The sequence below is a fragment of the Pinus tabuliformis genome, chromosome J (genome assembly GCF_031772625.1).
Source record: "Pinus tabuliformis cultivar Carrire ecotype Pingquan chromosome J, CPIR1, whole genome shotgun sequence".
Taxonomy (NCBI): Eukaryota; Viridiplantae; Streptophyta; class Pinopsida; order Pinales; family Pinaceae; genus Pinus; species Pinus tabuliformis.
The window spans coordinates 248,683,305-248,755,393 of record NC_142295.1 but is presented as its reverse complement, the minus strand read 5'-3'; the positions used below and the strand labels follow the sequence as shown (position 1 = coordinate 248,755,393).

Sequence of the window (72,089 nt, the reverse complement as noted above, 5' to 3'; positions counted from 1 at the left end):
TTAATAAATCCTAAGGTACTATTAGTAACCTCTGTGTCTTGTATTCCATAAATTTTCCCATCTTCTCGGCTCCCAATTTGAATCTTGCCAAATGACTTACTTGTGAGAACAACGTTGTTGAAGTGAATAAGTCATCCATCATTCTCATGTATAAATTTACTAACTTTTTCCTGACTGGTGAAATTGAAAGCGACCTTGTTTGGATCGTATTGTCTTTTAGGAATAACCGCTAGACCCAAATCCTTTGTTTTCTCTGCTTCTTTCTCATCATGTTTAAAATCATGCAATGTGTAAGTGCCACAGCGGAGGGGAAATGGATGCCATACTTGTTTCTTAGAATCTTTAAGGTTTCTAGACATCCCTTTTTCCACTATCTGGTAAGTTATTTCCTTAGCTAATAGCTTATTAGGAATGTAGAGTGGAAGGACATGAGGGTCTGTAATATTGCCAAAAACCATAATATAAGTGAACTTCTCCTCCCCGAACCAACTTCCGATTGAAGTTAAGTCAATGCTAGCCTCGTCAGATAGTCGAGGAGCAGGTTTATTAAAGATGGCTTGATGGACAGGTAAAATGAAACCATGGAAAATCCTGTATAAATGATTCTTGTAGTCAGACTTCCATAAATATTTATGATAAATATGAATGGGTGTTGGATCTTGAACAATCCATTTCTAGCCTAGGATGGGAAAGTCGGAATTAAAACAAATTGTGTCCATTATGTAGGTGCTCATATAGAATGGGGGCACAATTCTGGTGGAGACAAATCTGTTCCTTCTATAATCTAGTATTTGACTGGCCATTTTATCTGATAGAAAGGTTTACCAATCCATAATAAAGGAGTTGATTGCTTCTTCTACTAATGGAACCATTTATATAGAAAATCTATCAAAATTGGGGCTTCCATAGAGCCTACATACCATAGCAACAACATAACAATATGGAGATGCTAAGGAGTTGTTAGGAAACCAGCTCAAGAAAAGATAGATCAACGCCTTAGAATTCAGCCTCTTCGAGGGGGAAACCTCCTTTACATTACATAAATGAACAATTCTTTGATGATTCAAATGACAAAACCTCTTTTCTATATATAGGAGTCTAAGGAGTCACAATATAATCCAACCGACCTAACAATAATAATATAAAGCCACAAAAATAACAATAGAGGGATTCTATGGGGCACAGTAATAACAATATGGGGGCAATAGGGGCACAACAATATTAATAAGGGGTATAACTACAATAGTAATGGGGTAATCACTAGTATTATAGGGACCCAACATGCCCCTCTCCTTCAAAAAAGTGTTGTCCTCAACGCTTGAGTAGTTCTGGATACTTCTGCATAAAATTCTCATCCTCCCATGTGGAATCTTCAGCGGATAAGTTCTTCCACTTGATAAGATACTCTGAAATTGATCGATTTCGTAGCTGTCGAGTTCTTGTTTCTGTGACTGCTTCCGGTTCCAATATATTTTTTCCTTCCTCGTCAAGTTCTGGCAATATTTTTTGAACTGGGAGCTTGTCGCCTATAACCTTCTTTAAACATGAAACATGGAAAACTGGGTGCAATCGAGAAGCTGCAGGAAGCTCCAATTTGTATGCCATAGTACCAATCTTTTGCAACACCTTGTACGGACCATAATACTTTGGTGATAATTTATTATCCTTCTTAGCTTGCTTGAGGGACATTTGCTTATATGGTTGTAGCCGTAGGAATACCCAATCACCTACATCAAAACTTCTTTCACTGCGATGTTGATCTGCCTGTTGTTTCATTCTATTCTGTGCCAACACGAGGTTATCCTTTAAGAGTTGGAGGACTTGTTGTTGATGTTCGATGTGATGTTCCACTGCCTGAACCTTAGAATTTTCTCTTAAATATGATGTGATGGATGGTGGTTGATACCCATAAAGTGCCATAAATGGGGTCATTTTTGTTGCTGTATGGAAGGAAGTGTTATACCACCATTCAGCCAGAGGCAACCATTTGACCCATTGTGTCTGTTTATCAGATACAAAGCAACGAAGATATCCTTCCAAACATTTGTTTACTATCTCAGTTTGCCCATCAGATTGAGGATGATAAGATGAGCTATGAGCTAACTGAGTACCAAGACAAGAAAATAATTTTGTCCAAAAATTTCCAGTGAAAATGGGATCTCTGTCACTTACAATAATCTTTGGGTTTCCATGTAGCTTTTGAATTGTTTCCATAAATGCAGTAGAAACTGTACTGGCTTTAAATGGATGTGATAATGCACAAAAGTGTGCATACTTGGTAAGTCTGTCAACTACCACCATGATGACACTCTTTCCCTCAGACTTGGGTAAACCTGTGATAAAATCCATTGAAACCTCCTCCCAACGTTGGCTTGGAATGGATAAAGGTTGTAATAGACCCGGTGTCTTAATTGTTTCAACTTTATTTTGTTGGCAAACCAAACATTCCGCCACAAACTTTTGAATATCTGATTTAAGGCCATCCCAAAAAAATTCCTTCTTAACCCTGTGGTAAGTTTTAAAAATCCTGAGTGCCCTCCTAAGGGAGAAGTGTGCAATTCCATAAGAATCTTTTGTTTTAGCTGGGAATTCTTACAGAGGTATAAGCGATCTTTGTACCATAACGAATCATTTTTCCAGCTAAATGTATCAGACGTACTGGAATCTTGTTGTAGCTTTCGAATAAGTGCCCACACTTCTTCGTCATTCTTCCATTCCTCCCTTGCTTCGTTTATCCAATCTGGTTGGATAATAGAAATGGCGCACAACAATGCTTCCACATCCTCATCCTTTCTTGAGAGTGCATCTGCCACCACATTTTGCTTCCCTTTTTTGTAGATGATTTCAAAGTCATAACCCAACATCTTTGTGACCCACTTTTGTTGCTCTTCAGAGGATAATCTTTGTTCTAAAAAGTATTTAAGGCTATCATGATCCGTTTTTACCTTGAAGTGTCTTCCCATTAGGTAGGGTCGCCATTTCTTAAGTGCATGGAGTATTGCCAACATTTCCTTCTCATAAATAGCTTTGCTTAAAAACTTTCCCTTGATTGGACGACTTTCAAAAGCAATGGGTCTTTCATCTTGCATTAGAACAGCACCAATTCCATTTCCTGAAGCATCACATTCCACAATAAAGGTTTTTGTGAAGTCCGGTGTAGCTAAGACCGGTGCTTGGCACATTGCCTCTTTAAGATGTTCAAAGGCCTTTGTTGCTTCCGGAGTCCATGAAAATGCATCTTTCTTCAATAATGTTGTTAGAGGTGCTGCTATTCTCCCATAATTCTTAACAAACTTGCGATAATACCCTGTCAACCCAAGAAATCCTCGCAGATGCTTTATGGATGTGGGGATTTTCCATTCCTTAATGGCTTTAATTTTGCTAGGGTCTACCTTAACTCCTTCATGAGATACAATATGACCCAAATATTCCACCTCCTGGACTCCAAAGAAACATTTGGATCTTTTTGCATATAATTGTTTCTCCTCCAATAGTTGTAGCACCCTGTCAACATGTTCAACATGATCCTTCCAAGACTTGCTGTAGATTAGTATATCATCAAAAAATACTAACACAAATTTTCTAAGGAATGGTTTGAAAATTGAATTCATCAAACCTTGAAATGTTGAAGGTGCATTGGTAAGGCCAAAAGGCATGACCAAAAATTCATAATGACCCTCATGAGTTCTAAATGTTGTTTTCGGAATGTCTTCAATCTTCATTCTGATTTGATGATATCCTGAACGAAGATCCAACTTGGTGAAGTAAATTGATCCATGCAATTCATCCAGTAATTCATCAATGACAGGAATGGGGAACTTATCTTTAATAGTGATTGAGCTCCCTATAATCCGGACACATGCACCATGATCCATCCTTCTTGTGCACCAATACTACTGGAGCAGAGAAAGAACTTTGACTCGGTTGAATTATACCAGCCTCTAGCATTTCTGCAACCATACGTTCAATTTCACTTTTTTGGACATAGGGATATCTGTACGGCCTGATGTTTGGAGGAACACTTCCTGGAATCAGATGAATAGCATGATCATGATCACGCATAGGTGGGAGACCTTTGGGAGTCTCAAATACCTTGGAATGATTGTCCAAGACTTTTTGGAGATCTGGAGAAATAGATGATTCCAATGTGGAAACATCTAGCGAACATAATTGTGCAATTACACCTCTTTGCTCCTTTTTTAGAAGCTTTGTCATACCATTAGAGCTGATTATCTTTCCTGGTTTCCCTGCAATACCCCTTAATTCAACTTCCTTTCCTTCCGTAGAAAATTTGATGAAAAGTTCTTGAAAATTAAAAGCTATTGTACCCAAGGATTGTAGCCATTGGACTCCTAGTACAACATCAGCACCTCCCATTGGAATGGAAAGCATTGGGCTAGTCAATACATATTCTCCCATGGATAGCTTGATATTATGGCACTTTCCAGAGCAATTTATTGTTCCTCCATTTGCAATCATCACTTGACACTCTGGTGCTGGATATAGGAAGCAATTCAATTCTTTTGCTACCCTACAATGAATAAAATTGTGGGTGCTTCCTGAATCAATCAACACTATTACCTTTTTCTTCTTGATTTGTCCTTCTATCTTGATGGTTTGAGGAGTGGTAATTCCTGCCAATGCATTACAAGATATGGTCGGATTTATTTTTTCTTCATCTAGGCTTTGTTCCTGGAGTATATCCTCTTCTTTTGACCTTTCTTGCTCCTTTTCTTCTTCCTCTTCACAATCTATGTAGAATAATTTCTTCTCAGCACACTTATGACCTTTAGTGTATTTGCTATCACAACTGTAACAAAGCCCTTTTTCTCTTTTTTCTTCCAATTGTTGTGGTGTCAACCTTATAGGTTGTGGAAGACTAGGGGCAACAACACTTCCGTCTTTATAGTTGTGAGTGGTATGCTTCCTGGTTGCCATAATTTTGCTTTCCATTTTTCTTGCTAACCTGAATGCCTTCTCTAATGAATCAGGTTCCCAAAGGCGAACATCATGTTGGATATTATCCTTTAAAGACCCTATGAACACATGAATCCTATGCTCCTCTGGAATATCTTTTACACTTATGTTTTTGGAACTCCTCAATGTGCTCCATTATTGAACCCTTTTGTTTGAGACTTATCAATTGGCTAAAAAAAGTGTTGCTTTTTGTATCCTCATAATGTGCTATCAATTCTTCCGTAAAAATTGCCCAAGTGATAAATTGTTTACGAGAGAAAAGCCATTGATACCATACAAACTGATTTGGTTCCAAATATAAAGTTGCCATACGTACCTTTTGTGTGTTTTGCACATTATTGAGATCGAAGAATTGCTCCATCTGTAATATCCATGTGGCGGGATCCTTGCCATCAAACTTCCTCATATCGATTTTTGGAACATGGTGAGTCTTCGATCCAACATTAGAGTCTATGGAATCATGATTAACATTTCTTTTGTTCTCATCATGAGTTTCCTTTAGTACCCTTTCACCCTTATTGACCATTTCTTGTAGCAACTTATTCATATTTATCTTCAATTCTTCCATCTTATCATCCATGCCATCAATTTTAGCTTCTACGCCTTTCTTTAAACCATCCATCTTAGCTTCTACATCTTTCCTTAAACCATCCATATTAGATTCTGTTGCTTTTTGTGCAAGTGACACTTGTTGCACTTGTTCTTGTAATTTTGATATATCATATAACATTTCTTCTTCTTCTTCATGAGTCATGCTAGAGCTTTCAGGTTCCTTACTAGGTGTTTGCATTTTCTTTCCTTGGGGCATCAGTTATCGATAATAATGCTCTATTATGCCCTTTGAATTCCTTCAAAACAAATTTTCAAACCAAGCTTAAGCAAAAATTTAAGAAAATCTACACACCTTTTTTCACTTTGTAGGAGCTTGATATTGCCTCTGATGTATCTCTATACTTTCCGATCATCTAGTTATGAAGTTGTGATCTACAGTATCCCTTTGTGTCCTCTTTCCAATGCCACAAGTCTGACCCAAATTGGTTTCTCCAAGGAAGAGTTATGCGAAATCTCCCACAATGACTTGATTATAGACTAGTTCAGTAGAGTGAAATTGTACGACGTGCCACGAGTCACTGTTTCGACCTTTGGATCTGAAAAATGCATACAAGAAACTAAAGTCCGTCCTCTTTCTGTACCTTCTTACGAAATTTCAATCTGATCCCCAGAGAGAAAGTTATGACGATTTTTCCCAGGTCACCTGTTTGGAATGTAATTCAGGAGTCTGCAAAAAGACCAACTTCTTCAGATCATATATCCGCAAATATAGCGCGAAAAGCTCTGAAATTCGGACCCAAGGTTTAGCGCGATTTCTTCTCAAATGGGTTTTTTTTTGAAACTTTTGAAACGTTGCAGAAAAACAGTTATAGCAAAAATTCCACGATGACCTTTTTGGAGCAGCGAAACCCTAGAATCCAAAGCTCTGATACCAAATGTTAGGAAACCAGCTCAAGAAAAGATAGAAAAGATAGATCAACGCCTTATAATTCAGTCTCTTCGAGGGGGCAACCTCCTTTACATTACATAAATGAACAATTCTTCGATGATTCAAATGACAAAACCTCCTTTCTACATATAGGAGTCTAAGGAGTCACAATATAATCCAGCCGGCCTAACAATAATAATATAAAGCCACAAAAACAACAATAGAGGGATTCTATGGGGCACAGTAATAACAATATGGGGGCAATAGGGGCACACCAATATTAATAAGGGGTATAACTACAATAGTAATGGGGTAATCACTAGTATTATAGGGACCCAACAGGAGTCCACAGAGTACATACTAGATGATTCATGTTTATGCTTGTTTGGAAAATGTCTCCATTGTTTGATAGGGTCTAACTCTATGTCATTCTCCTTAGTGAAAGCTTCCAGGAATGATTTTTTGTAGTGTCGCTGGGGATTTGGAAAGTGATACTTTCTCTTGACATCTTTAGGTTTAAATGTCTCGAACATCCTCCCATCGGTGGTGAAGAAAGCTCCATTTGTTATATTAACACTTTTGATTACCCATCTCACTAGATCATTATATGGTAAAACTTGGCTCGAGCTGCTATTTTATGGAGGAAAGGGCTGGCCAAATCACTGAGCGTGCTTTCTGTTGTTGCTTCTTCTTCTATCTCCGTTGGATTTTCTGCTTCAACTAAAGCATATATGCCTTCCCATAAGATTTTACCAAGGCCTTGACAGGTAGTATTTGCAATTAACACCAATTTTACTAGTCCTTCTTCCACTGTAATGGGGGCCATTGCCTTTCAAGATTTCTTAGACATATTGACCAAAAGTTTGATTCTGGATCAGCACTGCAAAATGAGAAAGAGGAGAGTAATAGGCAAAAGGCTTGAGAGGCGACAATACACTAATTACAGACTACAAGAAGTTATGCGCATTAGATGCAAAAGATCTTTTATTGGACACAACTACCATAGATGAAATCCTTAAGGACTTAACCATAACTACTCCTTAATGTTTTACCGTAACTTCCAACATGAAAGTTTAGTGCTGAAGCCATATGTCGCATTGCAGGTTTTGTAACGATCCCTTTTAGAATAGGTGTCATGACTCTGTGATTTGCGATTAGTGATTTGTATTATTTTAATATTTGTGTAACAATCACGTATCGCAAATTGGGGGTTATCAGCGCCACGCTCAAAAGGTTTCTTTGCATTGTTGCGATTATGATGAGTGTTGAGTTGGCATGGGGAGACGGTGGATTTCAAACTTGGAAAATCACTTTTTCTTTTACAATTAATTTATCCCTATACCATATGTATTCATAGTATTTATTACTTTGCTTTGATCGATATCGCGATATGCTATAATTAAATCGCATCACAATGTTTCAAGGAAGTATGTTGGATGCTTCCCTATGAATCGGCGATATGCGATTGCGATAGCCTTATCGCATCACAAGATTTCAATGAAATGATATAAGTCATTTCTTGGGATTCATGATGTGCGAGACACGATAGTTACATCACGTCATATTTATAAATGGCTTACTTTGATTTAAAAAACTTCGCGATGAGGGTTTTTTTATGACTCTGATCGCATTGCACTTTTCCAAATGGATGTTCACAGGTTCTAAAGAATCCTGATTTGCAATGAGCGGTCCTAAATATTCAAAAAACAACTTTTATATGATATTTATTGAAAATGTATTTTACTTAAAAGTTTTATTACTTTTATTTATATTCTAAAGGGGACCCATTTCTTATTTTAGCATTTTAAAATTTTAATTATTAAAATTGAAATGGAGGGTTGTTGTATAGCACAACAGGTCGCCAATTTCTTTTGGAGAATTTGGTATATGGATAAATACTAATTCCCTAGATAAGTAGTTGTATCTAGAACAACAGTTTAAAGTGTTTTAGACTTTTCCTATAAGCAATAGATAAGATCAGAAGATAAGAAGACCTACTTGTAGTTCTGCTTTCCTCTCGTTACAGATCCATTTGGGCACATCAAATCCCAACATCTAGATCAGTGTTTTAGGTCTCATCAAACCCTAATTTCAGTTGCTTCATGCCCTAAACAAGTCACCCCTTTGAATGCCTACTTCCTAGAAAGTTTCATGACTTGAAGGCATCCAAAAATAACCTCTAAAGGGACCAGCGTAGGCAAGCCCTTGTAAAGGTGTGTTGCAGAGCAGTTGAGTCCATTGCCAGGGTGCTCTACAGAGCACTTAGGCTTCCTTTCAGCTACGCTGGGTGAGAATGAGTGAAATTCACATAGGGTTTGGGGAATATTCTTATCTTTTGGAGTCATCTAGATGGTTCCCTCACTTATCAACTCCTGTGAGCTCAAAAATGGATGAGGAATGAGTTAAGGTACATCCTATCTTCTCATCCCTTCCTCCATGGAACTAATTCGAAGTATGGAAGGCCATTCAATGTCACCATTTATGACAAAACCTCCTTCATATTCCTATAAATTGACCACTCATCTAAGTGATTAGGGGCTGGATTATGTTGAATTGTAAGGAGATAATGCTTCTATGAGATTTGGCTTTGAAGAAAGTGTTCTAATGCTACAAGTTTTTCATGTTTTTGATGTGATGTGGTTGGGATCCAAGTTGGCGGAATGCTTTTTGAATCAGACACCAATGGTTGTAATTCCTTCTCCTACCTAATAAAGTGTTTGAACCTTTTTCCCATATGTTTGTATTGTTTCATAATGCTTATATGTGAGAATTGTATCAAATTCCTTTCAGTTGTATTTGATAGATCGTATGCTTTGATTGGTTCTTTGTTTTCTGTTGTGTTTACAGGGTACTTCTCAAGCATATTAAGCACGAGAAGGAGTGACATGATTGATACAAGGGAGACGAGAGGAAAAAGAAACTACAAGTAGGTCTTCTTATCTTCTCATCTTATCTATTTCTTATAGGAAAAGTCTAAAACACTTTAAACTGTTGTTCTAGATACAACTACTTATCTAGCGAATTAGTATTTATTCGTGGATACCAAATTCTCCAAAATAGTATGGTATTAATATATAATGTAAATTTTTTAAAGGTCGAAATACTCCAAGGAAATTGATCCTCATGGACAGTGGGATCCCAACAATAGTATCTTAGAAGTGGTGGTGTCTAAAAACATCATTGCTTGGGATCCCAATGGCCATAAGGAAAATTTTACTTGGAGACATTTTGCCTTTAAATAGGCTATATTACACACCGTTGGTCAATACCATGGGCTTGCATAAACTTGGAGCTAAAATATTGTTGGTAACTTGGTTGAGTCAAGCTTACCTAAAACACCTTAATAATCCCACCTTAAACTTGATTCAGGGAGATTAACCCGATCCCAATCATTTGTCAATGATCTTACATGAGATTTCACATTCCCCATCTTAATCTAGGATATGAATACACATGGCACCCTAGTACCAATCCAAGTGGTCCATTCCACAACTTGATGACTCCATGCACCATTGCACTACATGTAATCTTGATCAATGCCATATGGCCTTACAATAATCTATGCTCACGTACAACATGTATTCTTGAATAATGGGTATTATAACTTTGTAGGGACATACATTTACGTTGGACCAAAACCATTAGGGTGTTCACACACCACTAGTGTTATGACACCACTTCAACTCTCAACACACATTTTATCCTTCACTAAACTTGAAACACATTGACTCCATATTCGTTTTCTCATACATACGACCACTTTCTTACTACATCTCTAGCTTTGTTGATCCATACATTGACTTGGCCTTCCAACATTATTTTCACTCAACAAATCCACACGATCTGTCATGAGTATAGGGTCCATTCAATGGGTATCATTCTCCTTTATCACAATGACCACAACTTTTGACTCCTATTGTCAGCTACCTTCTCCTACTCGAACCTAGCACAATTGGCTCACTGTCGACCAACTTATATCTATAACTACTTCAAGAATACCATCAAACTCATCCGCTTAATAAAAAAATTGTATTTGATCCAAATAGATAGAAATTTGTATGAACACAATCCTATGTAATTCATTGTTCGTTGCACATGCACAATCTCTTCTTAGCAGCTTCTCCACATCCTCTAGAACCATATTGTTGGTCCTACCATGTACTCAATCCCAATGGATTCAACTACACCACTGTAATTTTTTAAAAGCAATCTATGTTATCCTCTATCTGTCCAAGTCTTCTACTCATTATCTTGCACCATTGTGTTCCTTGTTAAAAATCATTTGTTGCACGTGTCTCCCCTTGACCTGGTGTTCTAGTTACCATGATCACTCACCTTCTGCATCTTCCTTCTCAACAATCTTACGTTGTGCTCATCTCTCCAAACTTTCATACCCCATTGGAGCTCTTCCTGACTTTCCTCTTTCTTTGACCAACAATTATTTATGTGGCCATGCACATACAAATGGGTCACATCAACTAAACTTGGTTTGCTACTCAACGAGCTTTCACTTTTCTCTTCTCTAATGACCATTAAATGTCATATATCTAATCAATTTCTAACTTCTTTTGAGATCTGCTTTATAGGATGCTTCTTAACAACACATGCTATCAACATTGACATATAGCAACTTCAAGAAGTTTCTTAGCTGTTCAAGTATGAACAAATAAAATCCTCATTTCCTAAACATGGTTCCTTTCCACAACATCCAAGGCCTAACTGATGTGATCATGATTCCATCCTATTACAACTATCACACTATCCACTCAATAAAACATAACTCGTGAGTAACAATTCATTAGTAGCTCTTTCCATGAACTCAAGTCTTCTTAGTAGTATAATCTTTGGTAACACTGGTGGGCTTGCCCATTGCATCCCTGGAATGTTTCATTATTTATGTGGCTTGGTCCTTGTCAGTAACCACTTTTCATAGATATAATCCCTAGTGACGATAGATTGGTTCGCGATAGAATTTGTTGTAATTTCTCACTTGTAGTCTCCTTGGTTTCCTAGTAACACTTCATTTAATGGCTTCTATGCTCTTTCTTTAATTACTTCTTTTTCTTGACTATCTTTATATGAACTACTTTAATATTCACCAGGCTCTGATTAAAACAAAACAAATTTAACCATAACTATGATACTAGTTGATAGGATCATGAAACACCGATATAGGTGGTGTTGTCTAAAGATACCATTGCTTAGATTTATTTGAAACTACTTTAATATTCACCATGCTCTGATTAACACAAAACAACCATAACCACAACTATGTTAGGATCATGAAACACCGAGAGAAGTGGTGGTGTCTAAAGACACCGTTTCTTGGGATCCCAATGGAAACAAGGACAAATTTACTTAGAGTTTCTCCACCTTTAAATATGCTATATTCCACATGAATACCATGAGTCAATATCATGATTTATCATAAACTTAGAGATAAAAAATTGTTAGTAACTTGACCTAGTCAAGTTTACCCAAACCACCCTAATAGTGCTAACAAGTCTAACATTGAATATGACATTTTATAAATTCGTAATGGGACCCTTTCCTTTGGAAATTTTGGTAGTGTGTGGCATGCCACAAAACTTTGTGGTGTGATGTTTCACACTTGAAAAACTTTCGATTCAATGGAAATCAACCTCGCCTTCCCACGTGGACTTCACAAGTTTTCTTAAAATGTGAGGAGATGACACATTTAAACTCATGAAATACCAGTTGACGGTGACAGGATCGGAATGACAATATGTTCAATTAATATGTCTATGGATTATGATAGTGAATGGTTTAGATAGTTAAATATTTGTAATAAATATTTACAAAAATCATTAAATGTATTTAGAAGAAGTGTTAAATGCGCAATGTTACAGTGTTAATAAGAGTTCAAGGTTGAGGGAAAATAATATTTTCGAATAAGTTTATTTATTTATTTTAATTATAGGTTTTTTTTTATATATTTAATATTGAAAATTAAATATTTTGATGTGCATATTAGATAATGATAGATTTTATTGTTGAGGCACTTTTTGTATCATCACTAATTTAAATTTTACTATCTAATGTACCATGTGTGAGGTCATGTGGATGTACTTGGAGGTTATAGTGGTAGAGGTTGAAATTAACTTTGCATTATGCAAGTATGATCCTGACCAAATTCCCAATTCCACCAATCACAAAAGGAGAAAAACAAAATGTTAAATGTATATTTATATAATTTTTTTAATGGAATCATTGAGATACATTTCTTCCACTTCATCACTTTAATATTAAATTTGTGTGAGTGTGTGTGTGTGGAGAGAGAGATATTACTTAATATGTGTATGTTTTTCCTTGTAAGAGGTTACAAGTTGAAATATAGATGGCGGTAAAGTATGTACACCTCCATAGAATTTACTAGTCAAAGCTATAGGTGGAGGTGGGTCCCTTGTTCCACAAATGAGAGGGCATAATACAATATTTTGATGTATGGCTTGGCCATGACCTTACAATCAAATTAACATTAATACAACTTGAATGGCCTAATGACTAAATACATATATTTCCTTCTAATAAGTCACAAGTCAATCAAATCCGCACAACTATATCTTAAATATATACATATGTTTCCTTCTAATAAATTATAGGTCAACCAAATCCACACAACTATTTCTTTTTGTAAATATATCTATAAAACATGATATTTTCCTTTTTTTAAATATATACCAAACACCCCCACACACACACATATATATATATATATATATTAAAATCATTATTTTCTTTTAAATGAATAATTATTTTTTATTTAACTTTATTAATATTTAAAAATGTTTAATTTAAAAAATCAAACTATTTGATTAATAATTATATTTTAAATGCCAAATGAATTTACAATTTTTCAAATAAATTCATTTATATTAATTTTGTAATTTAATTATTTTTAAAGCTACAATTTAGATAAAGTACTATGGAGTTAAGTGGACATGACACAAGATTGAGCCTTACACCAAACGTTTTTCATTTGAAGTTCCGTGAGCACCAACTTATAAATCCAAACCTCTGTATATTAAATGGTATAAAATTAAAAGCTAGTTATATTTTTGTCGATAAAAAGTATATTGAAAGGTAAAAGTATATATCTATATATAATTAATAAAAGTTCAATTTTATCAATTTAATTAAAATTTATGTTAAATAATAGAATGATTAAATCAATTCAAATAATATTTTATATTTAACAAAAAATTTTAAGGAACTTTTTCATTAAGATTTAAAACTCCTTGATAATCAACCAAATATAAACACATTAAAGTAAAAAAATTACTTTATATTTAATAATAATTTCTTGTTACAGTAAAATATAATTTAACTTTATAACTTATTTAAAATTTAATTTAAAATAAATAAATAAAATTTAAAATAACTTATTTTATAATTTTTTATTAATAATTAAAATAAACAAAAATAAATAAAATAAAGTAGTTTATGATTTTTTTAAAGAGTAATAATGAACTTATAGAATCTTTCTTCAAATATCCTCACGCTATAAAATTTGAATAAAGAAAACAATCAAATACAAATTACCTTTTCAACCACTTATAAAGAATTAATAATTAAATACTCAATAAAACGAAAAAAATAGAATCTGATTCAAATAAAGTATATATAAAATGATACCAAAATAATTGTTATAAAAAATTAAAATTTTGAAAAATATATTTAATAATAATAATAATGTCAAATTGTTAAATACATATAATTAATTAATTTATTATTATTATTTTTAAACATTTTTTTTAATTGCAAAATTAAAATAAAATACAAAATTACTAAAAATCTAAATAGTTGGTTTATATCGAATAGTGTTCATAAAACAAAAGGAAATTTTTAATATATAATAAAAAAATTAATATTTTTCTAAAGGAAAAAATCAATATATTTGATATTTCGAGAATAAAATAAAATAAAATATATTGGAAATTTTTAAGTGCATTATGAATTTACAACTTGTCTATACTCATTATTTATGACCTATACATTCATCCCACTAAGGAGACAATAAAACTATTCTTTTCATCGAGATCATAAAACAGACTCGAAACTTAACATAAAAAAATACTAACATTTCCCCTAGAAAATAATGGGCTTACATGCCATAAGCCTAATCCTACACTAAAATCAATATAACATAATATGATATAGCCTCAAGATATTATACCTATATTCTCGTTTGATCAAATGACCTTCTTCTAAAGAAAGTACCTCTTTTGACAAGAAATTTGTTTTATGTTTAAACTCCCTATAAATGTGAGAAAAAGGAATTTCCTCATAGATAATTTTTTTCTCAAAGATTCTATCTATAATAGGCCTTAACACCATTATATATATATATATATATATATATATATATATATATATATATATATATATATATATTAATTAACTTTTGACTGATCTGTAACCATATTGGAATCTCCTAGTACTTACACCCTATGAACATTCTTACCAATAACAACTTCAATAAGTATCCAAATTGTAGAGAGTTTAAGTTTATTGTTTGACTGAAGACCAAATCCAAACTTGAGAGTAACATAATGAGAATTATTGAAAAAGAGTATTCCCCCCTACTCTAGAAATTTTTGGGAAGCCTTAACTTACTCCATCAAAGAACCCTATGGATGGGTTAGATCAATACTAGGTTCATAAATACTTTTAGGCATTTTGAATTTTGGGGGATTCCTACCTTCTCCCATTGCTATCCTGATTTAATTACATATCCTATCTATTTGTGAATCCTTGCCCTCAAAAGTCATCTTGTTCCTGTGTAACCATACCTATGACATGTAACATGGAAGAGATTTTATAAATGACATAGATCGGTCTATGATCCATGTTCCCAAACATTCCAACAAAGTTGATTTGTCCCATTTATTTTGAAAATTATAACTATGAAGTACTTCTGCCCATATAGCCTAAGTAAAAGGACATTTTTCTAACACATGATCTACAGATTAATATTCCTTCTTACATAAGGTGCACCAACCATGTCCTATCCATGTTATTTCTTTACCATTATCCCATGTTAATATTCTATTTTCTAATGAAAGCCATAGACATATTCTAGTTTTGAAGGGGCTTTCTAGCCTCCAAACAACTTTCCACCACCACATATTCTCTTCACCCAAAACTTCACCAATTTTTGCTTCATATCCAAGCTTGCCACTTTTCACCTTAATAGTTATATTTCTAGACCATTTCAGCTCATATCTTGTTCCTTAAAATGAATACAATTATGTTTAAGAAACTTGATATATTATTTATGTTCTTCTACATAATCACTAGAAACATCTAAGTCCTTAATTGCTTCCCATGCTTGTATCCATGATTTAAAAATCTTATAGAATCTTCAAGAATTCTAATTCCTTTGTCATGGAGAAATGTTGATAGAGGTTTCGACAATATATAATCCCCACCCATAGATACTTTCCAATATTCACTTAATTCCCTCTTCCTATCTTCCATGCAACCTAGCTTCCTAATATGTCATAATATTTGACAAGATCTTTAGATATTATTAAATATGCTCATCTAAAAATATTACTTTCTTTTGTAATCCATTCCTCCAGCTCTTTATTCTCTAGATATGTAGCGCTCATTAAGCCCCCCTATAGCTCTTTATTGAACAAGATCCTCTGAATCCTTTTAACAGTTAAGGCCTATGCAAACACATACAAATCTACAATCTACATCAACTTGAATCCTTAGGCTTGGATAATTTTGACCATTTTACAAGACGGGTTCCTTCTATATCTCTTTCATATATTGAAATGGGCATAAAACAATTCTATCAATTCTTATTCGAAATACTTGATGGAATATGTGCAATCAATAACCAAAAGTTTGAGATACTTTCTAAAATAGATTTCACTAGCACTAACCTTCCACTACTTGACAACAACTTATGACACCAACACGAAATACTATCATCACTCTCTCTAATCATCTTGTTCCAATCCAATTTATTCTTCTATTATTGTTTTTATGGAACCCTAATTATTTGGCACCATTATCAAGGAGATCAATATTCAAGGGAAGATTTTTTACAATCCTTCTTCCAAAATTTGGGCTCACACCATCTATAACAATGCATCATTTATTCAAATTAATTTCCATTCCTATATCGTTAAAATAAAAGTATAAAATGAGCTTCAAATATTCTCCCAAAAAGAAAAATGTCATCTGCAATAAATAGATGCATTAAATTAATACAACATTCAAAGTTTACAGTCCCTCTAAAACCATCCCTTTTCATTACTTCTATGAGTTTTCTTAGCCCCTCTGCTACTAGTAGGAACAAGAAATGAGAAAATAGTAATCTCTATCTAAGGACCTTAGAAGCCTAAAAGAAACCAGAAGGAGAAATGTTAATCAAGACAACAAAATTAGCTAATTCAAGACAACCCATATATTATGTAGTTAACTAATTTAACATTTAAGCTTGATTATCTTGGCAAACGGGATTGGACATTGAGTGCACATAGTGGGAGATCGATTCGGTTGAAACCCTGAAGAACAAAATGTTTCTGCTGCGCGGCAATAATGAGACACCTCTGAAAGCAGAGGTGGATCCGGGTACTTGTTCTTCCTGCGGAGGCGCCATTTGGAGAACCGAAGAGCAGAGGGGATGGAGATGCTGCATCGTTCCTGTCATTTACCAGCAGCAGCAGGGTTTGATAGCGCATGAAGGGGCCAGAGCTCACGCCGACGAATCGCCTCTGCAACCACCAGTTCAAAAACGCCCAGATCTGATCGATCCCCTTATTTGCCATGATCGGACAGGTATGGGTTATGCCCAGAAGATGAAGAATGTCGACAACCATAGGCTTGGCACAAGCGGTCTGAACAGCTATTCGTCAGGTCGCCAACAGGACATAGTTGACATCGAGAATAAACTGGGCGGAGGAGTGATCTCCAATGGAGCCCTCAGGATGGAAAAACGCAGATCTGGATTAAGGTATGAAGGAAAAACCCTTTTCATGGAATATAAAAGTGTTGATCTGTTTATTTATGGTGTAGATCTGGTCACCCACATACCATGGGGCTATGATTGGGAGCCATATCCATCGCCCCGCGGCATCCAGAACAGATCGAGCACTGAGCTATCAGCTCTAGACCTCTTTATGGTCAATCGAAGATTTCTTATTCCGATCCAGGAGATTATGCGCAGATCTAGACTTGGGACCTCTGAACTAGATCCCCGCAGGGTAGATCGGACCAATCTCATAACAGATCTGGACGCCCGAACCCTCAAAGGGGGCATGCAAAAGCCGCAGATCAAACTACATACAACTGATCCATTGAATATAAGAAAGGGAACTCCGGCAGGAGGATTCCAGGTTTTTATAAAACTACCTGAAGGAAAATCAAAAACCATCTGGGCAAAGGGATCTGATACTGTTAAACAAATGTAGGAAACGATCATGGAACAATTAGGATTCCCCATCAGATTACAAAATATGATATACCAGGGCAGAGCACTACAAGATACAAAATATCTCTGGGAATACCAGATTGTACCCCAGTCAACAGTCATACTCAATCTGAGATTGAGAGGGGGAGCATCTGTAAATGGCAGGAATAACAACAGTGCTGAAGGGAGTGGTACAGGTGCAAAGAAAAAACCAAGCAACATTTCCTTCAAAGACATCCTACAAGGGAAAAACAAAGAAGGAACAACACCAAATCAAACAGGTACGGAGGCCAGGCCATATATTGTGGAACAGTTGGATCATATCCCAGAATATAACATAGACATACCAGAAATTGAGGAGTACTGTTCTACATATGAAAGGAATGCAATAATATGCAGATTTAACAGCTTTTGGCCCAAACCAATGGATTTATTCCATTGGATCTTCACTAACTGGACCATGCAATGCGATATACACCTCTGCTCCAAAGGATTTTTTATAGTAAATTTCATAACAGCAGCTGACAGGGATAAAGTTTTACAGGATGGACCGTGGTTCTGGGGATCCACAGGACTCTTCATCACACCTTGGTTCCCAGAATTTGACGCAAACAAAATGGTTGTTACCAAAATGCCAGTTTGGGTTCGACTACACAACCTCCCAATTCATCTCTGGACTGAACAAGTACTAGCTGGAATTGGAAACACCATCGGAAGCTACATCAAATGGGATACCCAGCGAGTGGAGGAACGAATTTACACATATGCCCGGATATGTGTGGAAGTAGACCTCAGCAAAGGCCTGCCAGACCAGATTCAGCTAAAGCATGGACAGAGGAGCTGGACCCAGGGTTTAGATTTTGAAAATACCGCTTTTAGATGTCGAATATGTAGACAAACAGGACACCTACAAAACACATGCCCAGCAGCCAAAAAAGACAATCGAAGAAAGAAGAGAACAGAAAAACAAGCGAGGGGATGGCAGTTTCCTCCACCTGATCCAGATGAGGAGGAGGAAGAAGAAATGGTGTATACAAATCCCAACCAGCATAGTCAGATGAACAAAGAACCATCAGCGGAAGACAAAACACCCCAGGAACAGTTAGAAACAACACAGGCACTATCAACAGAAATTATGGACATGGGTAGAAACAAACGACAACACATATCAGACTCGTCAGACTCTGATAAAGAAAATCCACCACCTATGGCTGAAACTGCACTCGCACTGATAAATCCAGCAGAGACACAAGGGGGCTGGAAAAAAGTAGAGAAGAAAAAGGGGCGAAAACTCTGATTTTCCCCCACATGTACATAATTATATCTGCATAACATGCCATTTACTTGTACTTGCACACCCTGCGTGGTGTTGACGGAACACTGCATTTTCATAAACACCATTGTTTGATAGCTGATTTCTGCATATGCCGAAAGGCATCTACAACATGTAATTTTTCAATATTAATGAAAGATTACGATTTTTCCAGTGGAAAAAAACATTTAAGCTTGATTGTATATCAATCAAACTTATAAATAACTAATTGAATTTATCGTATGCATTTAAACGATCAATATGATTCATATGCATTGAGTCATAATTCATATGATTTATCATATGCTTTACTAGGAAGTGTCATACTTTAAGGAGATTATAAACAAAATATCTTGTGTTAGGTTCAAACTTCTTTGGACCAAAAGTATGGTTTGAATACTATGATAGGATGTTTAATTGTTAGGCCCTTGACCTTGAGTGCCCATAAGAAACACGAGCCAGTCGAGATGAGACACAAGCCGAGAGTTCCATCACACATTTCACGACAAAATTTGTGACGTTTTTTGGGTTTGGCACAAAGAGAGGATGAAAACCTAAAATTTGGCACTTGAGAGTAGAACATGCCTACCTAAGTTGAGAGAGGTGGAACAAGTGGTTCCTAAGTTAGCCCGAGGTGTGCACCTACCTTAATATTTAGTTAGCACAACTGCACCCATGTAAACCCATGGTGCTTGATTTGGAACAAAGGCACCTACCAAAATAAGGTTCCTACGTATATTGATGCACATAGGTGGAATTACCGTCATGCCCATGATGCAGAATGACGAAATGAGTGCACCTAGACAAACCGAGCACACCCTGTACGAGTCAACCTGACAACAAATTTAGAGCTTCAAGCATGAGGACGTAAAACAATGTGATAACCCAAACGAACCACACGACCACCCAAATGGAATGATATTGTTATGTGTGTGTGTGCGATGAATGAATGGGGGAGGAACTTGGCTAGTGGGATGGGAAGCACAAAGGGTGCAAAGACATGTGTGACAGAAAAAGAATCAGAAGAAAGCCATAGGGGTAGGAACAAATTGATATTTGGGGAGGGTTCACTCTACTACATGGTAGAGGTGACCTAATCTAAATAACGACTACAAAGTTGTGCGATACAGTTTCAGAAGAACCAAATCGAGCCAAACGAGGAAGGAAAGACTAGACCAGGTGAGAACTAAAGGCTTAAAATAGAGATGAGTATTTATGACTAGGGTTTTCGAGTGAGACTTGGTTGATATACAAAGGATTTTGGTTTTGTGGTATGTTATCTATGGATAGGTTGTGGGCCAATTCCTTTGTAAAAAGATTTCAAGAATTGTATAAAAGAAAAAGTTATATTATGAAATTTATATTGTGACATTTATATTGGATCTTGAACGTTGATGTGGATGTTATATGGGAATTAAACATGTGTTTGATGATTGAATGTAAATTACGCTAATATACGAAATTTCACATGTTATAAAGTATAAGTGCTAGAGGCATAGTGAAGAAGAAGTAGTCATAAGTTGGTCATAGCCTGTTAAACACACACATGGTAGAGAGAGTATGAAAGATAAAACATGAGAGTGTGTTTATTATTAATAAATGATATACATTTATAGTACATGGTGTCACCGTTGGGTTCCACATCCCAAGGTCTCTTGGACTTCCTTAGTCTATTTGGCTTCCACACTAACCCTTAGAGGATTAGGTGTCCAACATCCCCCCCTTAATCCAAAGGATTATGTATGAGTCCAAGAAGAGAGTTGTAATACAAAATGTGCAAAAATGCATGGCAGCACTAGGCTGAATGTGCTCTCTGAAATGCTGGTGTAAAGGGCGGTGGTTTAAGGATGACCACCAACACTGGAATGCTGAGTGCAATTCTTGGAACTCTTCCAAGTTTGGCATGAAACTCAAGTCTTCTGCTAGAGGAAGTTCTCCTAATGTTTTGAATAGGGAAAAATTCAACCATGAAAGGGAGGTCTCACCTCGTATAAAAGGGAGAACTTCAACTTGAAAAGGGAAGTCTCAATGTGTGATGGTTTAAGGATGACCAACAACTCTGGAATGCTTAATGCAATTCATGGAACTCTTCCAAAACTGGAAAGAAGTTGAAGTCTTCTACTAGAGGAAGTGTCCCCAATTCTATTCCTAGAACTCTTCTGAAACTGGGAAGAAGCTGAAGTCTACTGCTAGAGGAAGTGTCCCAAATTACCAACTGAAGGCACGCTCAAGGGCATCTTTGTCTCTGGCCACAACTTTGAATCTGGTATGGCAGGTTATAGCTCAAGCTCTCTTGATATGGCTTTGAAGCTTGTAGATGACCGTCATTTCCCCCCCTGTCATATACAAGATGAGATGATGGAGAAAACTCAACTGCAAGACTGTTCAATACTCTTGAACAAGTTCTGACATGTGACTGGAATATCTTCTTAGTTGTTGAGGCCCATTTCCAAGAAGCAATCCATCCAAGATGAATCTTTGTTCTTGTAGGAGGTTTGTTTTTGAAGCATCTGTTTGAAGAATGACTGGTTTTATGACAGTTCTTACATGGATGAAGATCAAAACAATGATATTTTAGATGGTCAACTCAGTCACAGTGTTGGAGTTTCACAATCTGTTGTTGTGGAAGAGGGGCAGAATCTGGAACAACTGGAGGTGAAGTGTCATGAGGAGCAGGTGAACTATCATGAATGAATCTAGCAATTTGAAATTGGACTGGTTTGCAGTAGTCTGGAATATAAAAGGAAACGTCCTTGTCATATCCAAGACTAGTTTTGTGCTTGTTGTGGACAAGCTCTTCCCAAGGTCTGATGATCGACTGGGGAAGTGCAGATTGAATTTCTACATCTACATGTACAACTGCTGCTTTATTGGGCACTGGATCTGAATGAACTTGCTGCTTATGGGAGTCTGTTTCAATGTTCTAAACAGAAACAGGTTCATAATGATGACTCTTCTGTTTTAATTCTTCTTGCTGAAGCTGAGATTCAAGCTCTAAAAATTCAATCTTGTCATGTACATCTTGTAAACAACTGTGAATATCGGTGAGAAAATCCTTGCTGATTTTGATTGTATTATCCATAGTAGAGAGTGTTGTATTGTCTTGTGACTCTAATATTGCACCAATTGGAGCCATTTTTTTTAACCTCAAAAAATAGTAAAACAATGAGGATCTCAATGCACTCCAAACTCTAATACAATGCTAAGACAAAGAAGCTCTCAATAGTCTCCACTCTCCAAATTAGTTCAAATATCGAAAACCCCACATGCTATAACTCTTCTGCTAAACTAAACATGATGTCCATAAATAAGAATTTCACTACACAAGATATTGGCTGCACCAGTCCTTTCCCAGTCTAGCCCAATTTTTTACATAAAAGGTGGCTTACAAACCTATACATAATCTCATAAACTGCAAAGCTGAAAGCACATAAGAAGCACCTTAAATTTTCCAATTTTGAAACGACAAATGATGAAGTGCTCACCCCCAAAACCCTAGGGGTGAAACTTTGTTACAAGTTTTTCCAAAACAAGTGCTTACAATATCATCAATTTCTTCATATAAAATAAGCAAGACTGTAGTGAATGGCAACACTCAAAAAACACACATCCTAAGTACAAAAACTTAGCACATTTAGGAGGCCATCACTAATAAGTGCCTCTTGTGGTGTCTCTATCAGCCGTTATAGGAAATAATCATCTTTTCTCCACGAAATGGAACTATTGATCTTTTTCCCAAGAACAGTTATTTCAAGCACATTTTCACAATATTTCAAAAGTAATAATAGATTTTGATGACAAACATTGCCCACAAATAACACAGTACTAGGACCTCATCTGAAAGAAGTAGTTTTTGATGATGTATGAATAATCGATTGTCTTTTACTTTTCATTAAGAGCTTTTGTTCTTTAAGTCTTACTCAGCTTGGAACTCAAGTCACACAAAATGGTGCGAGTGTGAATTGTGTCCATGGGTTTTGAGTGAGCCATGATTTTTGAGATACATGGCCCTGAATTTGCGTAGTTCCCCGTCTTGGAGCCAGAACAAATCAAATGTCAAGGACTTCATAGTTTCCTTAATCGACCTAGATGCAAAGGATTGTCAGCCAAAGTGAAATGTATGCCCAGACTCGTATGTCCGCAACGTGAGAGAGATAACTGTGTTGATTTCAATCTCATGCGTAGTCAGCCAACATTCTCCAATGATGGAACCTATAGGGGCAGGCTCCCTTCCACAAATTGATTTCAATTCCTGCTAGTTTTGGCAGGCTCCCAAATCTAACCAGACTAGGATGTCAAGAGGTGGAGATGAACCCTGGGTTGTAACAGACAGAGTATTTAGAGCAGAAGAGGGTTCAAAAAAGGATATGAATGCCTCAAGTGACGGTCTGCATCAAGCAGCAGTAATGCCTAATTTAGCTAATGATGAGATTTGACAATAGCCAATGTATAACGCACAGAGGAATCCAACGTATATACTAGGATTTAGCTAGGAAGAGAGCCAAATTTAGGTCCTGCATTCTGACAGGTATAGAGAGCAGCGTATTGGGGCGTTATGTAAATTGTAGAATGGGAGAAATTGTTCGGTGGAGCCACGATGGGTGGTATGGTGGTTTGATGCCACGATGCCAGAAAAATGATGGTTTGCCAAAACATAGTCACGCCAACAATGTGTAATCCATGCTCGTAGGAGGAGTGATATTACCTTATTTTGAGCCTTCGACAATCACTCCTGAGCGCACCAGCATTTAATCCTCCATAGCTTTCAAACTGTTTCACGTTCACTGCTTGGTCTCCACGATTCCGCTGTGCTAATGTCACCAAGACTATCTGGTACCCTTTCGATATATGGAATTGCGGATGCAATCTCCCCAACTTTCAGATCGATTGTAAGCATAACTCAAGTCCTGTAATTGCGATTCATGGTGGCAATTACACAATATTGAAGTTCTCTCGTCATACCAAAAGGTTCTTTATTTTCAAGGACCAGAACTGCCAATTTCCAGAAGATCCCATCAATACTACAGGCTCGAAATATGCAGACTCTATCTTCAGAATTACAAGTAAATACAACTGGACTCTAAATGTGTTCACGTGTAACACAATTCTACATGATACACTCGACTATCTTGGAGGAGGCAACATGAGGCAATGTAATGCAACTGTTTATTACTCTTTATCATCACTAGTTGGGTACTGGGAACCCCAATGTCTGAAACAACAAGTGCTTGTTGAGGTGGCAGAAATCGAATGGGTTTCCAACCATACAACAAGGGATGAAAGTTGTAGAACACATCAAGCGAGTGGAGGGATATGCAGTTACAACGATTCAGATTCGACTGAGCCGTTGGTATGTTATTGCAAGGATGGACCTTGTAGCAAACATTGTCGCTATGGTCTAAAGAAGTTAGCCATTATATTAATAGGTTGCTCCAGTGGATGATTTGTGCTGGCAAAAACAGTTGTATTGTACTTCACATATTATGGGAATAGGAGGAAACAATCTCCCCTTGGGAGTCATAGCTCTATTTCAAAGGAGTATTGATTATCACGCATAGAATCGATGGGTCAAGGATGGAAACTCTAGAATTCACATGCCACTCTGAGCGTTTTTCATGCCAAGTTGAGAATGGAAGTAAAGTAATAGATGGCAGAGCTGAAATGCACACAAAAGCCACAAAACTTGTGGCTCACACAAGATTTGAGCAGGTTAGGAAGGTACCTGCTCTGATACCATGTTAAACACACACATGGCAGAAAGAGTATGAAAGATAAAACATGAGAGTGCATTTATTATTAACAAATGATATACACTTATAGTACATGATGTGACCGTTGGGTTCCACATCCGAAGGTCTCTTGGACTTCCTTATTCTATTCAGCTTCCACACTAACCCTTAGAGGATTAGGTGTCCAATATAGCCATAGTGATAAACCTTCCTAGTGTTACACATCTAGAGGACTCAATGTGCCTTAACTTGAGTGTATTCTCTAGGGTCGTGAAAGCTAGTATCAAAGCATAGTCCACCACCTTCCACTGGAAGTTGGTATGAGAGCTGAAGTAGGTTGATAGAATTTTGGTGCTCTTCACTACTAGAAAATGTTACTAGTGCACAGTACAACACCTTCTATTAGAGGTTGGTATCAAAGAGGATATCATTGTTTCCCCTTAATATTGTTGGCAATTTGGTACAGTGTTCTTGGCATGACAGGTGATTTGAGGATAGATGAAATTGATGGATGTTGAGAGAAATGGTACACAAATCGAGAGTAGTAGTTCTTCCTTATTTAATTTGATTCATCAAGTGCTTGATAAGGTTGATACTAGTGGAGAAAGAATCGATTAGTGGGAGATGCATGTTGGTGAACTTGTATCATTGGTCCATTAGAAATTAGAGACGATAATTGTGTTAAAGAAATAAGTAGGATAGATTTCATCTAGTGATTTAGTGAAGATGAAGCAAAATGAACTAAAGATGTAACATGGTACTCCATGTGTGAAATTGATTGGAAATTCCTATTGGGATGTGCAGAAGTATCTTGGAAAACTAGGTACATTCCTAGAGGACAAGGTGAGAGTTGTTGCCACATATGTGACAAGGAATGTGAAGTTGTGGTGGAGGACTAGGGAAGAAGAGAACTTTTTTGTTACATCCAGGATGAAATCACTACTTAGATAGAGATGAAGGAAGCCTTGTACATGTAGTTTGGATAAAGAGATCAAACATGGAATGTGATGACTAAACTAAGGAATTTGAGCTAGTCTAAACAAAGATACATGCATGAGTATTTAGGACTCATGTTTGATATCAAGGATATGTTAGATAGAGATAGGTTTTTTAATTGCATGGGAGATTTGGAGCCATGGGCATAGAAAGAAGTGAGAAAGAATAATTTTTAGATGATGGTAGAAGTTATTGCTACAACATATAAGCTCTTGGATTTATGTTCAAATGGGGATTCAAAAGGAAATATCAAGATGGTGATAAAGGAAAGAAGAAGGAATACAAAGGAAAAGGGAAGTCTTCGAAGGAATATGGTCCAAAGAAAAGTAGATCATGGAAAGAGAAGAAGTCTCTTTCATGTTGGTTGTGCAAAGAAGATCATATGGTGTAGAACTGTCCATGGAAGTTGAAAGTTTCTACGTTGCAGTAGACAAAGAAGTCATTTGTAGGATTGATGTAGGTTTTGGGTGTAGCTTCATCAAAAGAGGCTACTCCAAAGCATTATTGAAGTAGGAACTAGTTGAACTATGTGAGTATATGTGTAAGCGGGAGTCAACAACTCGCTTTGATAGATAACGATGTTTATCATAAGATCTTGAAGGAGGATGTAGTAAGGATATTGTGTATGCAAATTATCTAAGTCCATAAGTCCTTCAAGGCAGTGAATTCTAAGGATATGAGAGTCATTGGGATGATTAGAGATGCTCTAGTGAAGATCAAATGTTGGAGTGGGAAGCTTGAAGTCACCATTATTCAGTTGGATGAATATAATGTTGTATTTAGATAGGAGTTTCTCATTAGGTATAGGTGTGCCTATACCACATTTGGAGAGGTTGTGATTGTTCCAATAGTGTAGGAAATTTAAGATGATGCGAGGATGAAATTCATTCATGTGGTGGAGACGAAGCATGTTAATGAGATTGTGATGATATTAAATCATGTAGATTGTATTATTCTATGATAAACAGAGGTGATGAATAAGTTGAAAGAGAGTGTTTCGATTCTTGTTAGGAGACCTAAGATGGTTGATGCTTAAACTCTGGTATCCAAGTATTTTGAATTTTTTGTCATATACAATGAGGAAGGTGAGTTGATTGAGGATCACCTTGGTGTTGATGATGATGGAGAAAAAAGTATATCATCTACAATTTGAGATGAGGTTTAGGATTATGAGCCTTACTGCAGGGTGAAAATGTGAAGTTGAGTTACACTTTTTGCCCTTTTTTGAGAAAAAAATATCATTTTTAGAAGTTCTTCAACTTTTGGCAAGCCAAAGCAATTTTTCTGTTTAGAATTTCATTTTACAATGAAAATAAAACTTGCCAGAAATTTTATTATATTTCTATTGCTTATTTTTTTAAAGTTTTTTATTCACATTTGGTATGTCAACTTAGCAATTGTTTGACTGTGTGTTCTTTAAAAATCAAGGGATTCATAAAAAGTCATGTTTTTTGGCACTAGTGTATTCTTTGTTAACCTGGTGTTTCTGAAACAAAATATGTGTTGCAACAATATAGACAGACTCTACTTCGATATGGTTATATTTACTAAACCAAATGATACACATCATAATTACTAGAATTTTTTGAATTCAACCAATATGAAAAAACTGTAGATTTTGAAGATGTTTAATATAGTGTCATGTTTCTCAAAATATTAGTTAAAAATGAAAAATATAAAAGCTACCCATTAAAGAAGACAAACCAACGTAATGCACCATAATTTTTTCATATATTTTTATAGTGTATTTTGGAAGATAAAAATTTTTGGTTTCACTGAATCATAATCACCTTTAGAAATTTTTTGCACACATTTTATTAGAAAATTAATTAAAATTAGCAAATATCTATAAAATTCCATAAAATTTTTATATACTAAAAGTATATTCAATTATGAAAATGTTGGTATTGGCTCCAAAAGTAATTCACCATATTTAGTGGAGTTTAACCATTTCGAAGTTGGAGAAAGGTGATTAGGGACGAGTTGTTGTAGAGTTGCAAGTTTTCAGCCTATAACATTGTAGGAAGTTGGCTTGAGGATCCAGAGTTGGAGAGATTGACTAATGAGAGAAAAAGTAGGATGGATTCCTATCCCCCTTTGGTGGGATACATTGTAGAAAATTATGGAGGGTTCATTCTAATAACATGAGGACCATTTCAAGGATCTATTGGAGCATGTTTGAGAGAGCAGCGTACATATTTATGAGGTGGAGTTGGAGGGAGGTGAGGTAGTCCCTGAGGCTACCTGACTTAATCTTCTTTGTGAGTATCTTTGAGAGGGGATCATAGTGAGTTTATTAGGGTGAAAATTCTGATGAGATGTGGAGTTCCTAACATGGGTAATTCTTAATAAGAATATTAGATATTTGAGGTGATATGTATGTGTCGATATTTTCAGATGACATGGAGAGATGTGATGATGTTTACATGATGTTCGACTAACATGAGTCCTTTTGGAGTTGGAACTATGATCATATTAGATACATGTTGGTTGATGAAACAAGGGGATCAAACATGTGATATTATTATAGGAGCATTCATTGAGTCACAGGGAAAGAGTTGTGTCAAGAGATGAGCATTCTTCGTAAGGATCAATGTAATTGAGAGGTCTTTTGATGTCATGATGTGTCACTTTGTATGAGTAATCTTCTTGAGGATGCACTACCTTTGGTGCTACATGTTTTCCCAGGAGAGGTTTATTTTCGAGGACAAAAACATTTTCTTAGTGGGGGAGGATGTCAAGCCCTTGAACTTAAGCACCATGAGTGACACGAGCTAGATAAGACAAGTTGTGAGGCAACAATTCCATCGCACATTTTGAGATGAAATTTGTGACATTTTGGGTGTGGGAACAAAGAGATGAGGAGTGCCTAAATTTTTTCACTTGAGAATGGAACATGCCCACCTAAGGTGAGAGAGGTGGCACAAGTGACACTTGAGTTAGCCTAAAGTGTGACCCTAGCTTGGTGCCTAAGTTGTCACAATCACACCCATGTTTCTTGAGTTGGAATGAAGGTGCCCATCTAAACGGGGCAACTAATGTGGAAGGAATGCAATCGATGCACCTTGACATACTAATGTTCCCAAGTAAAATGAATGCACTCAGGAAAGGAATGAAATGAGTATGCCCTGTATGAGTTGGCCCAAGATAAGTTAGAGCAAAAAAAATTAGACTGACCTTAAATTTACAATTTTTGGCACAATGAGGTAGAATTATGCATCAACCTAAATGAACCACGCGCCTAATCAAATGGCATGATGGTGTCATATATATACTGAAAAGCAATTAGGGGAGTAAATTGACTAGCAAGCTCAAAAGTAAAGGAGGCACGAAGAGAAGTTCAAAGGAATAAAGAAGAGATGGAGCATAGTCGTAAGGTGCATTAAGGAATTGAGAGTTGGGGAGGGCCAACTCTACCACATAGTAGACGTGATCCAAGCCAACTGAAGGTTGCAAAGTCATGTGAGACAATCTTGGAAGAACTAAACTGAGTCAAATGACTAGCGAATGACCAAGAAGTGAAGGTTTGTACTCTACGAGGCTTGGTTGATGGACCAAGGGTTGGGTTTTGTGATATGTAATCTATGGATAAGCCATGGGCCAATTCTATTATAAAAGGATTTCAAGACTTGCATAAAAGAAGAATTTTTGCACACATGTATTGTCACTTGTCTTATATGATATGGAGTGTCATAATTCGAAATTTATATTGTGATATTTATATTTGAATATTGATGGGCTATTATTTGGAAATCATGCTTGCATTTGATGATATTTTGTTAATTATGATAACATAAGAAATCTCACACGTTAAGAAGTATAAGTTGTAGAGGTGTTGTCTGAAAGTAGTTGTCATAAGTTGGTCACAACCATTATGATAAACTTTTTCGATGTTGCACATCTAAAGGAGTTAACACACCGTGAGTGTACACTTTGGGGGGTGTGCCATTAACACTTCAAAGAGATTAATGGGTCTAAATTTTATTTATGGTATAATATGTAAATAAGTTTTAATAATATTTAATGTAATGATTTTTATAAATATTTTATGTTAACTTTTAATGGTTTGTTGTTGATTGTAATTTAAAACTTCAAATTTAATATAACTTTGTCAAAAATTATAAAAATAACAATATATATAGAAATTTATTTATTTTATATAAAATTGATTTTTTTATATTAAAAATTATTAAAATTATATTAAAATAGTCATCTAAAATATAAATTTAAAAATACCTAAAACATAAATATATGACTATAAAGATATTATTATTTATTGAAATTTATTTATTTTATAAATATCAATGTATAAATTTGTTCAATTGAAAATGTAAATGGCTTTAATAAAATGAATAAATGAGATTTCCTCCCATTAAAACCTAATCTTCAATTAAAAAAAAATTATTTGATAAATATGTTTAAATTTGTAATTAAAAAATAAAAAATGTCTTTTTTTTTTACTTTAATTTATTTATCTAAATTATCATATAATAAATTATACATTTATTAAATTGTTATATATGTTTTAAAAAATATATTTATATAAACACTTTAAAAATAAATAGTTAATATCTAATTGGAATATTAAAAAAAATAATGCATTTTTCATATACTTTAATTTCTTTTGACTAAATAGAAAAACTAGAATAAATAATTATATATATATAAATATATGAGGGTGTTGACATTGTTGGACCTGCCAACATTTTAAAGGGTCTCCCTGATATGTGGTCCAAGTTAGACCTCATACCGTATGGGATAGGATCCCCATCCAGAATATGGTCTGGTTACCATTTTATTAAAGGTTTTCTTTGGCTCTAACTATCAACAAGAGAGGGATGGATATGTGCCTTTGAAAAGAAAGTGAGTGTGCATGGTGAGCATTTGGTTGTAGGTGTGTCAAGGTTATTCTGCTGTAGAGAGGAAAATAAAGTGAGCCTCTACGAGAGAGGTAATAGTACCACTCCAGTGAAGACACACTCAAATAGGAGAGACCCTTCTAACATCCAGCGAAATATTCCACATAGATGTGATAGTCATTGCAACCATTACAACACATTCTCAATATGATAAGCACTAAAATAATCAAATTACTTCAACTACTTTAGTATAGGTGAAAGAAAACATGAATTACAAACATTCACAGAACAATATTACAAATATTTATAATCCATGCATGAAGAACATGCTAGACCTCAAGCTTCATATGCTAATTAAAATTCCCAAGACAAATGTATAAAACGAACACCACTAGCTCCAATAGTGGAGAGTTGGAGCCACTGCTTGCTTCCCAAAAGAATTAGCTTATCTCTTTGATGTTTTGTGGGAAGAGCCAAGCTTAAACGTATTTTGCTTATACAACAAGGGTGTATATATAACCCATGGGGTGATGCTTCACCTTCCTTATGACTCTTTACCTACCCTCATGACTGTTTGAGTTCCCTCTAACTTTTTGAATTTACATGGCTCTTCATATTTTGTACATGTCTTTTCGACTTCTACTTTACAAGACATTTTCAAATAAAAAATTACATAATACATAAGACTGATGTGGCATATGATGACTCATGATGTGACATGACATGACACTGATGACATGGACTGCATGATGACACAACAATGTCAAGTCATTCTTGATGCTTCCTGCTATGTTTCTTCCTGAGAATGATCTTATGTCCAACTCCATATGGCTTAGAGATGAGCAGTCTTCAGTAATATCAGGTCTTTAGTTGTGGTCGCAAACTTGTGTCCCTTTTCTCTCTCTTGATTAATCAACTTGCATATTAAGATACAAAGGTATCTTATAGCATGTTCCCTTTCTCCATCTCCTTCTTCATCATCTTGTAATGGTGTGATAGAGTACCTACACCAACAACTCACCCACGACAAGATGACATCAGTCAGATAAACCCCTAGTTTAAGATTCTTCATGATGATGCACTAATTAAGCCTGAACCGGGTGGAACATTAAGGGAGAGGCTCAGTGATTGAACAATTGTGTAACTCACGCAGTCAGGGGTGAGGCTTGAGCCTTGAGACTGCATAATGCGCTATTCAGGCTAGACTAGGCATGATGATTACATAGTTGGGGAGCTCAAGGTTCTAGGTTGAGGGCTTGATGACTGAAGTTTCCCATTGTGTAGTGTTGGGGAACAAGGAGGCTAGGTGACTACAAAATTGTGCAGTTCGGGAGATCAAGGGTTGGGATTGAAGACTGAGAATGCGCAATGCATAGTTTAGGCCTAGTTGGAGGGCGAGATTGCACATTTTTGGAGCTCAGGGGTCGGGCTTGAGCAATGAGATTATGTCGTGTGAAGTCTTTGGAGGTAGGAATGGTGCATTGTGCAATGTAAAGAGGAAAGGTTGCTACTTGACGGCTAGGACTGTGCAATTTGTAGTTCAGGAGGGTTTGATGAGACTAAGTTGCTTGGTTGGGGAGTTTTCTAAATTTCACTGAGTGTGGGACTGATAAAGCTTATGTGAATAGTGATAAGACTTGACTATAATCACACACCTAGAACACTTGACAACACAACATAGATAATCCTGAACACATGAACAACATACTTCCTTTATTGCGACAACTTTAACGACACTTTGTGACAACTGTAACGACACTTGTGTGATAGTAACTAAAACTTTGTAAATGAGTGCCAAGTATGTTTACATGGTAATATCGACTCATTTACACAAAGACAATCCCCTTGAAACAACCAAAACAACTTATGTACATCGTGTGACACTTAACATTCGAAAAGATGCCACTTTGATTTTCTTACAAATGGGAGAAAAACACTTAGAGAAAACACATGTGATAAGTCTTAATGTTTACGGAGAAAATATAGTAACAAGATCAAATTAGGCTCCAAAATTTGGTGTAGGCCAAAATTTTGGAGGGTGTTGTAGCAACGTCAACAAAGGTTTAGTTCAATTGGTCAAGCCTCATCGTTAAAGCACCTTTTCTATTCATAGGTCATGGGTTCAATTCTCTCGATACTCTTGGGTTAAGTCTCTATGGCTGAGCTAATAGGAAGTGATCCCTTCAGGTGGATCTAATTGGTACAAATATTCCATGGATGTAGTGATCATCGATCTCTAGGATCTGTGAACTACATAGAAAATAAATAAACAATACATACATACATACATACATACATACATACATACATACATACATACATATATATATATATATATCTACATACATACATATACATATACATATACATATACATATACATATACATATACATATACATATACATATACATATACATATACATATACATATATATATATATATATATATATAATAGAGAAATTGATTATGCATGCGAGGGTTAATCATTTTTTGCAACTCTATCACATATATATATGTGTGTGTGTGTGTGGGGGGTTCACAAATCCTGAAGATCAGTGACCACTATGTCCACAACAAATTTGTACCAAGAGGATCTAGCCAAAGGGATCAATTCCTTCCATCTAAACCATAGATCATGACCCTAAGAGTGTCGAGAGAATTGAACCTGTGACCTCTCAATAGAAAATTAATTTTAGAAACTAAGACTTGACCGATTGAGAAAACCCTCAGGGCTAAGTTTTAATATATAATTAGTTTATGGGAACCTCAATTGGCAATGATCATGATATGATGTATTAAGTAAAGTGTGTGATTTAAGGTTCAAATCCTTCTTAATTTACCAAATGTCTATTTCACCTAGGGGTTTAGTATGTGATCTTGATAAGCCATATTATTTCTTCATTGTATTATAACAAATCCTATTTACAAATTAAAAATATTCATAATAGAATGGATATGAATCAACATGGCTAAAAGTATTGTTAAAATTTTAGATTTAAGGGATTTTCTCATGCTCTGATGGTTCATGAAGTGGTCTGATTTTTCTTCAGAAGGATTATGACGAGATTTGGGGGTCTTATGCCTTCTCCATTCATTATGACCTTCAATAATCTTGTAGCCAATGTTTCAAAATACTAGAAGGCGAAGTTTGCTTGGTTATTCACAAAGTTAGAGGAAACTTCCATTGTGGAGGTCTATACTCCCAAGAAAGATATTAGGCTATGCAACTTATAAAGAGTGGCTGAGTTAGTTAGTTCATGGAAATCTGACCTTCCCCACATTCTATGAGGATTTGGGTGGTGAAGAATTAGAAACTAATAATCAAGGATTCTATCTCTTCTTCCTTTGTGGGAAGGGTTTTTATTCTTATTCTTCAAAAATAAGGCAAATCAGAACTTGATTTTTTGAAGTAAGTCATACTTTATGGGTGCTAAATGGTTATATCTAGATTACTAGAGCTCATATTTTAATATTGAAAGTGATGTTTCGTCGATAGCTACTACTTGGGTGAGGCACCCCTTCCTTCCTTTGCATTATTAGAATGGCACCACCTTCATAAACATTGGTAATGTCCTCGGAAATCATATTGATCAATCCAAGCCACATGAGGGTTTATTTTCGTGTCCATGGATCTAGATAAGGGACATCTATCACTGTACCTTGTTCCATAGCTCAGAAAGAACATATGACAGTGGTATTTTTTAGCATAGTAGAGGAGTAAGATACTATAGCAACCATTCAAGCTACACTTTATCCAAGTGGATATTAGTGGCTACCTGCCACTTTAATTAACTAAATGGTTCTCTATCTTCAAGGTAATTCTCCTATAATTTTTTGGATCCTAAACTCTTAGGGCCATTATGATCCTCTAAATGATGAATTTTGGTAATGACATTCATCAGCTCTAGTAAAAATTTGTAGGCCTAAGATAATTCTTTCCAATGAGATACTCTGTGCCCTAAATGGATATTGTATGCAAAAATCTCACCCTGAGGAGGTTGATGTACCAACTAACCAGGTGAAGGGACAAAAATTTTTTGCCCTTCATCTTTTAGGGTTATGGTTTTGGACCTATAGGGTTCTTCATTTATGTTAAAATGCCATTCTTTCAGCTCTCTTGTAATATATTTTGCAAATGTGTGTAGTCATCATCTCTCTCTCTTTAAAGATAGCTACAACCATTCTAACCAATTTGTCTTCTACAATATTATGTTATTTCATTTATTAATAGAAGTTGGGTTTTTTCCATATTACTATGCTCTCTACTATATTTATATGTGTGTGTTGCGTTTCCATTCTTGCCTTTCATTCCACTTCTAGTGCAACCTAGATTAGTGGTATCAGAGTAATCTTCTTCTTCTTGTTTCTTGGTGCATATCCTCAATTAGGTTAGGGTAAAAAGTGTTGGGTCTTGAGCTAATTTCAGTTGGGAAAGATTTCTCTCAGCAACCCAAGTAGCCTTGCATGGTTTAATAACACAGAGATGGCAAAGAAAGAGACCATATCAAGCTAATTCTTAAGTAAGAACTTATATCACAAAGGAATGAGATGATTGACAATTTTTCCAATATCCTTCAACATATTCCAACAACAACTAAGGCGCCTTCAATCAATGACAATTTCATAGGTGTGCTAACATTTAGGGTACAAGTTGAATTTTTTATCCCCTTATTTCAAGGCCAAATAGACACATATGCTTTAGAGACATGGTTAAATTTGTTTAAAGGGATATACACCATGTAAAATAAAATTGACAATGAAAAGATCGCCTTTACAAACTTGAAAACCCCTCCCTCTGTCAAATATCGGTGGAAAGGTTACTTGAAAAGAAAAAATGATGATGCATTTGTGATGTCTAAGGTAGGAACCACTTGGTTTGTTTTTGTTGATCCCCCTAACAAGGATTTCAACCTTGTAGGGAACTATGATGACTAGTAAAGAAGATGGAAAACCTTGTGATAGGAGGAGGACCCTATGGTCTTGAAGTGAACCAATATTATCCATAGCTTGCACTCAAAGTTGGGTATTAGAGAATCTAAGAAACACCTAATTCTTAAGTATTGTAGTGGTCTACATAAGTTCATCCAAGCGAAGATGGATTTATCAGACATTTCCTATCTCGAAGTTGCTTATTGATATGCTATAAAAATTGAAAAGTAATTGAAGTAGAATAAGTGAGAGTTTTGGTCTGCATCACTTATAAGATATCACTTTAAGAAAAAATGGATCCTTATGAGATAATAAGGGTGTTGTAGAACCATTAAGAGAAAATTCAATGCTATAACTCATCTTTTTTCTTGATCATTACAAATGTTCATAATAATGAGCAGTAAACAATTTCTCAATTTACATCTATACCAAGCACTCTAGTTCAACAAAAGTAACAAAAATTATTTTAAAATGTAGTGTATTGAAAAGCATGGTGATAAACATGAACAATAGAACTAATAAAAGCCTTCCAATGAAAAAATATCAATAAATATAATGAATTGAATACGTGCATCAAATTAATGAATAAAGCATACAAAATTAATGAAACTGGAATTAATTAAACTAAAATAGTGTCAATCTTCTTCTATTTTTTAAACTAGGCAACACTTTTAATTATATCATCTCGAAAAAGGTACAACAATCTTTCTATGATTACTTATTTTCCATTAAGGAAATTGGACCAATAGCATAGAAGAAGATCTTTCACTATCATAAACTATTTATACAATGTCACAACATTATTTTTCCATAGTGTAATTTGAAAATGTTTGATAAACTTTAAAGTGATCAATGACATTTCTTCCTATCATATTGATATAAGTAAACAAAAAAATAGAAATGGCATTTACTTGGAGACCAAGTCAACCTCGATGCTATCAAGAAGGCCCATGTCTTTAGTGGAGGTTGTAAACTCCAAATTTGCTAGTTTTTTAGCATGCAAAGCCTTTTCAAATGCAATATATCTTCATCTATGCTCAACAAAAGTTCTTGTTAAGCCTTAAAATTCTCAACCGATACTTTCCCATAATAATCTTCTTCTGCAAATATATATCTATTGTTTACATGTATCTAATTTTATTAATCCTTATATTTCGGATGTTTGGAATCCAACCTTTTAACTCATACTCTATGTCTACATTAGAGACAAATCTTCTTTCAATTCTAGTATCAAGATCATGAATTTCTCTCATGACCCTCATACGAGTGAATGAGACATACCTCATAATAGAACCTTCTACCCCTATTTGACTTTAGAGGTTGAAAGGAGTTAGAGTGTCTTCTTCCTTTTTATTATTTATATTAATAATATTTACACATTAAACATTCATTGAAATTTCATCTCATTTTAAACAATTAAAATATATATATAAATTATAAAAAAAAATATTTAAAATAATTTACGTTATAATTGCTTATAAAATTTAATTTTTACTTAAATTATTAAAAAGTTAATATGATTACAACGTAAAGTTTATTTAATTTAATGAGCATTCAAGATATTTGATACATGAAATTAGGAATATATTTTAGTATGACATATTATTACGTAGTAATTGGTTTTGGTTTTAGAAGTTTATAGGAGATCTTCACAAATATTTTTTATTATTATTATTTATATAAAATTGTTAAAATTATTATTATATTATTGGACTTAGAATATGTTTTAAAATTATTTTTATTTTGTTAATTTATTTTGTTTTTTTTATTTAAAGGAGCATAAGACCTAAAAAAAGGACAAACCCATAATTTTAAGTAGCATAATTTTAATTGAATAACTATTATGAACCTGTTTGACAAATAAACGATAATATATTTTCTTTATATATATATATAATCTATATAAATTTTATTTATTAATTATATATAATAAAATAATTACCATTTTACAATTATAAATAAAACTAAATAAATGTTTTATAATTAATAATAATTCTCATATTATTAAAGTTATTTTTCTTATAATTAAAAATAATTATATTATTTTAAACTAAACAAATTGATGATGAGGTACTTTTATATTAATGTGACCTGAAGTAGATTTCATAATTTTTATTTGAAAGTTAGTGGGTGTTTTACCATTAATAATAAAATTATATGTTATTAAAATTAAAAATTTTATAATTAATATTAATTTGATTGTTTTTAGTTTAAGGAATTGGAATTAGATTTAATAACGAAAAGTAAGGAGTTTTTATTATTAGGTAAGGTTCAATTTTATTTGATTTTTCCTTAAACTAAAAATCTTAAATTCTAAATTTTTAATAATCAATAAAAATAATTGAAAAATATACATTAGAATACATAAATAGCTCTGCAAATAAAAATCAATTGAACACGTGAGCCTCCACATGGTATTAAAATCAAATGAATGCTTTACATTTAGTACAACCTGAAAACCTCTTTCTAAGAAATAAGGAATACTTTGGCTAATAGAGCTGTGGTCTCTTAACAACCTCCCCAAAGCAATTCAGTCAATTCTCCCCGATGGGTGATCATCAAGAACTGAATGAGGTGAACTCTTTAACAACCTCGCCATGGACGATTATCTAGTTATCTGGAAGCGATCTTTCACCGTCCGTGTATCAGAACCAACGAACTGAAAATAACGGGTGAGGGTTAGAGTAACCGATAGATATTTAAAAATAAGGATTGAAAGTCTTAGGGTACGCATAACATGATTTACCTCAAACAATAGTAATTGGGTCGATGCATGAACCCGTGTATATCCATACTCAGAAATACGGACCAAACTCCAGTTAGCAGGCTGCATCAACATATATATTAATCACATATAATATATTGTATAGTTATTTGCATTTCTATGTTTCGGTTTCATTTCGATTACTCACGTTTTCTACAAATTTATCCAGAGAAAATCCTGCCATCCCTATTACTGCGTGGACTGGTGCGCTGTAATTTGCACGGTTGTAAGTATCTACACCATTCAAGTCTTTTGTAGGGAGGGATTTACAGGTTTTATCAAACATAGCACAGGTACGTTCATAACTGTGAACATGACCCCATAAAGCCAAGTCGACCTGCAATAATTATTCAAAGTCACACATGTAATTTTTCTTAACAGGTATGTCATTCGGATTAATGAAATGTGGTTGCTTTTACCTGGTAATCCATGAGAAGTGGTTCAATGGCTGGACCAAATTCAGAGTCCACGCTCGGGAAGATGAATCCTAAAAGACCATCATCTACTGAAGAATAGATAGGTCGATGGCTGTTAGAATTCATTGTAAAATTTCATTAGGGTTAGAATCAGTTTATTGTTTTATCCCAATACTTTCATACATACAGTATTAAAATGTTTGCATCTCACGATAATGTCATTCCTCTTTAAATTGATAAAGTAAGGATTAAATCTACTGTTTTTTTAATACCTGATTTTTAAATGCAGAGACTTTTCCAACAATGTTGAAAAAATATAAAATGCCGCAGTGTTATCTTACCCTGTAAAAATAAGCCAAGGGGTTTGTTTACGGTCCACAGAAGCCAAATCCTTTCTGATCCATTCATACTGCGCAGGGAACTTCTCATAGTCAGATAAAATTTCGGAACTTCTCATGTTCGAGATAAGAAAAAAAACCATGATGAAATTGAAATGAAAGATTTGCAATACCTGTTCACTATCTTGTGACCAATCATGCTCGGTGGACATTACAGTGAAGTGCACAGGTCCTTGATCGATTGAATACCATGGCTTGTCCTCTGCAGTTGTTGGCATCGGAAAATATTTCTCATAAGGAACACCGCATTCTCCACCAGAATCTCTACTATGCTCGTACTTTGCTCCACTGTTGGGATAATCTCTGCAATATTTCAGTCATTGCCCATTTGAGTTTTTGGATCAACGGGCCTTGGAAGATATGATCAATGTTGAATATTTAATGGACAAGGAGGGATTTGTAGAAATGAGTCATAATTTTTACCTTTCGTGGTTACCAATGGCAGTCATGTAGGATAGGCGTGAAGCGATTGGGGTGATGAGTTGGAGGAAGAAATCCCACTCAACGAGAAACCCTGTGGCGTAGCTAATATCTCCGATATGGAACGCAGAATCCAACTGACCCAATGACACTTCGTCTATAATGGCGTCTATAACTCCGAGGGACCCTGGCTGAAAAATGAAAAACGGAACAAATACTTCGAATAGTATGTAAACATAGTTAATTATTTCTTCATTAAGATTTGGAAATTTAAATTAAATTAAGAGAAAGTTAAATGAGTGAAGTATTTTGGGTAAAGTCGAATTTAGAGTGTGTGCATATTAAAGCTATTTTGAGTGAATGGCTAATTGAAAAAGTTAAATACCATTCAGGAGGTTCATTGTAATCATCAAATTTGTGTGATCAATTGAAGAGACTCAGCTCGTATTATCGTGTGTATAAATTTTATGTTATTTTGTATATTTTATGCTAGAAGATTTATAAAACCTACAAAGCCAAAGCCAGTGAAAAGAAAGCCAAGTGAGGAAGGCTGACAATTTTTTTTAAAGAATTGTGTTGCGAAATTGTCAATCTCTTAAGGACTTAAAAGTGCGACAGCTGATTACGAAATTCACATGTTGATTACGAAATTCACATGTTGTTAGTGCAAAATGTGACTTTCACTATATCGTAAGGTGCCACATCACCCTTCATTGAAAATTCGTTGCATGTTGTTAGGGTAAAGGTGACTTTCACAATTGAGATATATCGTAAGGTGTGACATAACCCATTGAAAAATCGTGTGTTGCCTCGGGTTACTTTTAAGTTATAATAAAGTTTTTGTTTAAAAGGAGTGGCGTGGGTGAAAAGGTCACGTGGGTTGATTTATATGAAAGTCTTTTAATAAGTGAATGAAAGTCTTTTAATAAGTGACCATCCTTTTTAAAAAGAATTCTTATTACATGCAAGAATTAAAAGTTTATAAAGGATTTTGAAAGTTCGGGTAAGTTTTTAAATAAGGTTTTTCAAAAAGGTTTTTCTAAGTTTGGTTAAAAGATTTAAAAGAGGTTTTTGAAAGGTTTTCTAAGATATAATTTTTTAGAGATGGTTTTATTTAGTTTCTGGTCATAGTTTCTATTATTTAAATGGAAAGATTATGATGTATGGGTTATTAAGATAGAAACCATGTTAAAGGTTTATGATGTTTGGGAATAGGTCACGGATGAATTTCAAGAAACTAAAGATGAAGCATTTAAATAAGCTCTCACTAATGTAGAGAGGGAGCAATGGAAGGAAGACAAAAATAAGAATGTGCAAACGTTCATCTTATCCAACAAGGAGTGGACCTAGTAGTGTTCTAGAAGATTATGACCACCTCATCAACAAAGATAGCATGGGAGATTTTGGCGACAAACTATAAAGGTATGTCCAAAGTCAATATTGTTAAGTTGCAAAATACTGGGAGTGATTTTGAAAGTTTGCAGATGAAGGAAAAAGAGAACATCGATTCATTCATGAATTGAGTCTTGACTGTCGTAAACCAATCATGGATTTATGGTGCTGACATAGAAGATCAATAGTGGTTGAAAAGGTCCTCAGATATTTTTCTACCAAGTTTGATGTTGTAGTAGCAGCCATGGAAGAAGTCAAGGATTTGGAAACGTTGACAGTTGATGATTTGATGGGATCACTTCTATCTGATGAGGCAATGATAAACAAAAATAAGGATTCCACTTTAGAAACCACTTTCAAAATTCAAGTTTCTATTTCAAGAGACATAAGTCAAGGTAGAGGTAGATCGAAAGGTAGAGGACGAGGCAGAAGACATGGTGCTCATAGAGATGGAAAAGAAGAGTAGGAATATGAAAGTGGAAGCAATAGAAAAGGCTCTAACAAAAATCAAAGAGTCGACAAATCAAAGGTAAAATGTTATTATTGCAATAAATTTGGTCACTATGCCCGTGATTACAAGAAGAGAATAGTTGATCAAGGAAAGCATAGAGCTAATGTCACTACAGAGAATACTGGCTCTATGTTCCTAGCTTGCCATACCATGCATGAACCCTCTGATAATGTGTGGCTATTAAATATTGGTTGCAGTAACCACATGACAGACAATGAAAATTTGGTTGCAAATTTGGACCAATCTATGAAGACAGAGGTAAAGTTGGGCACTAACAAGACTATGTATGTAGATGGAAGAGGAGTGGTCAACATTCTGACCAAGCAGGAGGAGTCAAAGACAATCTCAAAGGTATATTATGTCCCTACTCTCAAACATAATTTGATTAGTGTTGGTCAGTTAATGAAAAATTTATATAAGGCTATTTTTGAGGGACAAAGTGTGTTATATGTGATAAGCCTCCAAGCAAGCAGCTGATAGAAAAGGTGCAAATGACATGGAACAAACTCTTTCTAATAATCATGAATGACTGTGACTAGCTTAGTCATTTTATAACTGCATGTTCTAATGATTATTGTTTATGGAACTTTCGATTTGGACACTTGCATTTCTGTGGTTTAAGATTGTTGCAGTAGAAACAAATGGTGAGAGGATTAACATTCTAGTACTTGTAAGTGTTGCATATTTGGAAAGAAACACAGTGAAATTTTTCCAAAGTGAGTCGCATACAAAGCAAAGCAACCACTAGAGCTGGTTCATACAGACTTATGTGGACCTGTGAGGACATAGATCATTGGTGGAAGTTGTTACTTCCTTACTTTCATTGATCATTTTAGCATAAATACTTGGGTTTATTTCCTGAAGTAGAAGATTGAAACTTTTGCAAAGTCCAAAGAATTCAAAGACTTAGCAGAGAACTAAGTGAGAATCAAATCAAGGTATTGAGATCAGATCATGGTGGAGAATATGCCTTGAAGGCATTCCATATTTACTGCAAACAACATGAAATTAGAAGGTAGTTTACAACCAAATACACATCGCAACAGAATGGTGTAGCAAAGAGAAATAATAAAACCATTATGAATATGACAACGAGCATGTTGAAAGGAAGAAACATATCTAATGAGTATTGGTCAGAAGCAGTTGCATGTGCTATTTATGTGATAAACAAATCTGCTACAAAGAGTGCTATGAACAAATTACCAGAAGAAGCATGGTCAAGTATGTCTTGCAGCGTATCTCATCTTAGAGTGTTTGGATGTGTATCTTATGCACATATGCCTAAGGATCTACGAGGTAAGTTGGATGATAAAAATAAAAAATGCATATTTACTAGTTATAGTGAGCAATAAAAATATTACAAATTATATAACCCTCTCACGAGGAAGACCATAATCAAAAAATATGTTTTGTTGAAAGAACAACAGTCATGGAATGGGGCTGTAGACAAAATTGTTGATGTAAGAGTGCCAATAATGAAGAGGATGATGTAGCAAAAAATGAGCAGTAGAGATAACAACATAAGACACTAAATAGAGTCACAGCAGCAAGGACTCTAAGATTTCCTGAACAACATGGATCTTTAAGAAGATCAATGAATCAAAATTCTCCTAGTAATGAATCAAGTTATGAATCAAACAATGGTAAGAAAAAATGAGAAGTTTTGAAGATGTTTATGATGATTTGGAAGTTAGCTCAAATTTTGCATTGTTATCAATCCAACCTTATTCATTTGAAGAAGCAATCAAAGATGAAAATTGGGTGTAACCCATGGATGAAGGAATTGAATCTATTGAAAAGAATGATACATGGGATTTGTTTGATTTTCCAAATGATAAAAATCTCATTGGTGTGAAATGGATATACAAGAAAAAGTTGAATTAGAAAGGTGAAATTGATAGATTTAAAGCAATACTTGTAAAAAAAGAATTCTCACAGCAACTGAGAATAGACTTTGGAGAAATGTTTGCTCTGGTAGCAATATTGGATATGGTAAGAGAAGTGTTAGCAACAACAGTTTTGAACAAATAGAAATTACATCAGATGGATGTGAAATCAACCTTCTTGAATGGAATTCTAGAGGAAGAAATATATGTGTAGTAGCCTTCAAGATATGAAGTTGAAGGACAAGAAGATAAATTTTATAGGTTGAAGAAAACGCTTTATGGACTTAAGCAATTGCCAAGAGCGTGGTATTGCAGAATTAATAGCTACGTGATCAAGAATGGATTTTTTACAAGCAACATTGAGCCTACCTTATATACAAAGTTAAATGAGCATGGATAGGTTTTGGTTGTTTTCTTATATGTTGATGACGTGATTTATACTGGTTATCTTGAATTGGATGAATTTAAAGCAGCTATGAAGAAATAATTTGAGATGATAGATATTGGTCTTATGAAATATTTTCTTGGCATAGAAGTTGAGAAATCAGATAAAAGGATCTTTATTTTTCAAAATAAATATGCTAAATATTTGTTGAAAATATTTAGGATGGAAAATTGCAAACCTGCACCTACACTAGTTGCAACAGGTACCAAATTAATTAAGGATTATGAAGGATCAGATGCCAATCCAACTCTATTAAAAAGATTGGTTGGAAGCCTCATGTGTCTCACAGCTACAAGACTATATATTATGCAAGGAGTTAGTTTGATTTCTAGATTTATGGAGACTCCAAAAGGCTCACATTGGAAAGCAAGAAAAAAATTCTAAGATACATAGCTAGAACTATAGATTGTGGCATAATGTATGCAAGCATAGAGAAGAAGGATTTGATTGTATACACTGAGAGTAATTTTGCAGGAAGTTTAGATGATAGGGAGAGCACCTATGGTTATGTGTTCCATCTTGGTTCAAGCTGTGATTTCATGGGAATCTAAGAAGAATCCTATTGTGACACTTTCTTCAACATAAGCAGAATATGTAGTAGTGACATCAACATCATGCTAAGTAGTATGGTTAAGGAGAGTTGTAGATGGACTCTAACATAAACAACAACAACCAACATCAATATATTATGACATCTCCTGAGCCATTACACTATCCAAGAATAGTGTGTTTCATCAAAAGAGCAAGCATATTGATACACTAAATCATTTTATTAGAGAACTTGTGAGCAATGGAGAAGTCTACTTGAAGCCCTCTAAATTGAGTGATCAATTGGCTAATATATTCAATAAGCCATTAGCAAAAGATGTATTTGAGTTTCATTGAGGAAACTTGCGTGTTGCAAGCCTAGATGAGACTTAGACCAACATGCAAGTTTGAGTTTTCATGAGTAATGTCTTAGTTTAGCAGTCATAATTAAGGGGGAGTGTTAAAGATAACTAATTGCTACTGCATGAAGAGTTGGCTAAATTTAGAGAGTCAATTAACTGAGTAAAGTCAAGTTAAGTCTTATTTTGGGTAAAGTCGAATTTAGATTGTGTGTGCATGTCAAAGTTATTTTGAGCAAGTCGCTAATCAAAAAGGTTAAATACCCCTCGCCGAGTTCATTGTAATCATAAAGTTTGTGTGATCAATTGAAGAGTCACAAATCATGTTATACAGTGTGTGTGAATTTTGTGTTATTTTGTGTCTTTCTTTCTTTGACTTTCCAACAAAACATTGGGTTCTTGTTAACCTTTAGGATCTTAGAAAATATGAGTTTGGTGGCCCAGTGTAGAGGTATTTCCTTATCAATTCTAAATTTTTGATGGATATCACTGAAAGTGAGTCGGTGCCTAACTATAGACATACCATGGGTAGAAAAGATAAATATTTTTTCACAATTGATTTGTATTGAAGGTTGAAAACTTTATTGGGAAGGGTTATCATGGAAAGGAATGAGGCCAAAGAAGTGATCCTACTGATGCTAGATAAGGTGGTGCTTCATCAACAAGACATGGCTACTTACATCAATCTCATAGAAGCTCATATTACTGCTTCTCTAGGTCAAAAAGGTTATAGTTAAGGGAACACCAACCCTATTGAGGTCAATGTCTCCACATCTCCTCAATTTTCTGATGAATCTAATTATGTGGTCTCTATGATTAAATGGTATTTTTAAGTTATGTTTAACTAGTTTTATTACTATGGTTAGTATGAATTATGAACCTTTATCTAAGCACCTCTCATGGTTCTATATGAAACACTTTGAACTTTGTCAAATTTTGATTTACTGGGTTTTTTTCATTATTCCTTTTTGGACTACTAACCTACTAATCCCTTGTGGTAGGCCACTAGTAGGTAGATTTGGATCATTCTTTAATAATTGTCATATTTTCTCGGTTAATGAAATATTAGCTTACAAAAAAAATGGTTTATGACTTAAACATAATTATGTTTAAAACATTATAAATTATTTGTGTTCCTAGTTCAAAGGTTGATAATAAATGTCCCACCCTCCTTCCATTAGTGGTATCAAAGCAAAGTTGGAACCATCCTTTGCCAATCAAGTGAATGGATTTTCTATAAGGAGGTATTGCAAATTTAGTATTTCATTTAACAAAGCTTTTTTCTATATTGGAATATTAGAAGCTCCAAAATTTATTTTATAATCAGACTTTAGTTAAGGCCAGGGATGTGTACCATTTGAGAGGTGATAAGTGTTTGTATAGATTTTAGAATCCAAGGCAAGTTGGGTTTGTGGAGGTTTATACCCTAATGTTTTACTACATAAATTGATGTATAATACAATGGTGATTAATTACCTCTAGCTTGAAAATATCAATTATTTTCTCTTATGTGAAGTTTAGATCATGTACAAGATATTTTATTTAGTAAAATTTGAGAGGATTTACTATCAAAATGCATTCATGTTTAAAAAACTCCATAGTTTTCTAGTTATTCATATTTAGGGTAGCTTTCCATTTTTCTAAGGTTCATATTTAAATTTCTACTTTTGTTCTTTTATTCAATTAAAGAAGAAATGATCTCAAGTAGCAACAATTTTTCATAGCCAGAGACCCCCATTTTCGCAAGAAAGAATTACAGAATTTGGGAAATCAATGAGAACATTATTATGTTCATATAATTGTTGAGATTTTGTAATTATTTTTTATGTAGAACCAACTGATTTGACATATAAGAAATCCTTGAATAATGCTGAAAGAAATCAACTTATATAAATTAGGAAGAATGAAGCAAAAACATTCTATATAATTCAAAATGACTTGGATAACGATAAAGTTTGTAGGATCTCAATAGCATAATTATTAAACAACTTGTGACATCTTAGAGACCAACTATCAAGGCATTACCAAGGTAAAGATAGTGAAGTTACAAATTTTAAGAATGAATTATGAAAAGTTGAAAAATGAAGGAGTCTGAGTCAATAAACTAGTTTATGACCCACGTCATGAACATTGTAAACTAATCAAGAATGAATAGTGAATAACTTCCATATTATAAAGTGGTAGAGAAGGTTCTTAGAAATTTTTCTAAGAATTTTGATGGAATGGATGTAGCCATTTCAGACTCTAAGGAATTGACACAACTATCAAGACATGAGTTGTTGGAGTCTTTTCTATCTCATGAATTCAAAATAAATAGGAATGGGGTTTCCATTTTGGAAAATGAATTCAAATTTAGGTAACTATCTCATGAGTGAGAGGAAGATTAATGTCAAGGGGTAGGGGCATGAGTAGCAGAAATACTAAGAGAAGATATAGTAAGGAAGATTTAGAACAAAATATGAAATATATCAAAAACCTTATAACACAATGGGGAAAAACAACAAAAACTCACAACAAATTCAGAGATGTGACAAAAAGTAAATTTTTTTATTATAATAGGTTATGTTATTATGCATATGAATGTAGGAAGAAAATATATAACCTTAGAAAATAGGATACAGACAATTCTAACACCTCTAAAAACTATGAAGACACTTTGTCCCTTACTTTTTATTCTTCTAAAGAGAATTGTAATATTGTTTAGCTTATAAATAGTTGGTGTAACAATCATAATACAATAAGCAAAAGCCTAATTGCAGACCTATAAGGACTAAAGCTAAACTAGGAACATATAGTACTGTAAATGTAATGGGAAAATAAATGACCAACATCCTAGAAAAAAAAGGACAAAAAAGGCACATACCTTATGTTTACTATGCTCTAGGTTTGAAATACAATGTTATTAGTATTGACCAACTAACTAAAAAATGATTTACAGTAAATTTTAAGGGAAATAATTGTTTATATATGACAAACTTCCTAGAAATATGTTGATTACTAGGGTGAAGATACAAAGAGAAGAATTTATCATTTTGTTATGAATTATCAGAGACAAACTGCCTCATTTACCTAAAAGGAAACATGTTGGATGAATTTTGGTTGTGAAATTTTAGGTTTGGTCATCTACATTTTGGTGGCATAAGGTTATTAGAGAAAAAAATATGGTTATAAGTTTTCCTCTCATTCAAGAGTTAGCTAGTTCATGTGAGAGTTGCATTCTGAAAAGAAGCAGAATAATGGTTTCCTTAAAGTAGTATCTTATCGAAAAAATGATACTCTTGGAGATAGTTCATAGAGGTCCAATATAGACCCAATCACTAGGAGGAAGTTACTACTTCCTAAACTTCATAGGTGATTATATCATAAAGACTTGGTTGTACTTTCTTACAAGGAAATCTAAATATTTTGACACATTTAGAGAATTTTAAAAATTGCTAAGGAAATTAAGTGGTCATCAAATTAAAGTGTCAAGATTAGAAAAGGGATGTGAATATGATTGAAATGATTTCCATATTTTCTACCAACAAAATGACATTAAGAAATAGTTTATGACAAGGCATGCACTGTTGATTTTTGGATAGCTTTGCAAAGAGATGTTCCTCTTTAGCAATATGATATCACTATAAAAAGACACTCATCAATCTCTCAACACCCACATCTCTCTCTCTCTCTCTCTCTCTCTCTCTCTCTCTCTCTCTCTCTCAAACGAGGGAAGCTATCTAAGGAAGAGGTTGAAGTTTTTAATGTGTTTATATCATTAGCATTAGAAAATCAACATGCTATAGAGCATAAGCATAAATTATGGGGGGAAATGTTAAATTTTTGGTGTAGTTACTATATTTTTGTAACCCATATTTATTTTTAATCCTACCTAAATTTATGCCAAGAATTGCATAAATTATGGTGGACAGTAATTCTTGGTAAATATGTTTAATTACCCCAATATAAATAATGCACTACATATTTTCCTTTTAATTGTACCTAAATTTATGCAAAGAATAACATAAATTATGGAGGAATAATTTAACAAAGTCAAGCACTATGTGGGTGGATTATAACCTAATTCCAATGGAGTAAAATACAAATTTTAATATGAGGAGAGATTTAATCGCATAGCACCAATGAGTAAATTGTTAGAGAATATGTGTGGGGTGGATAGCAACGTAGATCCACTAGTGTTCATAGTAAATTAACCTAGGAGATTTAAAGGGAATATTAGAGAATTCTCCCAGGATAGAGCATAAACTTAGCAAGTGTGATTTGTGTTTGAAAGATAGAAATTGCACTGACATTTAGAACCATGCTAGAGGACCAGAAGAGCTTCTAATTCAGAGGGAGTATGCAGTCACGTAGAATGAAATGATTCATCCTACTAGAGATTCAAATTTTATCTCATGATGATGAGTAGTAAGAGGCTCCCAAGGATATGGATTTAGGTCCTTTGATACCTGTAGAACATCCTTTATATCATCAGAAATACCTAGAAGAGCTCATTGAGCTGCTGGACCCACTTAGGCTTATTGTTCAAGATTCCAAGAATATGTCGACATGGTTTCAAAGTACATTGAAGGATGTAGAGGGGTATGCAACTCCCCATGACACCTTTAGGGAAAGAAACTGTCCTAATAAGTACTCAAGATATGTAACATTGATGAGTCACGTCATTCATTCTGACCCATCCAACTAAAAGGAGGATACATGAAAATAATTTTGGAAGGATGTCATAATGGAGGAATATCAGTCCATCATGAAGAATGATGTGTTGTAAATTGGGCCAATACCTGAAGGGAAGTTGGTGGTGAATTCCAAGTGTATCTACAAGATCAATGATATGGTAGATGACATCATAGAGAAGTACAAAACAAGGATTATGGTAGGAGGGTTCTCCCATACAAAGGGAGACGACAGTGAAGAGAGATTTGCTCCACTCATGAGATACACTTCTATTAGAACCATTATTTATATTTTTTCTATTATGGGTTGGAAATTGCATCAAATGGATGTGAAAACCACTTTCCTCAATGGAGTGATTGAGGAAGAAGTGTAAATAGGGAAACCTTAGGGATTTTAGGGATATAAGAAGTAGTCTCATGTCTACACACTGAAGACGACTTTTTATGGACTCAAGCAGGCACCTTGAGCTTGGTATTCTCAAATTAATGGATACCTGATGAGTCTTGGTTTCACCAAGACTCATATCGATCCCAATCTTTACTACAAGGTTGTGAAATGTGAGCTTTTGATCTTGTTGTTATATGTTGAAGACTTCTTTTTGACAGGAGTAGAAAATATCATTGATCAGTGTAAGAGGGAGTTGACCTTTGATGAATGATCTAGTTTTAATGCATTACTTCTTAGGATTAGAAGTGTGGAAGAAGCCAGGTGAGATCTTCCTTGGTCAAGGGAAGTATATTATTATCATCCTTCAGAGATTTGGGATGATGGATTACAAGTCCATGGCAACTCCCATGGTGAAGTTGAACAATATGAGAGGCTCTAACTCATATTTGGTGGATCCATATATGTATCGATAGTTGATCAGATCCTCGATGTATCTGGTTAATACCATACCTAATATTTGCTTTACAATGAACACTCTAATCCAGTTCATGGTGGAACCTAGACATGTACATCAGATTGCGATAAAGCATGTGTTGAGATATTTGCATGGTGCAATTAGTTATTGATTGAGATATGTGTCAAATGGTGAAGTATAGTTGTAGGGATACATATATTTTGATTGGGTAGGAAGTGTCGAACACATGAAGAGCACATTAGGATGTTTCTTCAATTTAGGTTTTGCTATGATATCCTGGATAAGAAGGAAGCAAACATTTGTCGCACTCAACACTACATAGGCTGAGTATATTGTAGCTAGTCTTGCAAGTTGTGAAGAAATATCACTTTGTAAGTTTCTCACGGGACTAATTGGTCAAGTTCCATAGATGACCGTGATGATAGGTCGAATCACATTAATATATAGTACCACTACATTTGAGACATGGTATAAAAGGGAGACTCTGATTCATTTCTATGGATGAGAAGGTTATTAACATTCTCACAAAGGCCCTATCACGAATGAATTTTGTATACTTTAGGCACAAGCTTGGATTGGCTGAGAATGCCTCCCTCATTGAGAGGGAGTGTTGATGTTGTTGTAGGTTTTAACCTTGTAGAGAAATTACCTGCAAACAAATTCTTCAAACAAATAAAAAATGGCAAGAACAGAAAACAAATATGCACAGATATTCCCCCTAGATCCAAAAACCAGGACTACGAGATTGATTTTTCATTATGTTCCTTTCAATGTTACAATAAATATACATACATGTCGAAGCATTCATAAACCCTAATCCATTAACCGTGGATTAGAACATAATCATAGTTCCCTTGACTCGATTTACAAAATACCATGGGAAGAAAACCATCATGCCCAAAATCATGTGCAAAACCCATGCACAAACCCATGGGTGGGTCCGCCCACCATCTTTGGGTCCGCCCCCCATCCTTGGGTCCGCCCAACTATTATTAGGTTCACATAATAAAATATCTAGGGCATTGCTCCGGACCCCATGTAAGGGGGCTATCACCCCTGTGCGAACCCCCGACAAGGGCGACTTCCAACCCCCCTGTGACCCCCCCCGTTGCACCTAGTGCAATGTACAACACGTAAATCTAGTTTTGAAAGCAATATAACACACACACAATAGTTGTAGCATTAGGGAAGAAAATTTCCTTAGGTCAAGGGTATTAACTAGGTGTCATGTAATTTTTCTAGGGAGAATGACCCAGATAGCATCAGGGTCTTGTGTTCTCCCCTAGATAGAAGGTTATAACCATATTACCAATGGTTACTTGGCTAGTGGGTAGAGGGATTTCCTCAAAGCATCGGGAAAGTACTTTTACCATTCAATTGTTATGTGACAAAATATGGGAATGGTAAATAGGCCCAGGGTTTCACCATTGGTCACGAAAAATTGACCTATTTCCTAGTGATGAATTGGTTAGTTGACGACCCAGGATTAGTTCGGTTTTCTCCCCTGGTCAGGGAGTAGCTAACCATATCTCCAAAGGGTATTTGGCTAGTGGGTGACTAGATCATTTACATGATGTTGATGCATGATGCTTTCCATCTATTTCTGGAATGGAACATGAAGTGGATGGATACATTAACACAGCAGGCTCATTCAATCTTTTCTTGGGATAAAGAATATTTTCAGCTAAGTGGACATCTTGAGGAAGTCAAGGTGAAAACCTCCCTAGTGTAGGGTGTTATTCCTCATCTACATTAATTAAAATAAAGAAAATTAAATTTTAAATTAAAAGAAATAAAATTAAAAGAAAGAAATTTAAATTTAAATTTAAATTTAATTTGTACAGAGATGCATCTCTTAATATCACTATAAAAAGACACTAGAAATACACACTCATCACGCACTCATCTCTCTCATTTTTCTCTCTCTTACACATGTGGCAAGTTATCTAAGGAAGAGGATGAAGTTTTCAAGGAGTTAGATTTCTAAGACAGACAATGTTTGACGAGTTTAATTTTTTTAGTGTAATTACTTAATGATGTTCTAGAGTGTGTTAAAGTAATATCATATATCATTGGAAGTAATTATCAGTTGCAAAAAATTGTGCTTGTCTAATTAGCACTAGAAAATCAACATACACTAAAAAACGTGGTGTAGCAAAAAGAAACATAGAACCATTATAAGAAAGGTTGGAGGCATGCTGAAAGAAAAGAATTTGTCAAGTTATTTTTGGGAGGGAATAGATACCTTGCTCCATTTATGTTTTGAATATATCTCCCACTAAAAATGTGACAAACAAAGTCCTATAAGAAGCACAAACATGTATGTGTCGTGGTGTAGCACACTTCAAATATTTGATTATGTTTCATATGCTCATGTGACTAAAGATTGAGAATAAATTTAGACAACATAAGTGAGAAGTCCATCTTTCTTGGGGATAGTGATAGGTCTAAGGCATATAAATTATATAATCTCATTACAAATAAGGTGATAATATGTAGGGTTGTTGAATTCCAAGAAGATGAAGCATGTGATGGGGGAATAAACAAAACTATAATTGTTGGAGCAAAAATACCTCATGCAGAAAATAAAGTAAATGAATAGATTACACAAGGAAGACAACCAAGTTCACAAATCAATCACTAGTTAGATTTACTCCAACAAGGACTCCAAGAAATTATATTTAAGGTGATTCATATTTCCCAATCCTAATATTATCCTTGTCAATCAATAAGTGAATATAACCCTACAATTGTTTTCTTAAGTTTTAGAAAGACTAGAATCTTGAGAGAAATTTATGAAAAACTAGATGTGTGATCGAATTTTGCATTTTTTTATCTCTCAACCCACATATTTTGAAGAAGAAAATGAGAATAAATAAATAGATGAAGAAATGTATTCTATAGAGAAAAATGATAATTGGGATTTAGTAGAATCTCATAAGGTAAATATTGCATCGGTTTAAAATGGATTTATAAACGAAGTTTAATGAAAAATGAGAAGTCGAAAAGTACAAGGCCAAAATTGTAGCAAATTTTTTTGTATAACAACTTGGAGTTGATTATGATGGAACCTTTGAGAAAATTGCAAGGTTAGATATAGTTAGAGCTATCACAACCATGCCTTCTCAAAACAAGTGGAAGTTTATCAAATGGATGTAATGAATGTTTTTAAATAGTATTTTAGAAGAAAATGTCTATGTAGATATCCACTAGGATACATGATAAAATGACATGAAGATCAAATCTATAAATTGAAAAAAAATCATTATGAGCTCAAACAAACTCCTAGTGTTTAGTATAATAGGATTTATTCATATTTTGTTATTAATAGGTTTAATAGAAACATGAGTAAAATCACATTGTATACAAAGGTGATTAAGAAAGTTCAAATCTGGATTATTTCTTTATAAGTTGATGATATGATTTCATAGAAAATATGCTAATAAACAAGCTTAAATCAACCATGAATAAAAAAATTGAAATGTTTGATTTGGGGTTAAGGAGATATTTCCTTTGTACTTGATTCATATAATCATATTCAAGAATTTTTTTGTTTCAAATAAAGTATCTAATGTATGTGTTGAAGAGGTTTAAAAATGAACTATAAACCAACACAAACTCTAATTGTAGGAAAGACAAATTTCAATAAAAAAATCCAGTGTAGATATAACTCTATTAAGTAGATTGGGTGGCAGCCTTTTGTATCTCAATGTTGATATGCCACACATTATGTATGCTATTAGTTTCATTTTAGGTTCATGGTGTCTCCAAAAGACTCACATTGGCAAGGTAGCAAAAGAAATAATTTCTGAGATATATTGTTGGAATAATAGGATATGGTATATTATATTCCAACACTAATTCCCTTATTGGATATATAAAATGATTTTACAAACAATATGGATGATAGAAATAGTACTTCAAGATATGTCTTCCATCTTGGTTTAGTTGTGATTTCATGGGATTCCAAAAAGTAGCTCATTGTGACAGTCTAACAAGAAGTGATTATGTAATAGTAGCAATAAGAACTTGTTAAGAGTTTGGTTGCATAGAGTAATGAGTGATCTTAAACAATGATAAGAAGGGCCAACTACAATATATTATGACAATTACTTAGCAATAGCATTGTGAAAGAACCATGTTTTTCACAAAAAAAAATAGCATATTGATAGTAGATATCATTTCATTAGAGAGTTTGTAAACAATAGTGAAATCTACTTGGAATTTTGTAAATAAAAAAACCAATTACCTAATACATTTACAAGTAATTTTAATAGATGTATTCAAGTTTCATAAACACAAGTTAAACATTATAAATGTTAAAGCACTTATTAGCAAATAATTAAAAGAAAGTTAAAATATTATAATTACTATAATTAATTAATCATTTCAAAAGTTCCATGTGACGTGTATTCACTTTTCTTATCCCCTAATTTTATAGAAAAATATTATAAAATATTATTCCATATACATTTAGTATATTATTTAATATTATCCTTATCCCACAAACAAGGGGTCTCATACACCAATTTGGTATCTGGGTGCTTCGCCCTGATCTTAAAATTTAATAATAATAATAATAATAAAATATACTTCTCAAAATAAAAATAATATTAAAAATAATATTTTAAAAATGTATAATAATATTATTAAAAAATAGTATATATTTTTAATTTAATTTAATTTATTTATTTTTTATCCATTTATATTATAACTTTTTTTTCCCTTATCCGATGTAATAATCACTATTATAAAAAGATCTAATGACTCATTGAAAGAAAAACCTATTACTATATTAGCATAATTATAAATTAAGTAGGTGAAGAAACTAAAAAGGTAATGGTAATCATGTTTATGAGAACCACCAAGAATCCACGATCTATGTCACTTGACATGAAGAACAACCATAATCATCTGAATGAGAATGGGATTGAACTTTTCAAACACCCACTATTGATATGATAATTTTAAAGTTGACACTATGAACGCCCAGAATCATCCGAATCAGATTGAATTTTAGAATAGTATTAAATAAATTTATAAAATACCTTGCATTTATCACAAGAGTGGGATTTCTGAACAGGACTATTTTGAAAATGTAAAGAGTTTTATTGAAACAGGAATTGTGACACATAAGAAACCGAGTAATTGAAATGGACATCGTTTACTCACATGTTTTACCAAAAAAACAAAGCTCAAAATGCGACTATTGTTGACATAGAAAACGTGTTGATTCATCTGATTCTGAATTTGTTAACTGTACTTAAGTCTAGGGTTTTATTGATCTTCTTAATGATTAATAAATTGAGGATTTTGACTCTTGGTTCTTAATAAATGAATTAAGAGTGGTGCGATTGATCTTCTTAGTGACTGATAAATTCTAGTTTGGTGAGTTATGAATCGGTCTTACTTTAGAAGCTGCTCACAGGATGATTGGATCATGTGCCAAAGATGACTGTGATGACAGGTCTAAGCACATTAATATGTAGTACCTCTCTATCCTAGACATGGTATAAAATGAATATTCTAATAAATTTCTATGGATGAGAAGGTTGTTGATATGCTAACAAAGCCTCTCTCTGCCATGAAGTTTGTATACTTCAGGGACAAGCTTGGAGTAGTTTAAAATGCCTCTCTCATTGAGAGGGAACCTTGATGTTGTAGCATTAGAGAAGAAATTATCCTTAGGTCAATGGTATTGACCAAGTGCCATGTAATGTGGCTAGGGAGAAATACCTAGATAGCATCAAGGTAGAGTGCTCCCCTGGTCAGAAGGTTTTGACCATATTACCAAGGGTTACTTGGCTATTGGGTAGAGTGAATGCCTCAAAGCACTGTGAAAGTATTTTTACCATTCAAGTGTTATGTGACAAAATGGGCGAATGGTAAATGAACAAAGGGTTTCACCATTGGTAAGGGAAAATTATCCTAGTTCCTAGTGATGACTTGATTAGTTGGCAACCTAGGAATAGTTTTGTTTTTTACCCTGGTCTAAGAGTACCTAACCATATCACCAAAGGATATTTGGCTAGAGGGTGACTAGATCCTTTACATGACGTTGATGTAGGATGTTTTCCATGTAGTTCTGGAATGAAACATCAAGTGGATGGATATATTAACATAGTCAGCCCATTCAATCTTTTCTTGGGATAGAGAAATTTTAAGCTAAGTGGAAATCTTGAGGAAGTCAAGGTGAATACTCCCTAGATAAGTGGGAGCGTTAATTTTTAGGTAGTTTCCAGAGATATTCCTCATATACACAAGTTAAAAGAAAGAAAAAATAAATTTTAATTAAAACAAATAAATTTTAATTTAATTTTAGAATTGATTTGCAAAGAGATGTTCCTCTTAATATAACTATAAAAATACACTTCAAATATGCAATAATCACTCGTCTCTCACATTTTTCTCTCACACACACATGTGGCAAGTTATCTAAGGAAGAGGATGAAGTTTTTAAGGACTAAAATTTCTGAGAGTCAATGTTTGACCAGTTGAATATTTTGAGTATAATTACTTACTAATGTTCTAGAGTGTGTTAAAGTAATTTCATATATCATTGGAAGTAATTATCACTTGCAAAATATATTTTCTATCTAATTAGCACTAGAAAATCAACATACACTCAAAAAAATGGTGTAGTAAAATGGAAAATACAACCATTTTGAGAAGGTTGGAGGCATGCTGAAAGAAAAGAATTTGTCAAATGTTTTTTTGGGGGGAATCGATACCTTGCTATATTTATGTTTTGAATAGATCTCCCGCTAAAAGTGTGACAAAAAAATCCTACAAAAAGCACATACATGTATGTGCCGTGGTGTGACACACTTCAAATATTTTATTATGTTTCATATGCTCATGTGACTAAAGATTAAGAATAAAGTTAGACAACAAAAGTGAGAATTTCATCTTTCTTGGGAACAATGATAGGTCTAATTACAAAGAAGGTGATAATATGCAAGGTTGTTGAATTCCAAGAAGATGAAGCATGTGATGGGAGAATAAACAAGACTATAATGGTTGGAGCAACAATACCTCATGAATTAAATGAATAGATTTCACAAGGAAGACAACAAAGTTTACGAACCAATCACTAGTTAGAGGTACTCCAACAAGGACTCCAAGAAATTATATTCAAGGTGAGTTACCTTCCCTAGTATCCCAATATTATCCTTCTCAAACAAGTAGTGAATATAACCCTACAATTTTTTTCCTAAGTTTTAGAAAGACTAGAATCTTGAGAGAAATCTATGAAAAACTAGATGTGTGATCAAATTTTGCATTTTTTATCTCTCAACCGACATATTTTGAAGAAGAAATTAAAGAAGAAATGAGAAGAAAGAAATGAATGAAGAAATGGATTCTATAGAGAAAAATGATAATTGGGATTTAGTAGAATCATTGTAAGGTAAAGATTTCATTAGTTTAAAATGGATTTATAAATCGAGTTTAATGAAAAATGAGAAGTCGAAAAATACAAGGTAAAAATCATAGCATTTTTTTTGTATAACAACTTGGAGTTGAATATGATGGAACCTTTGAGGGAATTGCAAGGTTAGATATATTTAGAGCTATCATAGCCATGGATTCTCACAACAAGTGGAAGTTTATCAAATGGATGTAAAATAAATATTTTTAAATAGAAATTTAGAAGAAAATGTCTACGTACATATCCACTAGAATACATGATTAAATGACACGAAGATAAAATGTATAAATTGAAGAAAAAACTCTATGGGCTCAAAAAAACTCCTAGTGTTTAGTATAGTAGGATTTATTCATATTTTATTAGTAATAGGTTTAATAGAAGCATGAATAAAACCACATTGTATACAAAGGTGAATAAGAAACATCAAATCTTGATTATTTGTTTATATCTTGATGATATGATTTCATAGAAAATATGCTAATAAACAAAGCTTAAATCAACCATGAATCAAGAATTTGAAATGTTTTATTTGGGGTTAATGAGATATTTCCTTAGTATTGAAGCCACATATTCATATTTAAGAATTTTTGTGTTTCAAATAAAGTATCTAATGTATGTGTTGAAGAGATTCAAAATGATGAACTATAAACCAACACAAACTCTAATTGTAGCAAGGACAAATATCAACAAAGAGAATCCAATGTAGATCTAACTCTATTAATTAGATTGGTTGGTAGCCGTATGTATCTCTCTACCGCTATGCCAGATATTATGTATGCTATTAGTTTCATTTTAGGTTCATGGTGTCTCCAAAAGACTCACATTGCAAAGTGGCAAAATAATTTTTGAGATATATTGTTGGAATAATAGGATATGTTATCATATTCCAACACTAATTCCTTGATTTGATATATAAAATGATTTTACAAATAATATGGATGATAGAAATAGTACTTCAAGATATGTCTTCCATTTTGGTTCAGCTGTGATTTCATGGGATTCTGAAAAGTAGCTCATTGTGACAATCTAACAAGAAATGAATATGTAGTAGTAGCAATAAAAACTTGTTAATTGTTTGGTTGCATAGAGTATTGAGTGATCTTCAACAAGGACAAGAAGGACCAACTTCAATGTATTATGACCATTACTTAGCAATAGAATTGTGAAAGAGCCATGTTTTCACAAAAAAATAGCATATTGATATTAGATATCATTTCATTAGAGAGTTTAATGTGCTTGGAATTTTGGAAATTAAAAAACCAATTACCTAATATATTTATAAGTCATTATTAAGAGATGTATTTAAGTTTCATAAACACACTTTAAGCATTTTAAATGTTGAAGCACTTATTTCTTATCCCCTAAATTTTATATAAAACTATTATAAAATATTATTCTAGATACATTTATATGAAATAATACAAACATGAAACTCTTATATATTATTTAATTAATGTTGTAGCATATATATATATATATATATATATATATATATATATATATATATATATGTTATTATATATTATTTAATTAATGTTGTAGTATATGTGTGTGTTGTATCATTATATTGTTTTTTATCTATCTAGATTTATTCAGAGTGGAAAAAATGGAGGAATAAGCTCATGGGACCATTTTTACCAGCGAGATCCATTTTGGCAAAATGAAATCTTAAAACTTCCGGAGCGCTTTGAGATATCAAATGATATTTTTTGGGGGTAAAACTTTATCATTCTAGTGCAACACCTTTTCATGTTGTTATACACACAAATATCTTTCTAACAGTGTAAGGAGCACATCAATCAGAGTCTGTATGCAAAAGTTATGTCACTCAGAAGTTGACCTTCCTATTTCACACCTATCATTCGTGAGGATGTTGCGGTAGCCCCCATTATTCATGGAAAATGGTTTACCTATATGTTTTTATGTAAAAGACTCCAGAAGAGTCTATATTGTAACTCTAGTTAAGAATTGATCTAGTCAAAATTAACCAATAGTAGGCTATCGGTCTTTGTTATAACTACGCCACTAGGAGGAAGAGGCAATCCGCATGTTGTTCCATCACTCAACAAAGATAGTTATGAGAGATAGGAGGTAGAGCACACAAATAGGATCTGTACACTGTAGCATCCCACAGGCCACAAACATTATTTCTTTGTATGTGCAATCATATTTTGAGAAAGAAAAAGAGAAGGGGTCTCACCTTCCAGCTAGTTTTCTCCCAAAATAATTTCCTAGAGCATATATTGTGTCTTATGTGTATGTGTGGATATTAGTTTATTTTGTTGTTCCCTACTTTTTTGCATAATTTCCATTTACATGCATGCACTAATTACTTCATTGATCTAAAAATTTAAAAAAGTTATAATAATGTAAAAAATTAGATTTTAATATATTATTATTATTGACTATTGTGACCAACTATCCAATTAAATATCCATGTATTACTAATATATATATATATATAGATATATAATTTCATTTTATTTATTTATTTTTTAACCATTTATATTATATATATTTTTGTTAACCTACTAAATTAACATAATTATAAATTAAATGGTAATCATGTTTATTAGAACCACCAAGAATCCACGATCTATGTCACTTGACAGGAAGAAAACCCATAATCATCTGAATGGGAATGGTATTGAATTTTCCACCCACTATTGATATGATATATTTAAAATTGACACCATGAACACCCAGAATCATCCGAATAGCATTGAATTTTACAATAGTATTAAATAAATTTATAAAATTCCTTGAAATAATCACAAGATTCGAATTTCTGAAAAGGTTCGGGTTTCTGAAAAGGACTACTTTGAAAATGTAAAGAGTTTTATTGAAACGGGAATAGTGACACACAAGAAACCGAGTAATTGAAATGGACATCGTTTACTCACATGTTTTACCAAAAATCACAGCTCAAAATGAGACTATTGTTGACCTAGAACCGTGTTGATTCATCTGATTCTGAATTTATTAACTGTTCTTAAGTCCAGAGTTTTATTTGATCTTCTTCATGATTAAGAGTGTTATGTGTGATTGATCGTCTTAGTGATTGATAAATTCTGGATTTTGAATCGTCATAATCAATCCTATGTTAAAGTAGAACCATGTTAGTTTATGCGACGATGCCAAAACGTAAACTTCATACCTGAATGTAATGCTCATCGGATGCATCGCGGGGAGCCTTCCCCATGTCGCCGAATGCAAGAAATCGAACCTCGCTGGCGCCTGATGCAGGTGGGGTCGAGAAACTCACCAGAGAACTCCAACCCACATTGTCACTGCAAAAACCATATATATATCAACGCTACCCACGAGTTAATAGACTTTTTGCTAATACTGAATCAAGGAAAATCTTCAGACATATATTTAACACCAGTCTGCAAGTTCTGGATGCTTGTACCTTCCATATTTGTAACTGTATTTCTGAGAAGGAAGCAACCCCGTCATTAGGGCTGTATGTATATATCCTGGATCATGCCATCCAAAATCCATTGCTGGGCTTGGAAGCAGATCATTACCTAGCAAACCAATTGAATTTATGATAGAATTCTAACACCTGTTTTATAATCTATCCATAATTGACAGAATAGAGGCAGATATTCAAAGATTGATACAACGTACTGCACATATCAGCTCGAGTGAACGTGGTCACAGTGGAAATGGCCGATTTTCCAGCACCATATTTCACAAATTGCGTGGTATTGCTCCCGCTGATCCATGTTACCTTCATCTGATTTATGGAAAAGTAATTATAATCCTATATAATCGATTAATAACATATATAAATGCCCTTAATTCTAGAATCTGATCTTATACTTACGGATGAACCAGTAGAATCCACGCTGGACAGATGGGCATAGAGAGGCATGTTTGGGTTAGAAAACTTGAGAGCCTCTGATCTCCGAAGGATGCAGGGGTTTTCATACCCACCAGACAGCAATACAAACTCGATATCTGTGCGTATGTTGAGGACATGAAATGTTATGGAAGCGTTGCAAGTCTTGGGTTCATGTTCCTCCCAATTTTCCTCTAACCCGCAGCTGTTTTTTTTTTTTGTGCACTCCCTATAGGAAAGGTCGTTTTTCAGGAACTGAGACTGTACCAAGGCATTCGAATCACATAATGTATCATTAGTCATTCATCTCAATCTTTTGGAAAAACATAAATTTCAAATTTGGAAAATTGCTGACCTTTGCTAAACCCACCTTAACATAGGGAACTCCCTGAACCCTGAAAGCATCTATTAGATGTTTTTCCAAAATTACTACTTTATACTGACATTTACACAGACATGAATTAATGAAATGAAAATTGATATGGGATACTTCATACCTTCACAGTATAATGGCAGAGCAGAGAATGCGGATTCGTATCTCCAGTTTCCAAATACATGAACACGTTCAGTGGACAAGTCGAAATGCTGTTACACATCACGATTAGTTATCATTCGCCCTATTTTTTTCTTATACAGCCTATACATAATTATGATTGCACAATTTTCACTAGAAAAATTGGCCGTTGCAGTCACTTTGGCATCAGAATTCAATCATTAGAAACCCTAACAAAAACGAACTCCAAATAATTAGAAACCCTAATGAAAACTAGCATACTTGGGGCTTGAAGGCGAAACTAGGGCAACCCAGATATCATCGGTGGGATTCGAGAGTCCGTTGATGGTCACAGTGATGAATTCTTCGTCCGGAAGTGGTCCTTGCGTGCTGAGATTCATCTGCAACTCTGCGTTTTGAGCCGAACACTCTTCAAGAACCCTTCTATTGATGCATCTGTATCCGATTCCACACAGATTATGATAGCCAGGAGTTGAGGTCTCGGTATCGAACAATGAGTTCGAAGGATAACTATCTGCAGAAAATCCAATGCAGTGGGAATCAAAACATATGAGTCCTGCAATAACAAGAATCACTGTGAAGAAGAAAATATGATTAATTTGATAGATGAATGTCTGCATTCTGAAAGCACTCATGGCTGGAACCGCGTGGAGAAGCAAATGGCTACGTGCGGCATGATGTATCTATGCAGCCTTGGCGCCTTATATAATTAAATTAAAGGGAATTTGAGTTGGAGAGAAAACTAAATCTGACCATATTACAACTCTCAATATCCTGTAGCTATCGAAATTTACGTGTAGCATATGTTCTGCTTTCGTCCAATTTTATGTCCAGTAGAGATAACTCAGGGGCATGAATCCGTTTTTATTTTCAATTGAAGAAAGTATGGTTGGAGCAGTTCTCAATTTCTACATAGTCTCAGTTTTATTTTGGATTTGTGGGACCAAATTTTCTCACCTACCAAATCTTTCTACCTAATCATTACCTTTGAATCAGTTTTTACCAAACCAGAAAATTTAATTTATTTTGGTCAAAAATTTGTTTACCTAATCATTAAGTTTAAATCAGTTTTTACCAAAAGTCCAACTAAATCAGTTTTTACCAAAAGTCCAACTAGAAAATTTAATTTATTTTGGTTAAAAAATTGTTTTACAAAAATGTTAGAAATATAAAATTTTATAATGGAAAGTTTAAAATGTATAATTTATATATTTAAAAAATTAATTTAATTAATAAGTAATTATAGTTATAATTATATTTTAAAAACTCTTATATTTATTGGTTAAATGAGATTTTGATCAATTATGATATTTTAATTGTTATAAATAATTTATTATAATTAGTTCATTAAACTATAATGAATACTATGTTAATTGGGCTATTATCATAATACCATGTTATCAATCTACTATGTCATCAATGTGGTTAGTTGTTTTATATTAATTGTAAATTCTAAAATATTTTATAATTTTATGATTATTAGTGAAGTTTAATTGTTTTATGTTCATTGTAAATTTTAAAATATTTTATAATTTTATAATTATTAGTGAAGCCAATTATTGACTTCATTTATATCTTTGAATAATTTGAATATTCCAAGTTGTCAATTCTAACTAGATACTCAATTTTAAGCACTTAATTATATATATTTAATTTTAAGTAAAAATAATTTCAATAATTGGCTTGATTCATACCACGGGATAATGTAAATATTCCAAAATCTACAATAAAATTATATTAAGTTATCTATTCTAACTATTCACTCAATTTGTAAGTTCTACAAGCCCAAGAGGTTGAGGAGAGGCCTCGTCAATAAGACTACCTAGGATCAAACCTTACCAATGATGATTGTTCAGTATACTAGAGAAAAGAAACATGCTAAAAAAATCCAAGCTAGATAAACTCTCTAAGTGACTTTGACAGATTAAATAATCAAATAGCAAAATTTTTTAAAGAAAATAATTTCAATACAAAAATATTTAAAAAAAGATAACACCTTCCCAAGAAATAAAACTCATCATAAAATTCCTTTGTTAACTGCGCATATTTTTTTGAGAATACGCAAAGGATATGCTGAGCATAATATTCTCAAAGGTATAACCTAAAGAATATACTTAAATATACCATTAAGACAATGAAACAACTGAATACGAGTCTCCTCCACTCACAAATCGTATAAAGGATATGCCTAGTTTACCAAGTAACGTTGGCATATGAGTGTCATCCTTAGGTCCCGGGCCTACAGAAGAGAGAGTTCACTTTATCCGGGGATTGCGTGTATTAATAATGAAGGCTTAAGTCTGAGAAACCTAGATGAATATGGCTTCTTACAATTACAATTTAATAACCAATATGAAAATGGTTGAACATATTAACAATAATTTACTATTACTTCAAAAAAAAAAATTAATAGAAAATATATTTATTTATAAAATAAATAAATATATAATTATATAATAATAAATAATATAAATAAACATTTATGTTATAGTTAAACATGATCCAGAGATCTTAGCCATCATATATGAAGTATATTACACGCATTTGATGAGATTTAGTTAAGGTGACTTTTGGATTAATGACTATTAAGTTAGTTTTAATAATAATATATTAAGAATATTTAATAAAAACAATTTAATTAAAGTAAACTGATAAAATATTTGTATGAATGAATTATGTTAAAAATTTATTTTTTTAATATGAATAAAAAAAAGTATTATTAATATTTTATTGAGATTTTAGTGATTTTAGATTAATAGAAATAGAGAAACACTTTTGTTAATACTAGTATAGATTATAGTTGAGCTGGATTTTATTTCTTCATGTTAAAAATTGAGGGATCCAATTTCTTCATGTGCAGTTTTTTTATGAGTGGATATTATTTAAATGTTTTATATAGTTATTTAATTTTTTTTCTTTTTAATTTTTTTATGACTGGATATTATTTAAATGTTTTATATAGTTATTTAATTTTTTTCTTTTTAGATTTTTAAATTTTTTCTTTTGGCCCACATGACCAAAATTTCAAAGATATAATCCATATACAAACCTATTGATGAAGAGATTGCATGGCCATGATTCAATTGGGAGGAAAAATATTTTAATCATAGGAGAGGCGAATTGAACCTAGAGGAGTGGTTAAAAATTATGTAGGAGCATCCTCTTAGTTCGGTAGGCCCCCCTGATCTGAGATGCACTTACAGTTCTATAGATGTGTGGTAAATGCATTGCTTTAGTTTATTTTTCAGTTTTATGTATTTATGATACCTCGCTTGTTTTCTTTTTGTTACAGTCTTGTAGATTTAATTTCCTTTATGAAGTTTTGCATTTACATCTCTACGAGTTAAGTTATTGTTTTGCATCGAGCAAGGGCCCTGTGTGGAGATTTAACAACCTAGGGATCTACCTAGAATTGTAAGAAACCCCAAGGCTCGGATTGGTAACTCTCAAGAGTTTGGTTTGTTTTCTATTTCTAAGACAATGTGGTTTGATGTATTTCTTTGTTAAGTTGCAAAAACTACTCACAGACCTTGAAACTGTGGATCTAGTAAGCCTTTGCCTTAAATCTTCATACTTCAGTTTTAAAGGAAAAATCTATGAGCAAACTCATGGTGTTGCCATGGGCTCTCCTTTATCACCATTAATTGCCAACTTATACATGGAACATTTTGAACAAATGGCCCTTAAATCTTTCCCCTTTACCCCTGAAGAATGGAAAAGATATGTAGATGACATTTTCGCTAAATGGAGCCATGGTTTAGATAAACTTAATGAATTTTTATCACACATAAACAGCCTGTCTCAACACATAAAATTCACTATTGAAATTGAAAAAGACAACCAACTCCCCTTCCTTGATGTCCTCCTTACCAAGAAAAATGGTAAACTTAGCCACCAGGTCTTCAGGAAGCAAACTCACACTCACAAATATCTCCATTCAAATTCCCACCACCATCCAAAGCAAAAAGTCGGTGTCATCAAAACCCTAGCTACCAGAGCTTCTAGAATCTCTGACCCTGAACATTTAGAGGAAGAACTTAACCATCTCTACAAGGTCTTTATAAACAATGGCTATCATAAAAACATTATTCAAAAAATAATTAAAGAATCCACATCCAAATCCCAAAAAAGAAAAACTCTTGAAAACCCTAGAATCTCCTTACCCTATATAAAAGGAACCACAGACAAAATTGCTAGAATTCTCACCAAACATAACATCTTGGTTGCCTTCACGCCCCCAAACACCATCAAAAACATGCTTGATTCTGCCAAAGACTTAATAGACCCAAAAAATCACAAAGGAGTATACTCGGTTCCCTGCTCTTGTGGAAAAGTATATATAGGTGAAACTGGGAGATCCTTTGGCATAAGGTTAAAAGAACACATTAGTGATATCACAAGAAACAGATCAGAAAAATCAGGCCTGGCAGAGCATGCATGTTCTTCCTCTCACTATATTTGTATGGAACAAGCAAAATTAATTCACAAAGAAGACCATTATTTAAAAAGAAGGGTGAAAGAAGCAATTGAAATTGAAAAATCCTCCAACAACATGAATAGAGATGACGGACTAAAATTAAGTAACACCTGGAAACCCTTATTAAACAAAAAAAAAATAATAATAATAAATAAATAAAAAATAAAAATAAATAAATAAAATAAAATAAAAAAGCAGTGAATGTAGATATACAATAAACAAACAAATAAATAATTAAATAAACAAATATTACCTCTAACAAATAACACCCTATTTAACCCTAATTAGTCATCTTAAATTAACCTTCAAACTATAACTTTAAATTATATTCATTACTATTAAAGCATTTAATACATAAGCAAAGAACATAAATGGATAAATAAACAAATAAATAAATTATTAATTATATAAATCTAAACAAATACATAATTAATCCCTAATTAAACCAATAGCATTTAAATAATTAAAAATAAAAATAATAATAAATAAATTAATAAATAATAATAATAATAATAATAATAAATAAAAATAAAAATAAAAATAAATTAAATAATTTATTAATTAATTAAAAATTATTAAGAAATCAATAAATAAATTTAAAAACATATTTACATAATCAATCTTTAATTTAAACCAACAAACATAGGAAAAAAATAAATAAATAAATAAATAAACAAATAAATAAATAAAATAAATAATAAATAAATAAATAAAATATATATATATATATATAAATAAATAAAATAAAATAAAAATAAAAATAAATAAAATAAAATAAAATAAAGTAAATTAATTAATTAATTAATTAATAATAATAATAATAATAATAATAAATAAATAAAATCTATCAGCGAGTTAGTCATTTAATAAGCCGACAAAAAAGAAGACCTCAAATAATTTCTCATTTAACTATTAATAGCTCCATGATTTCACGCTCTTTCTTCTCAAAAGAAAAATCACATTGCCCTGATGATGGACTCACTAAGTTAGTCCGAAACGTTGGTTTCTTAAACTGTTCACAGGTTTTTTCCACAAAATTTTAAAAATTCTACCAGCCTATATGGACTCGCTCTTTAAAACTACTCAACTTGTTGGACATCCCTATGATGTCGATGAATGGAGCAATATTTTAAAATCAATATTTAATTTCTATTTATTTGGCATGCAAGTGATCAATCCATGTTTAGTAGAAGCATGTGTGCAATAGAATGTTGTAGTTTTTATTGATTGAAAGCTTATCAAGTCTAATTATGCATATACTTTGTGGGCACCTCATCAACTTACAAGCCTCGATTGATAATTTAATGCATCTCAATTTAAGCAATAAATTTCTCATTAGGTTATATCTAGATTGCTGGAGTCTATATTTTAATCCTGAAAGTGATGTGCCATTAACAATTCCTATTTGGGTGAAGCTCCCTTTCTTTCCTTTACATTTTTGGAATGACACCACCTTCATCAGCATTGGTAATTCCTTAAGAAGATATATTGATCGAGCCCAGCCACATGAGAGTTTATTTTCCTATGAACGGGTCTATATGGAAGTGGATCCGGTTAAGGTACTTCTATCAGCCATGAACAAATTCCATTTAAATGCAAGACATGTCATGAATATGGCCACTTTATGAGAAGATGCCAAAAAAATAGGAGCAACAGAAGCAAGCGAGGAGGGTGACCAATGGAACAATTCAAAGAAGAAAATTCCCAACAAGGAAAAACAATAGTCAACCTAGGAAACCTTATCAGAACGATAACAAAGAGAAAGGGAAATCTTCCACACAAAAAAAATTGTCCCAATAAATGGAGAAGAGGTTGGTAAAATAAATCAAGAGAAAAAGAATAGTAACATTTATGAGGAGCTGAATATGATGAATAAAAAAAGGGAAATCTCATAGGATAATCCTCCATTCCCACAGTGAATCGACCCAAATCAACAACATAGCCAATTGTGAAGTGGATTAATAAGAACATGTTGCCCCTATAGGATGACCTAGTCCTTGTACAACCTGAGAAAGAGTCTTCCTCGAATTATAAAAAGTCCCTCTTGCCCAAAAATATTAAGTTGGAACTCGCGTTTTCTAGCTCTACTAATGAGAAATCAGAGGTATAGAAGGAAAAAGAGAAATATTGTCTTCACATGAAGGCTCGAAGGGAGAATAACTAACATATCCTAATAGAGAAAGTAGAAAAAAGATAAATAATTGGGCACCCATTTGATTTTTCACCTAAACCTCAAAGGGCATAGAACATGATGAAAAGAGAATACCCATCCCCTTCACAAGGGGTTATCCACACCAGTAAAAAATAATGAAGGTTATCTCTTGAAATTATAGGGATTAGGGTAAAGAAAAGAATGGACGAATTAAAATCCTTAATAAATAAGGAATAACCCTTATTCCTCCTCATTTACAAGACTAAAATGGGGGATCAAGGGATCATCGGGGATTCACTCAATGAAATTGTGTCATAGCACATTCATTCGTGAGATATTAAAGAATACCCTTAATTTTAGTAGATATTTAAAAATACCCTTAGAAGTCCTTTTGTTGACCCCCCCTTCTAATACATATTTACAATTTTTAAAATTCCTATTTTTACGAGATATACTAGGAATCCATATTTTGCATAGCATTTTTAATGCCCATCTTTATTTCTACCCCTAGATGAATAATTACTAATGTAATCATATATTTCTAATATTTTTCATCTATACATTAATGATGTAAATGTCCTTTATCATTATAAACTATTATTTAAAGGGTATACATTATTAATATATCTTCAATATTATTCTAAAATGTGATACCCCACCTTACCTTATAATATAAATCAAACACAAATATATTTTATTAAATTACATTTAATTATAACTAATATCATTAATCATGTGCTTATATTTTGAAATATTTATATATTAATGATATTAAAAAATAAAATCCAAGATTCGGTTTAAAGAGTTTATGAGCTATTTGATTATAAATGTAAGGTATCCCGTAAAAATTATACAAATCTATAAGGTCACGACTAGACTTTTAATTTCATTTAAAATGATAGTTAAACACATCTTTAATTACAGGGTCTAATCAATGATCTATTACTTTATACCTCTTTTAACAAATCAATTATTTCAAAGTCGATTAAAAATATATTAAACATGATTTATAATCTTAAACAAGCTAAACTAACTGAACACATTAACACACTATTAATTATTAATTCAAGATAGTGTGTGGTGGACCCTAAAACAATAAATAAGTTCAAATCATGGGAAAAAATATGGTTTTTTCACCCCACACTTAAAGTGTTTGACCTCCCTTCCAAAGCAGGAAAAATGAATCTAATTGGCCCATGCACATAAAATATGGTTTTACCTTTTCACCCATGTTCATTTTCTTAGAACTCAAGCATGTTATTATGCCGAAATAGCTTATATCCATAGATCATTTCAAACTTGATTAAAAATACATAATTTATAATATTAAAAGCCTAAATTAACCTAACACATTAACATGAGATTAATTATTACTTCAAGATAGTGTGTGGTGGACCCTAAAATAATAAATAAGTACAAACCATGGGAAAAACTAGGGTGGTTTTATGCCACATTAAAGCATTTGACCTTCCTACCAAATTGGGTGAAATGAATATGATTGGCCCATGCACACAAAATATGATTTTACTTTTTCCCTCCCATTCATTGTGTTAAAACTCAATTATGTTACCGTGCTAAAATAACTTATAGCCATAGATCGTGGTGAGGTATTAAAGTTATTGTAAGTGACATCATTGATGACATCATACTGACTTGGAGTGCCACATCAACTGTCCATGATAGCTTCCATGTTGATATTATCCATTCATCTAGTCATATGTGGCTCCTCTATGGTCGCTTACTTGTCCATTGAATCCCATGCTTCATTATGCACCTATGCTGATAGCAAAAAACTGCTTTTAGCATACTACTAGTAACGCCCCCTTGCAACCCCCCCCCCCCACCCCAAATGATGATTTGGAACTTTCGTGGGGGAGGGAGGGGATGCAATAGATCTGATCCGTTCATATATATTGAGTGCTTTAAGATCAGATCCCCACCTCTCCCCCAACCCACTAAACATCGACCTAAGGGAGGGGTTGTGCCATACATACATTGTTAGATTTAGTGCTCACATGGATCAACAATAATCTAACACTGACTTATTCTTGTTGACTTTCATTGAATTGATTAGTGTATTCCAATATTTTAAAAGTTTTATTGAATCGTCGATATATTTCAATATTAACTGCCCACCACATGCAGTTTAATTTAATATCTTTGTGAACACATTGAGGATGATCAGGGTGAAAAATTATAGTTGGGAAACCAATGAACACCCCCCCCCACAAAACACACACACACACACATACATTTTGCTATATATAATAAAAATAAATCCTTTCTAGCCCTAAATACTATGCAATATATTGTTTTCATTTTTTTCTCTTTTTTTAACCTGCATTATGAATGGATGTGTTAATATATTTTCCATCTTGTGATGTCCCTATGCAAGAGATACTTCAAAAACAACATTAAATATGTCATGGTAGTGGGATCCTCTTAGTGAGCTCTCATGGGTCCTCTAGTGGAGGGGATTTTAAGAGTACTCTGTATCAATTGGAGAAGAAAGGTGGATCTTTAGTAAGAGATCAATTTCAATAAACTATGTTGGACTTCATACATAGCCTAAACTTGTTGGATGTTAAAACAACCTCCAACAAGTTTACTTGTAATAATAAGATAACTAGCTCGAGCCATATAGTTGCCAAGCTAGACCGATTTCTAATAGTTGATTCCTTTCTGTCAAAAAATACCATGGTATCCTCATGCATTCTCCCATGCAATAGTTCAAGCCACCACCCTATTGAACAAGAAATTTCAAAAGATGAGGATTATGGCCCTATTCCATTTTTTTATAATCCGCTTTGGCATCAAAAGGAAGGTTTTCGTGACCTGGTAAAACAAGGTTGGGTGTGTGGGTCTTAGGAAATCTGATTTCAATATGGGAGAAGAAGATAAATTTCCTTAAGGAAGCCTTGAAGCATTGGACCAAGAAGTACAAGATGGGTAGGAAATCTGATATACAAACACATCAAACGAGAATGGAGTCCCTTCAATCCAAAATAGAAGAATGTCCTATTACTTATGAGATGCAAACTAAAGAAAAGAAATAAGTTGGAGCGTACAAGATGGGTAGGAAATCTGATATACAAACACATCAAACGAGAATGGAGTCCCCTCAATCCAAAATAGAAGAATGTCCTATTACTTATGAGATGCAAACTAAAGAAAAGGAATAAGTTGGAGCCTTTCATAAGGCTTTGAAAAAAGAGGAGGAAGAATGGAGATTAAAATGCAGGAGTCTAAGGGTCCAGACAGGAGATATAAATTCAAATTTTT

The 72,089-nt window shown here is 33.6% G+C and overlaps 1 protein-coding gene across 1 annotated transcript; it reads right to left on the bottom strand.

Moving 5' to 3' along the window:
• Positions 1-38,180: 38,180 nt before the first annotated feature.
• Positions 38,181-62,959, bottom strand: LOC149226698 (putative inactive purple acid phosphatase 27). Its single transcript, XM_089375348.1, has 13 exons — positions 62,440-62,959; positions 62,162-62,249; positions 61,650-61,925; positions 61,451-61,559; positions 61,230-61,347; positions 60,975-61,107; positions 39,735-39,922; positions 39,425-39,614; positions 39,255-39,322; positions 38,917-39,025; positions 38,646-38,834; positions 38,480-38,560; positions 38,181-38,392 (listed from the first exon to the last, which is right to left on the bottom strand). The coding sequence occupies exons 1-13, from the start codon at positions 62,811-62,813 to the stop codon at positions 38,339-38,341; spliced, it is 1,977 nt and encodes a 658-aa protein (XP_089231474.1). The 5' UTR covers positions 62,814-62,959; the 3' UTR covers positions 38,181-38,338.
• Between the last annotated feature and the right edge of the window lie 9,130 nt (positions 62,960-72,089).

Coding starts and splice junctions, on each gene's coding strand:
- LOC149226698 (XM_089375348.1), bottom strand. CDS start 62,813: ATGAGTGCTTTCAGAATGCAGACATTCATCTATCAAATTAATCATATT. Junction 61,348..61,450: donor CACTCGAGCTGATATGTGCA/GTACGTTGTATC, acceptor TTGGTTTGCTAG/GTAATGATCTGCTTCCAAGC. Junction 38,835..38,916: donor CACTTCTCATGGATTACCAG/GTAAAAGCAACC, acceptor TAATTATTGCAG/GTCGACTTGGCTTTATGGGG.